The sequence below is a fragment of the Hyperoodon ampullatus genome (assembly GCF_949752795.1).
Source record: "Hyperoodon ampullatus genome assembly, chromosome: 4".
NCBI lineage: Eukaryota > Metazoa > Chordata > Mammalia > Artiodactyla > Ziphiidae > Hyperoodon > Hyperoodon ampullatus.
The window spans coordinates 48,472,993-48,543,154 of NC_136917.1; the positions used below are offsets into that span (position 1 = coordinate 48,472,993).

The following is a 70,162-nucleotide window of genomic DNA, read 5'->3' on the forward strand; positions in this document are numbered from 1 at the left end:
GGGAGGTGAGGCTGGAGGAGCTGAGGCTGGTGGAGTCCGTAGATGCCTAGAATCCTCCAACTGCAGACTCGGAATCTGGGAAAAGAAAAGCCTAGACTGCTAGGATCCTCCACTCCTGACTTCCAAGATGCAGGGCTACAGCCCAGGGGCTGGGTGAGGAGTACTCATAAGCCACGCTCAATCCTAGAGCTCAGGCTCAGTCCTAGAGCAAGCCCCCGGAGAGCGCCTCCTTCCTTCCGGGCCAGTGGTGGCTCTGGGAGTGCTGAGAGGGCCAGGAGCCAGGGGCTTTGTGAGCAAGGCTGGAGCCCGCCCCCGGGGTGTGGGAAGAAGCATTCTGAACTGTGAAGGCCATTCCTGCATCCTCTGCAAATTAGCAAACCCATCTCTCTTCCCCCACCTAGAGCCCCAAACAAAGGGGGGGGGCAGGAGGGGGCCCTGGCCCTTTGTTAGGGGAAATTTATTAATATCCGAAATATGCAGCAGCCCTTCCTCTGCACCCGCATTCAAAGCCTTTGCAAACACCTGGGCCTCGCATTTGAAAGGCACTGGGGCCCTTTTGTATTGACAGGGTCCTGCCAGGTGGGGGTGGGTAGAACCAGGAAATTCTTCCGGCCTGGGAAAGTCGTGGCTCCACCCAATTCTACTCTTGCAGCTCCAGCTGCAACTGTAGGTAAGGCTGGGAAAGAGCTGGGGAGGGAAGGAGGGCAGCTGGCCAGGGAAAGGAGATGGCTGACAGGCCCTGGTTTGTCCCCAGCTCTTCCTGTCTCTGCTGGGTAACCTTGAGCAAGTCTCTTCCCCTCGGTGGGCCTCGGTTTGTCCATATGTATAATGGGAGACTAGGTGGTCTTTAAGGGCCTTCCTCATCCTTCCTAAGCCCCACCCACTGACCCCTGACACGGAGAAATGGCAAAGCTAGGGTCAGAAGCCAGGTGGGCCAGGAAAGGAGGCAGCTGAGCCTCAGTTCCCTTATCTGTCCGATGGGAACCAGAAAGTTCTGTGCTGCCCACCTCGTGGCTCTCAGCAGTAAGGAGACAGGGTAAGGAAGATGACTTCATTGGTGTTTATTAACAGAACACAGATGGGTTGGGGAAACACCAGCAGAGAGGGCACAGGGGCTGGCATAGCTGCACCAGGCCACCCTGCCCCACTGGAGGATGCCATGTGCAGGGGACCTGATCAGGCGTTTCCCCACCCCGCCCTCATCTCTCAGGGAAGGAGGGAGCCCAGGGCAGCCCCTCCCAAGCCTGGGGATTGAAGATGCCAAGGTCTCTGGCTACAGGCCTGGGGTGTCGCCTGCTCTCTGCCTCCACTCTCGTGTCCATGCCCAGGGACCCACGTGCTGAAGCAGAGTGGGCAGCACTTGGACCAGACAGCCATATGTGTGGACCACCTCCCGAGTCTCTTAGTGGCCTGGTCGTCCACAGCCAAGGCCAATTCCCCAGCAGTGCCTGGAGCTAGAGGAAACAGTGAGGGCCGCCAGGACAAGGAAGAAGGGAAGAGAGGGGCCCTGGGTCCTGACTATGACCCCTCGTTCCCACCTCCACAGTGCAGGTCAGGCACCTCCCTCCCTTCCCCGGTTCTAATCATGCCCAGGGCTCCCCACACTAGAGGGCATGGGGTCCAGAGAGGGAAGCTGTGGTGTCCTCCTTCTTTCCCTCCCTCCACCCTCCTAATACCCAAGCTCAGGCACTAGCCCCTCTGGTCTGTCCTCTGCAGCCTTCCCGCCTCTACCCTACCCCCTCATTCCACCTTGCACACTGAGCCAGAAGGATATTCTCTCTAAAGCACATGATCACGCAAATCCCCTGCCCGCCCACGTCCCTGGCTCCCCCTCCCCACCCATCTGCATTCCCACTTGAATCCTGTTGTAACCTGGTAACACCTGCTTCTCCCACCACTCTCCCGCTCTCCCCGCTCACTCACCCTTGGTCTCTCCCCAGGCCGCCTCCTGGTCCCAGGGGAGGAGAAGGGGGCTATATTTCTGACCCCTATACCTTGGCTGGATCAACACCTTGTCCAGAGGCCCTCCCCACCCTGCCGTCCTCTTCCTCTCTCTCTCTCTCCAAACTTGCCCATCCTCCAGGGCCCTCAGGTCCCACCTCCTTCAGGAAACCTGGCCTGCACACATGAGCCCACAGGGATCTTTCTCCCACTTGACTTGATAACCCTTGATGCCCGGGGCCTCATGGGCCTCGAGACAACCTGAGTGTCCCTGCCCAGCTCAAGATTCTGATTCGTTGAAGTGTGTGAGGCAGGCTCCCCAAGAGAAGAGAAGGGACTGGGCCCTGAACAGAGATGAGAGGGTGGTGCCAGCTGCCACATGAGAAAGGGAGCTGGCCGGTCAGGAGGCCTGGGGTCCAGTCCCTTCTGTCGTGTGACCTTGGGCCTCAGTCTGTCCATCTGTGAAGTAAGGGCTGAGCTGGCTCATTCTCAGCTTTGAGTGTGTGTGTGTGTGTGTCTGTTGGGAGTAGACAGAGGTTTTAGGAGAGGCAGAGGCCACAAAAAGGGACTTGCTCTGGGGACCGGCATCACCATGGCAACCTCCCGCAGCCTCAGGCCTCTCAGAACCCCAGAGGGTGCGTGGCAACCCTTGGGGGCCGGCAGGGCCTCCTGTCTGCCTGCTTCCCATCTCACATCATGGAGTCCTCCTCCTCTGCAATCTCTCGGTCCACCTCGATGGCTGTGTTCTCGAAGCTGGTGATGCCCCCGTACTTGCGCATGTGCACCATCAGTGGCTTGGGGGACTGGCTCCCGGCCAGCGTGGCCACGTACATGCCTGTCCGGTTCTCCTCCAGCGACGGGCCCCAATCTAGGGCTGGCCGGCTGGCCTGCTGGAGCCGCTGCAGCAGAGCAACCACAGGGCTGAGAACCAGGGCTCAGGGACTGCTTCCAGGGTCACCGGCAAAACACCACATCACCTGGATTAGTCTGTGCAACAACCCAGGGAAAGGGCGGGGGCACTGTCACTTCCCCAAGGGAGTGAGTCACTTGTTTGGGGAGAATTCTGCCCTGCCACTCACAAGTTGGGTGGCCTTTGGGCACGGAATTTAAGCTCTGCTTCCAGCATCTGTAACTTGGGAATCATGATGCCTTCAAAGGGTGGTTAGGAAGGCACTGGGGGCGAAGCACTCAGCAGGGTGCTGGGAACAGAGTAAGGCCCAGTAAATGGTGGCTGTTGTTATGGTTACATGGCAGGCAGTCCAGGAGTCCACTCTGGGTCCCTCCCCTAAATGCTGAGTCCTGAAGAGCTGGGAGCTTTGGGGAGAGAGCCATGCACTGGGAAGATGGAGACAGAGTGGCCATGGTCAGTCTGACTCAGATGTCTGACCTTTCCCGCTCCAAGCTCCAGTTTCCATGGAAGGAGGGATCTAAGGTGATGACTAAGCCTGGACATTCTAGGGTTCTGTCTTCCTCAGACCAAATTCCCAAAGCCCTCTGCCTGCCCTGCCAGGGAGAAGAGCCCCAGACTCTTCAATGAAGGGAGACAACCAACATTAAGTGGAGCCTACTGGGTGTAGATTCCAAGGGAGATAATGTGTGCCATGCCCTTAGCGTGGGGCCTAGTACAGCTCTATACTCAAAGCACGGTGATGCCCATTAAAATGTATTGACAGCAATGTTATCCCAGCACTCAGGAACCTGCCAAAGGCTTGTCATCTCACTTGGAATGAAATCCAAAGTGCTCACATGGCCGCCACGTCCTGACCCCTGTCTACCTTCGTGATCTTGGCTGCCGCCACTCTCTCTCCACCTCCTCTGATGCAGTCTCGCTGACCTCAAACGTGCCGGCCCCTCCTGCCTCAGGGCCTTTGCACTGACTGTCCTTCTGCCTGGAATGCTCTCCCCTTAGACATCTAAACCAATCACCTTGGTGATTTCGTCAGGTCTCTGTCACCTCCTCAGAGAGGTCTCCCCGGTCACCCTGGCCAGAGCACCGTCCTCCATCACTCTCTATTCCTGTACTCTGGTTTTGTCAGGTTTTGTTTTGTTTTTAAGTATTGCATTTACCACTGCCTTCATGTGTTTGTTTGTTTATTGTCCGTCTCCCGCATTAAAATACAAGCTCCCTGAGTTTAAGGACTTAGATTTGTTTCCAGCTGCACACTAGTGCCTAGACCAAGGTTTCTCAACCTGAGAGCACCACTGACATTGTGGCCTGGGAGGTGTTCTGCACATTGAACCCTGTGTAGCAGGATCCCTGACCTCTAGATGCCAGGAGCATTCCCCCTCCAACCCCACCCTCTCGGGACAATCAAAAATGTCTCCAGACATTGCCAAGGGTCCCCTGAGGGCAAAATCACCCCTGATTTTGAGGTGAGAACCCCCAGCTTAGAACTGAGCACTCACCAGTTCCCAGCTCTGTGCTGAGTATGGGCTTATTTAATCCTTACACTATCCCTATGAGGGGAGTATTATTATTACCTCCACCCCACACACACAGATACTGTCTGAAAGTACGGTTCAGAGACATTAGTTAAGTTGGCCAAGGTCACACCGGTGGGAAGCGGTGGTGTGGCATTTGAACCCAGGCAGTCTTGACCCCATCCTGAACTTTAAAAATACCCTGCTTTTCTGCCTGTCACAGTACTGACTTCGTTGATGAGCTTTTTTTCTTCTCACAGCAACCGTATGGGCAGTTATCACTGTACTCATTTTTTTTTTTTTTAGGGGAAAGCACAAACGCAGTCCCCCACTACTACAAATTCTGCAGTCGAGTTTCCCACGTTTGGGGAAATCGCAGGGATCAGCACATCCAGAGTGCAATGGATGAGCCGTGCACTGCAGAACCACCTTTGTGATCACGGTATCTCCCCTGACAGGTAAGGATCACTGTCCTCATTTTAAGGACTGAGAAAGCAAGGTTCAGAGAGGTGCGTTCACTTGCTTAGGGTCACAAAGCTGGCAAGTGGCAGACCCAGGATTCCGATCCTAGTGTGTCAGTGCCGGGAAGCTTGGTCTCTGAAGGTGGCACCCCTGAGTGGGGCAATGACTTCTCTGTGGGGTTCACCGATCCCCCAACGACCTGTCCCCTCCGCCTGGCTGTGGGCCGCGGTGGCAGCAGGACAGGAGGGAGGCAAAGCAAGGCTTGGGAACCATGAGCTTCCTGGGAGCTGGAGCCCTCCTCCTTCCCTTCGCAGACACCCTGGCTCTCAACAAGGAGACAATTTTCCTTTAGCAGCACAGGTGGGGCTCCTGAGGTTCAGAAAAGGAAAGGGGTTTGCCTCAAAGTCATACAGCAGTTGGAGGCAGAGCAGTGGCTGGACTCCAGGACTCCCCTGTGATCTGCGCAGTGTGACCACAGCACACTTCTGCCAGGGAAGGGCTCTGAGCCTCCCTCCAGAAGCTGGAAGATGGGGCAAGGGACAGCCAAGGACCAGTGGAGGTGTATGAGGTAGGGGGGTGGGCAGTAGTGAGCTGGTTAGCAGGCTGGGGAGGGGTGGAGGGGCACAGGAGCCCTGATTTGTAGCCAATCTCACTGTTGTAATTATCCCCACACTTGTCAATTTCAAGCTCTCAATGGTTTAACAACTGGGTCACGGTATTCCTGAATATTTAACAATTAGCTCTCATGAAGCAGTACTAGTGGCTCCAGCACACCTCTGATGGGGTGTGTGTGTGTGTGTGTCCCAAGGCTGTCTCTGGGCCCTAGCAGGCTCACTCAGCTCCGCTCACTATGACAGCCTCTTGCCACCAGAGGACTCCACACCCATGGCCTCAGAAGCGGAGGGCTCAGACATGGATGTAGAGAACAAACGTATGGACACCAAGGGGGGAAAGTGAGGGGCGGGGGGTGGTGGTAGTGGGATGAATTGGGAGATTGGGATTAACGTATATACACTAATATGTATAAAAGAGATAAGTAATAAGAATCTGCTCCATAAAAAGGTAAATAAAATTAGATTAAAAAATTTTTAAAAAAAGAAGTGGAGGGCTCAGTGTGCAGAGGGCACTTGAGGCTCAGAGAGGGGTGGGATCTCCAGCAGCTGCACAGCAACCCAGCAAGTCCACTGGCCCACAAGGGTCCCTATTCCCCTCTTCTGAGCCTGCAGAATCCCATACCAAACGGCTTGTACTCTGTATGCTTTCTGGGTCTCTCCACAAAGCCCTGGCCATGGGCAGGGCTCCCTGTCACCGGAGGAGGGTGACAGCCCACCTCTGGGGTCCTTCAATGTTGCCTCTGACCCTGAGTTCCACAGGGAAGCTAGCGACCTGAGTTCAAGTCCTGACCCCTGCCCAGCTCACCATGGGACCTTGGATAAGTCCCTTGTCCTTTCAGGTTCCCCCAAGACACGTGGGCACTGGCCAGTATCCGTGGTCTTTGGATTGTGCCCCTCCCTTGCCAGGGGCCCCGGGTGGTGGGAGGGGCCACGGGACAGGACTCTGGCCCCAGAGCCTGCCACAGACCAAGCAGGTCTGAGCTGATCCGTACCCCAGGCTACTGGTTAGAAGAAAAGGCTCTTCCCAGTTAAAAGAATCCTGCAGGCTCTGGAAAAGGTGTTGGAGCAGATGTTTTCTGTTCTGGAGGTTGGGCCCAGGGCAGGGCCACAGGTCAGGGGGCTTGGAGCAGGCAGGGGTGGGGCAGACTCACCTCCCAGAGCGAGCCCTCCTCTCGAAGCACAGCCACCAGCATGCCGGCTGGGATCATGAGGCAGGACAGCAGGCCCATCAGGATGCCCAGCAGCTCTGCCCAGGCTGGGAAACGGTAGCTGCCATATTCTGAGGGCTGGTACTTGACGATGCTATACACCAGCAGGGCCTGCAGGTGGGGGGCTCCCAGCATCAAAGTGGGCCTCGGGCATGGCCCAGGGCTTGGGATAGCCCAGGTCTGAGCTACCTTAAAGCCTGAGATAGCTCAGCCCAGAACCACCCAGTTTCTGAGATAGCCCAGTCCTAAGCTGTACCAGAACCTGAGATGGTCCATCTTTGGAGCTTTTGCAAGTCCTCAGACAGCTCTGCCCCAAGCTGACCCAACGCCAAGACCTGAGACAGCCCAGCTCTGAGGCGCCCTAATTCCTGAGACGGCCTACCCCTGAGCTGCTCTGACCCCAGCCTTAAGGCTCTGAGGCCTGAGAAAGCCCCACTCATTTTGCCAACCAAACGCAGGACCAGGCTCAGCACAGCTACAAAAGCTGGGGGCATCAAGGGGGAGGGGGGTAGACCAGGATCCCGGTGCCCGCCCCACCTCTCAGCCCCGACAGTGGTCCACTGTGGGCCAGGGCAGTCCTACCAGACTGAACTCCCAGAGGGGCCCTGCTCTCAGCCCTGAGTCCCCAGCCAGCAGCCCTCCCTCCCACCCCCGGTTACCAGGAGCGTGGCCGGGGACAGGAACAGCCAGCAGGCCCTGAAGTAGAAGCCCGGCTTGAAGCCCAGCATCATGTGGATATCCCGGCAGAACCTCTGGATGCCTGTACAGGGGAGGGAGGAGAATGGTCCCACCCGCAGCCCCACCAGCGCCAGCAGCCCCTCCTCCACTCCAGCTGCCCCCACCGGAAACCCTGGCCCTCGGGATCAGGAACCCAGTGCAGGGGGGCTCCAGGGTAGACTCCCACTCTCCCACAGTGGGGAGCCTGACTCCACCTCCCATGGCCCCTCTCACCATACACCCGGGTGACAGCGAGGCACGTGGTGATCACCACCACCATTAGCCCGAAGCTGGCGCTGTAGTCGTCCAGAAGGACCAGCCAGTACATGCCCCCCTGGAACACAAGTCGCAGCTCTGGGGTCCCCTCATCCCAGCCTCTCTCCCTGATGCCACCCCTTCCCCAGGCAGGAAGTGAGCAGGAAGCAGCCAGACCGGCGGGGAGGGCAAGATGATGACAGCGTGACTGCTGTCTGCCTGCCGAGCCCTTTATACGCATCATCTGATTTGAGTCTCACAACAAGCCTAGATGTAGACCCCATTTTATCAGTGGGAAAACAGCCTCAGGGAGGTGAAACCACTTGTCCTGAGGTCGCTTAGCAAATGCAGGAGCAAGGCTTGAACCCAGGTCTTTCAGACTCCAAAGTCAGGACTCTGGGTCATAAGCCAAGCTACCCCCTGGGAGAGAGGGCCTGGGGTGGACTAGGTTCCTCCCAAGGAGGAAGAAGCAGGTAGTTCAGGGAGTGCTTGGCCTGGCCGCAGACGGTGCCGCAGGTGTCTGCCCCAGCCTTGCCCACCAGCTGCCCGCCCACCCCGCAGCGCCACTCACATCCGTGGTAAGGACCAGCCCCATCAGGTACATGGCCACACAGATGAGCCCCGAGAACACAGCCTTCTTGGGCCGCAGGTAATACGGGAACTCATCTGTAACGGCTGTCACAATGGTCTCCAGGAAGGCAAACTGCGGGGGAGAACGGGGGGGCGGTCAGAGTTCTGTCCCCACCACACACATACAAACACACACAGATACACGTCCCACAGACACAGATACACACACGCCACACACACAGGTACACACATAGACATACACAGACACATCACACAGATACACATCACACACATGCCATACACACAGACACGATACACGAAGACATACACAGATGCACAGTCATACATCTCACACACGCACAGACACACATATAGATACACACATCACACACAGATACACACGCACAGAGACACAGACACACACCACAAGGTGCACCCACTGGCGTGGAGCAGCTCACCTGGCTGTCCAAGCCAAGAGTCAGCAGCATGAAGAAGAAGAGGAAGGACCAGAAGGGCGATAGAGGCAGCATGGTCATGGCCTGTGGATAGACGACAAAGGCCAGGCCAGGGCCTGGGCCAAGGGCACACGGGGTCAGCAGTCTGGGGAACGCGGGGGTCCCACATACGTACTCAGACGCACGTGGTCGCTTACACCGACTTAGGCACACTTGGTTCAGCCAGACCCAGAGATGTACACTCACTGCAAGCTTCCAACACTTTCTTAATTTTTAGGATACAGGCCAGCACACTGTCAGTGCTCCATAAACACAGGTTGATAAAATAAATGAATTAATAATGAGTACACGAGAAAACACAAGACCAAGTAGAAAACCTCATTTGAATACACTTACATACACAATCATTTGCACAAACAGTTCCATGAACACACATACTCAGACACTCCCATTGGCACAAGACACTGATTCACATCATTCAAACCCTCACTTAACTTGCACAGCCATCTGCACACAGGTTGTGACTCACCTGGACAAGTAAGGCAAGTTCCTAAGATGTGGCAAAACAAGACAATCTCCTACAGAAGGTCACTTATCTCCAGACACAGGTTGACACACACTCATTTGTACATTCATCCCTTTGCTCTAGGACACCCAGAGAGCAGCTAAGACACATTCATTCGTGTGCACACACACGCACACGCACACGACATACCCATCCACAACCTTGCTGGGCCACATGTATGTTAACTTGCCCAGCCCAGCTGTCCCCGACACACCCTCCACCCACCAGGGCTGGGCAGCCTGCTCACCTGCTTTGGCTACTTGGTCCACAGGCACACCCAGCTCCTGAGACATGTAGCCCAGCACGGAGAAGATGGCAAAGCCAGCCAGGATGCTGGTGATGGCGTTGCCCAGGGTGACGATGAAGGTGTCTCTGCCGGGAGAAGTCCAGGCACAGGCCAGGGTGAGCAGGCCACGCCTTCACCCACGAGGCCCTCCCCACTCCAGCCCCTGGGGTCTGGGAGGCAGCCCTGACCTATAGATGTTCTGGTGAAACGTGTTGTAGGACGCAAAGGTTAGGAGCCCCCCGAAGCCCACACCCAGCGAGTAGAAGATCTGAAGAGCAGCTTCGATCCACACCTGTGGCAGGAAAGGACGCAGATGGAGGGCAGAGAGAAGGGGCTGGCACACCGTGGTGTCCAGAGGAGGAAGGAGGTGGGGCCAGAGCCAGTCGACAGGTCCAGGGATGCTGTGGTGAAGAGCCTGGCCCACGAGGGACACCGGCAGGAAGCAAGCCCTGCTCCAACACTTACACTGCAGGACCTGGGCAAATCCCTTCCCCTCTCTGGGCCTCAGTTTCCCCATCCAGGATCTAGGAGATACTCTCTAAGCTTGGTCTGGTTTTGAAGGAAGTAGTGCCTCGTGTAAATTTGCAGTAGATGCATACTGACAATAAGCCCCTGTAACCCCTTTACTTCCTCCCTAGAGTTGGAGGGACCTGAATTTGAATCCCAGCTCTACCAGTTTTTATCTGTGTAACCTGGCCAGGCCACATCACCTGTCCAGGCCTCAGGACCCTTGTCTGTACTGAGGGGGTAGGAACAGTATCTCCCTCATAGGATGGTGGTAAGGATTATGTAACTACATACATGCAAAGTGCTAGAGCAGGGTCAGGCACAGTCATCCATCAACAAATAAGAAACGTTAGGTGTCAGTACCATTGCTGTTTCTATTATTATTACAATGCCCTCCTTGGGGTTTGGAGTCAGACAGATCAGGGTGGAAATCCCAACTCTGCCCCTCCCTAGTCATGTGACCTTAAGCTTATCACCAACTCTTTTGCGCCTCAGCTTCTTCATCTGTAAAATGAGAGAATAATGTCAACTGCATAGGATTATGAATAATAATCAAGGAAAGTGCCGAGCACAGCGCCTGGTACAAGGGGCTCACCATGTGGAAGATTCTTCCCCCCACCCCCTCTTTTCCCAGGGAGCCCTGTTTCCACTCCCCAGCCTGATTCCTCCCTCTGCACGCAGGCTTGGAGGGCCTCACCTTGGAAGACAACAGGTGGTGGAACTGAGGGGTGAGATAGAACTGGATGCCCTTCCAGGCCCCTGGGAGGGTGACTCCACGGGCCAGCAGCATGAGCAGGATGAGGTAGGGGAACGTGGCCGTGAAATACACCACCTGAGAGACAGTAAGGGGGGTGACCTTCTCTCTCCTTTGCTCCTCTCAGAAATCCCCATCTGGGCTTCCCTGGCGCAGTGGTTGAGAGTCCGCCTGCCGATGCAGGGGACGCGGGTTTGTGCCCTGGTCCGGGAAGATCCCACATGCTGCGGAGCGGCTGGGCCCGTGAGCCATGGCCGCCGAGCCTGCGCGTCCGGAGCCTGCGCTCCGCAGCGGGAGAGGCCACAACAGTGAGAGACCCGCGTACCGCAAAAAAAAAAAAAAAGAAAGAAAGAAATCCCCATCTTACTAACTCACCTATGCAACCCAAGCTGGGAGCAGCCACCATGCTCTCCTTCCCTCACTCCCTCCCCACATCACTGCTTTCCAAGGCTGTTCCCACCCATCCACTCTCTCCAGCTCCACTGCACCCTGGTCCAGGCCCCCTTCAAACACAGCCTGCACGGTCATCAGACGTTGGACACGCCCAAACTCCCCTCTGCCCCGCCTGTTCCCAAACCTCCAGCCTTGCCCTCAGCAAACACCATCAAGTCTCAAGCCCCTCGCTGCCTTGGCTTGCACCACGATGACCTCTCCTGGCTTTCTAATGGTCTCTACATTGTCTTTCTAGTCTTTCTTTTAGTGGTTCTATTCCTCGTGGACAACGTCTCTCAGCACTTTGCAGAGGGACAAGTTCTAATTTATAAATGATTGAGTAAACCCCTCAGAAGGTTTCCAAGTCCTTCTGAAACAGCTTTATGGCCCTTCCTGCCCTTCATAACCTAAAACGGGCATCTGCGGCTTTGTCTTCCCAGCATCTAGCTGGCCTTCTTCAGATAACAGTTGCCTGAATTTCCCACCTGGCGCTGACTCCATTCCCAGCCCCAGCCAAGCTGAGCACTCCACCCTCCTGCCCACGGTGACTGGTTCAGGGATGGGTATAAGACCTATGTATCCAGTGAGACTCAATTCTAGGATTTTTGAAACTTGGGGCAAGGGAGAACACTAAGCAGGTAAGATGTAAGCCTAGAGCTGCTAGGGGCAAACTCACGAAAAACGTAGCCTGAGAAGGAAGCCAATCTGGAGGAAAGTACTGCTGAGACACCAAGAGAACGACATTCCTGATAACTCTAACTGAACCTCTAGATCCAGCCATGCCTGAAGCAGACCCTCTAGACTTTCCAATTGAGTGTGACAACTGGGTTCTAGTGCTTGCATTTCAAAGAGCCGTCACTCATACCCACCCTCCAAGCATTCAATGAACACGTGCTGAGGTTCTTCAAAGCACCAAGCACTAGGTTAGGAAAGAAGCTTGAATACCAGATAGGTCCCGCTCTCGACATGTTTCTAGCTTAGTGAGCCAGCCTAGCCACCATCCAGGCTCACCTCCACATCTTTCTTCAGGCAGTGCCTCCCTCCCCCAGTCTCAGTGCACTCTCCCTCCCCCTCTTCCCAGTTGAAGTCCATTCATCCTCTCAGGCTCAGTCCACACCCTGCCTCCTCAGGAAGACCTCACCCTTCCCAGCCTCTCAAGCTTCCGGGGCCTCCTCCCAGCTTCACCTTGCCCGAGGACTTCACACCCTTGAGGATACAGAGGAACACGATGACCCAGGCAAGCAGCAGGCAAAGGCAGAGGTTCCAGCGGATCTGCCCAGGACTTCCGATGCCCCGGCTGCCTTGGATGTGGAGAACGTAGCGGCTGTGGGAGACAAGGTCTGAATGTCCTCTGGTGACCCTGCCATGTTCCACAGACATGAGGTAAAGCTGTGGCCAGCCTGCGAGACTATCCTGGCTTTTTTCTATTTGATTCCTCTCCATCCTTCTCTGACCAGCTCAGCACCCACGAGGTGGGCCTCTACAGACCCCATCACGCAGGCTGCCTTCCTCTTCAATTTCCCTCTGGGTCTGGCTAATGGGAGGCAACAGCAGGAGACTGGAAGATGGGTTGGGGTATTTGCGCACACGTGTACACATGTACACGCATACATGCACGCACACCATCAGAGGGTCTGGCTGTGACTGCCTTCTTCTATAGCACAGCTTTGGTTGGGCAGCCCTTCCTCCAAGGCTTCAAATTTCCCCTGGTTCTGGTAACACTGCCTCCTTGCCTCAGGGGTGGTATGGCTGTCCCTCTTGCTGGTGCCTCACCTTTCCATGTGGATCCCCTCTGTAAAGTCCCTCCACTCACTCAGCTCCCTTCAGCCCGGTGAGAATGCCAGTCTGCTTCCCGCCTGCTCCCCAAGTGATGCAGTGGGCCATGGCGTTGCCATGGAGACCCCTGGCAGCTGCCAGTGACCATGTCATGTTCTTTGCCTTTTAGCTGAAGGCCCAAGCCCTTCCCCACTGGTCAGACATACTCCTCAGCAGGTGCAGACACTTTGGATGGACTTTAAATGGATAAACGGTTGGACCATGTAATATGTGTGGGTTGGAGATTAAAACATTTCAAGACATGGGGCTCCTTTGGGGGAAAATTCCTAAGAGCAGCCTTTTGCAGGTAAAGGGTTGAAGGTATCTGGTCTGTGTCCTCAGGTCAACCAATGGTCCCGACCTAGGAACAAGGCTACTCTGGAATGTTCCAGAACAAGATCAGGGTTCAGGAGGCCTTGGTTCCAGTACTGTCTCTGCCAGTAAGTACTGAGCAAGCCTCTGGGCCTTGTTTTCTCAGCTATAAAGTGGGACTTTGGGACAGGCCAATGGGTAGCGATGCCCTTTTGATACCCACCATTCACAGGGGCTTGCAATGTGCCTGGCACTGTGTTAAGGGTTTTATCTGCATTACCTGCATAATTCTCATAGCAACCCCTTACTCTCCTATAGTCTTCTCTCTCCTGTTAGACTAACCTGAGATGGTCCTGTATGATCATGGCCTCCATTAAGTGTCTTACCCACTAGTACAGTCGGCACTCAATAAATACAGATTGAAAGAACGAATGAGTGAGTGACTGGCTGATACCATCCTATGAAGCAGGGACTCTTATTACCCCCTTGAGCAGAGGAGGAAACTGAGGCTCCAAAAGTTGATGATTACTGTTATCATCAGCACCATTACTATCAGCTGGCATTTACTGAGCACTCACAATCCACCACGCCGGGCAGCACAATTTATACGCTTTCTTTCCTTTAATCCTCATAGGACCCTTCAAATACTATTAGCACACCCACTTCAAAGATAAAGCATCAGAAGCAAAAGAAATTGTTCAAGGTCACACAGCTGGCCAGGTGAAGAGCCGGGATTAGAACCCAGAGTCCACCTAACACTAGCACCTGAGCTTGGCCTTTGAGGTGCATGCTGAGCCCCTTGGGGACACGGGCACACTGCTGCCTTTTGTCCCTCCCTGACTGTTGCTGGGCCGGCGGGGGCCTGACCTCCAGTACTCCTCGCTGGGGCTGACGGTGCTGGTGAGGTTGAGGGGCAGGGCCCCGTTGCCGTCCTTGGAGCCTCTGTGCTCGAGGCAGAGGTCCGTGTTCCACCAGTTGCCGCAGTGTTCCCAGGGCAGGTTGCTGGTGAGGGAGGCGAAGAGGTAGAAGAGGACGTAGGCGATGATCATGTTGTAGTAGATGGCCACCAGGCCCACGATGAGCAGCATGGCCGCGCCGGCACCTGGGCGGGGCGGGGGAGCGAGCGGCCTTCAGGCCAAGGAAGCCATCCCCTTTCCGGGTTTCACCTCCCTCTCTGCCTACAGCTTGTGGCGGGAACCTCCCCGCCTCCCTCAGGCTCAGAGCACCCCCACTGAAGCCTCACCTTTGAAGAGGGGGCTGATTTTCCAGACAGCCAGGGGTCCCAGGCTGGAGAACTGGCCCAGAGAGAGCTCGAGGAAGAAGAGGGGGATGCCGCAGATGGCCAGCATGAGGAAGTAGGGCACAAGGAAGGCGCCTGCGAGGAGGAGGAGGGAGGGTGGGGAGGGTCTGGGGGTGGGCTCCCCCTAAAGCCCAGCTGTGGCCCCGCCCCGCCCCTCCCCTGACTGGCAGACACCACCACTTCTCACGTGGATTAGGGCTGGGCACTGCAAGACTGTCTTCTCTTATGCTAGGAGATCACTGAGGGCCAAGGAGTCAGGGGGTCCGGGGGGGCGGGATTTACTCACCTCTGTAGCCCCAGCGCCCAGGCCAGGACTGGGCTCAGAGCAGACATTGAGTGAATGAATGAACAAATGAGTGAATGAATAAGTGCCTTCCCTGCCGGAGAAAGTACACACCCCTCAGTACAGAAATCGTTGCCCCGCAGAACGTGGCTCCAGTCCACTGCCCCTCCCCTCTTCCCAGCGCCACCTCAGATGCTTGTGGCTGCCTCCTATGGTCCCGTGTGCCCAGCATCCCTTCCCCTTTTCTTCTCATACCAGCAGCCAGCTCCTTTACAGGACTGCCCACCACCATATGGCTCTGGAAGCGCTGCCAGACACACCAGCCAACCCCTGCCCACCCCTTCCTGGGCACATATCCCAAGGCAGGCCAATTAGGTACCTTCCCTGCAATTCTATATAGATTCATTCAGAGAGAGCAGTGCTGGGAAGGAAGTCATTCCAGAGTTGTCTGTGGCCACCCCCGACCCACCTGTAAGGAGGAAGCCTGGTCCAGGGAAAAAGGAGGTCAGCACACAGAGAGGGAAGAAGCGTCAGAACCAGGGAGAGGGAGGACACAGACAACTATGGACAGGTCAGCGCTCGTCCCACACTTCCCAGTCATCCCAATTCATCTCGTCCTTGCTTCATCTAGTTTTACTTGGATTTCTGTCTCTCTGCCCATATGCGTTTCTTTAAGGAGTTTGGTAGAGTTGGGAGGAGACACAGTGCTGGTGGGAGCCCATTGGCTCTGGAGACGATAGCCCTGGGTGGAATGTTGGATCCCCATCGTGTGACCTTGGGCAAGGAACTTGGCCTCTCCAAGCACTGCTGCCTCATCAAGATGGTGCCCACCCAGGTGGTTGTCATCAGGGTTAAATAAGACAGGCCTGGAGAGCACCGAGCCCGGGGCCTGGCCGATGGTGAGTGCTAACCCCAGCTATTGTTAATGAGACTTAGAACAGCCACTTGATGGAGAGGCAGGGACAGAGAATTTAAGATGGAAGAGATGTGTTTGCAGCGTGAACGGAAGGAACAAGAGAGGAGGCTAGGTTGAAGATTCAAGAGCAGGAATGACTGATTGAGGGAGCGAGGTTCCGGAGGAGGTGAGGTGGGAGAGGAGGGTCGGGGAGAAGACTGAGAGCACGGTGATCACTGACGGGGACACACAGCCCTTTATCACCAAGTAGAGGCAGCCCTCTCTGCCCATCACTCACGGCCCAGGAAGCGCCAGGGCTTGTCGAGAGAACCGAGTGTGTATCCATGCTGGGGATGAGACAGGAAGGAGGGGACTGGGAGAGGAAAAGGGACACGGCAGGGTGAGCTCCCCCTTCCAGCCCCAGCTCACCGCTTTCAACTAATTCAGCCCAAGGTCACATAGGAGACAGTGGCCAAGGCCACTTAACACCTCACTCCACCCTGAGCCTTGGCCCACTGGACTAGATGCCCCTCATGCAGGCATAAGGCCCATACCTCCTCCGTTGGTGTAGGCTCGATAGGGGAAACGCCAGACGTTCCCCAGGCCTACGCAGTAGCCGATGCAGGACAGCAGGAAGTCCAGCTTGCCTGTCCAGTTCCCCCGGTCTGCGGCAAAGTCCACGTCCAGGTCTACATTGCCCTGGTCACTGGGGGTCAACAGCAGGTCTGGGGTGATGGGCTGCCAGTAAGAGAGACCAAAGGGGTGAGGGAGAAGGTGAGGCCAGGTTGAACTGGAATTCCCCAAATAAGAATATGGAATCAAACAGGGCTAAGTGCAAAGCACTCTATTGGTTCAGATAATCAACCACTCTCACCTGGGCTGACAGGTGAATAGGCAGGAGCTCCTTGGGGTTATTCAGGGGACTACAAACTTTTGAGACTAGCAGGGTGGCTCAGGCACTAAGAAAGCCACCTTGATCTTCGTTTGGCTAACACAGAGGTCCAATCAAGGGATGGTCCTATTTTGATGACGACGACGATGATGATCTTAATAACGGTTACCATGTGTGAGCACTTACCACACATTCACTGCACTAAACATTTTACTCACATTACCTGATTTCATTCCCAGAACAACTCTATGAGCTAAGTACTCATCTAAGGGAAACTGAGGCTCAAAGAGGTATTATGACACACCCACAGATTTTACAAGGCTGGCTAGTGGGAGAACTAGGTCTCCGGCCCAGAGCTTCCTGATGCTGAAGTCCAGGTCTTCAACCACCCAGTGCTGGAGTTCTGCTACTCCATTCTGGGCACCATATTTTAAGAAAGACACTGGCAGTTTGGAGCATGTGCAGCTGACTAGATTGGAGTGTATTCAGGAAAGGCAGTTACAGGAGGACAAGAGGAAGAAGTGGGGCCCCTTAGCATAGAAAGGACGGGGCATGGAGGGAATGTGGGCTCCCCTGGGCTTAGATTTATGCTGTGTGGCTCAAGAAAGCCTACTGAGGACCGTGAATTTTAGCTCACAAGCAGGAAGAAGCTACTGAAGCCCCAGTCTGTCTCAGAAAGTTGTAATCTTCCTGTCTCTGGAGGAAAGATGCATGCACAGAGGGGAATGGCAACCAGCTGTCCCTAAAGTCCCCTCCTGTGATTTAAGCAGGGCAGGGAAGTCCACTGGGCATTCTCCCTTCAGGCTGGGGCTGGGCAATGGAGGCCTTCCTCCGGGTGCTTAGAACCCTGGCCTGAGAGATGAGTTAGTGTGTCCATGAGCTGTCCAGGCTTAGGGCCGGGAAGGAAGCCCATAGTTACCAGGATGACTATCTAAAATTCAGAAAGCAGTTCCCAGAAGTGACTCCAGGAATGGGGCAGGAGAAAGGGGCAGCTACACCTTTTCTGCTTGCCTCTGAAAGCCATGCCCCATGGCAGAGGACGGAGCTGCAAAGAAGGCTCATTATCAAATAATGTTCATGGTTTTCAGAGAGGAGAAAGGACCCTCCTGCTTCCTGCTGAGGAACAACTGTGGGGAAACAGTGATTCCACTGGACTGGGCGTCAGGAGACCATGATTCTCATCCCAGGTCTGTGCCAATTCACTGTGCAACTTTAGGAAAGACTGTTTTGAGCCTTGGTTTCCCCATATGGACATTGAGGGGATTGGATAGATCACTAATTCCAAAAACGCATCACTTGAAATGTTTGTAGATGTTTGGTGGAACAGAGGATTCTTGAATCAAAAAAGTTTGGGGAAAGCTGGGTTATCACAAGGTAAAACAGGTTGCTTTGCTGCAGGACTTGTCAGATCCTTTTTTTTTTTTGCTGTACGCAGGCCTCTCACTGTTGTGGCCTCTCCCGTTGCGGAGCACAGGCTCCGGACACGCAGGCTCAGCGGCCATGGCTCACAGGCCCAGCTGCTCCACGGCATGTGGGATCTTCCCGGACCAGGGCACGAACCCGCATCCCCTGCATCGGCAGGTGGACTCTCAACCACTGCGCCACCAGGGAAGCCCCTTGTCAGATCCTTTAATGGACCAATATGCACTGTGACTCTCCAAGTAGAGACTAGAATAGACAGTATTCTCCAATTCTACTTAAGAAAAGGGTCTCGGGCTTCCCTGGTGGCGCAGTGGTTGAGAGTCCGCCTGCCGACTCTCTCACGGGTTCGTGCCCTGGTCCGGGAGGATCCCACATGCCGCGGAGCGGCTGGGCCTGTGAGCCATGGCCGCTGAGCCTGCGCGTCCGGAGCCTGTGCTCCACAACGTAAGAGGCCGCAACAGTGAGAGGCCCGCGTACCGCAAAAAAAAAAAAAAAAAAGAAAGAAAAGGGTCTCAAGGAGCTAGCATGTCAGGATATACTTGGCAGAAATGCAAGTCTAGATAATCTTTAGCTAATAGTATTCTGGCTCTGATGATCTGTGAGGCAAGATTCATCAAGGAGACTTCACCACAGTGGTCGAGGACCAGATCAGATCCCAGCACAGGGACTCAGCAAATAGCTACTACCCAATTTGTTTTATCCCTTAAAATTGCCCTTCCTGGCACCAGCCCAAGTAGGTGTCTTCACACAAATCAGGTGACAGAGGAAGCCTTGCTGGGGATTTGTCATATGAGCATTGCTGGGATGAGGATGGTGAAAGGAGAGTCCGAGTGTCACAGGACTGGAGGTGCCTGGCTGCAATGACACGGTTAGGGCAATGGGCTCAGGTGGCAGAAATGTGGTAACAGCATTGGGCTCTCAGTGATAGTGACAGCTATGGTGGTGATCCTGCCTGAGGCTGGCTCTTGGCCAGAGGGGCAGTGGTGATAGGGGCAGCCTGGCATGATTATGTGTGATGCTGACAATGATGAAGAGCATGAGAAAGCTGCTTTTCAAGTAACTGGGCTCCAAGGGTTGAAACAAATATGCTGCTGGTGGTTCTTTAGCTGTGATCTCAAACATGCTGGGGTGAGGCTAGCAGCAGCTCCTAGACCTGTATGAAACCCACCCCTTCCCTCTGATGACCCTTTCCCCAAGTCTTCCTCTCTAGCTGGGTGAGCATTAGCCCTCTGGAACCACTCCCTCCCAGGTGAACTCCAAGAGGCATGGGGTAGCAGCCAGTTGACACTGGCCCCTAGTATTGGGTGGGGAGGCAGACCTGTCACCCTGTGACCACCGCCCCCAGTCCCATTCAGGCCAGCTGGCAGGAGGCCCTGATAATGAGGTTCCTCTGATCTCTCCTGAGAAGTTGCTGCCCTGTCTATGTTCACAGAGCAGTCCCGGCTCTCTGTTTCCATGGTGACAAGAGTTCCAAGAGCAGGATGCTGCCAGCTCTTCTGTCCCCTCCTCCCCCAATCAGAGGGAAGCCTGCTCCTGCTCCAGGAACAGGGGATGGGGGCCTCCAAAGCTGAGCCAGTCCAAAGCCCACGCGGAGCCTCCATCCCTACCATGCGGTAAATCCCGGGAGGCTGTCACAGAGAGGACAGAACTAACTGAGAGACAGAGAAAAGCAACAAGATCAATGGGGCAGGGTTGGAAGCTGGATGAGTTGCTCCACACTTCGGCCTGGGTGTGAGGCTCCCACCCCTGATCCCCCCACTCTCCACCCAGAGTCACACAGGAACACACTTCTGAGTTTGCCAGACCACACCCCCTCTTTTAGGGGCCAACAGAGGTAGGTCACCAGCAGTGTCAGGGCTGTGAGACATAGGACTTCCCAAGCCAAGGCTTTCATACCTCCTTCAGGGTGAGAGAGACAGTAGGGATCTGGAGTCTGACTTCATCATTGTGCAGATTAGGAAAGTGAGTTTCAGAGGAGAAGCGGGGAGCCCAAGGTCAAACAGCAAGTTAAGGGCAGAGCAAAGCCAGGACACAGACCCCTGCCTCTCAGTCCCGTGCTCATCTCTGAATAACGCTGCCGTAGCTGGCACTTCCTCACTCCCTGACCCCCTTCTCCTGGAGACCAAGGGAGGGGACACTGAGGCCAGGAGTCCCACCCCTACCCTGCTGGCCCTAGGTGGCTCAGCCCACCTTCAGGAAAGCGGTAACCTGCACCCCTCAGTTTCCTTGTCTATAAATTGGGGATAATAAGACCTAGGGCCCAGAATTGTTGGAGGAGTACTTGAGATCAGGCTTCATACAACATGGCTATTTACGTAATGAGTGGCCCTGTGCCAGTGAGGGGCGGGGGCTCTTTTGAGAAGAGAGAGGAAGGAGGAGAGAGTAGGATGGAAAAGAGCAGGGGCTGGACTCAAGAAGACCCAAAAGGCCCACAGATGACCCCAGCGAGTCACTTATGTCAGGAAACAAAAAGGACCCACTTATCACAGTGGTTCCACGCTCAGCTGCCCAAGGGCAGAGAGCTTGAACGAGTGTATGGTAGCGGTGGGTCTCGCGGGAGAGGAGGCCGTCTACCACACCAGCATCTGGGCATTCACAGTATCCACCCCCCAGGACTGTGGGGCCTGCTTTGGTGCCGCACACTGGGGATGGACCAGCGATGGTCCAGGTTAGAGAACAGACTTGCCCCAAGTCACAGGGTAAGCGGCATCTGTAGAAACAGTACCCAGGCGTTCCGACTCCTTGGCTAAGACTGGTACTCTTAAGCCAAAAGCTAGAAAACTTCCCCTGAGACTCTCCCTCCCCACATACATGTGACTTGGCTGGCAGGTCCAATCCCACAGGACAAGGTGGGGCGGGGCTGAGGTCTGGGCCCAGGGCTCCAGGAACACACAAACTTGGCTTTCTCTCTCATGCCAGCTTCCACCCCACCTCCACAGCCCTTGGGTTTCCCATTTCTTCCCTGCTTGCCTTTGCCTCCCTCTTGCCCTGCTGAGGGGCAGCCTGGGGTCTTATCAGGGAAGCCAGAGCTGCCAGGAGAATGAAGGGGGTGGGGAGGAAGCAGGAGGTGGGCACTGCAGGGCAGGGGCACTGGCAGGAAACCAGGGTGCAGCTGCTGGCTCACGGAGGCTGCTTCAGCGCAGAGTGCACAGATGAGGACCTGCTCCAAGCCCCCACCCCCGACCAGTCCTGCTCAAGGCTGTCTCAGCTATTCTAACATCTCCCACCCCCCAAATCAGCCCCTGGGGACACTGGACCCGGGTACTGGGGAGGGGCGGGTGCCTGGCCCCAGCACCCCTACCTCGTGCCTCCTGTGGCTTGAGACACCTGTTCGCAGGACCTGGCCCAGTGAACCCCAGGCCCCATCACACTGCATCCGGACCCCCAGAAGGGGAAGGCCACCCTCCACCCCATGCAGGCTGTGACCCCGCCCCTCCCTGCAATCCAGCTCTGCCGGCCTCCTCCGGAGCCCTGAGCCGGTTGCAGATGCCCTCTCCCACCCTCCCAGGGGGCTCGAGAGGGGGCGGGCCTCCGCACCCCTCCCTCAGGTGCGCCCCTGCCCTCGCGTCCTACCTTGCTGAGGTGAGCCCCCTGGAGCTTCTTCATCTTGGAGGGCGGGTCTCTGGGGCTTCCCGGCTGGGCTTTTCCTGAGCGCAGAGAGGGAGCAAGGGAGCAAGAGATCTCGCCGCTGGCCGGCTGCCGCGCCTTGGCCTCGGCGACTCCCGCGCACCGGCTGGAGAGCCGCGGGCGCAGGCGCTGCTGTCCGTCGGCTGGGCTGCCGGGCGCTGCGAACGCCCTGCCTCTCCCTGCGCAGCGCCCTAGGCTGGGGAGGGGTGCACCGCTGCGCCCGCGTAGACAGAAGGGCTGACTGACGGACAGCAGGGGGATGCGCGCCCCCGCACGCAGAGCTGCCGATTGGAGGGGCCCGAGTGAGTGGGGAGAGGGGTCCGCAACGGAAACCCTCAGAGGTCTCCAGGCCTCCGCCACCGTCCCCTGCGTGACCTTGGGCAAGTAACCTGCCCTCTCTGGGCCTCCCTTTCCCTAGCTGGGCAGTGAGGGAGGCAGGCCATGCACATGGACAGTAACAGCCCTGCCTTGGGTTCCAGCATCTCTGTACCTCCTCTTTGTTCTGTGACCCTGCCCACGTTATTTAAACTCCCTGTGCTGCCATTCTCTGTCTAGAAAACGGGGACAAGAATCTTACCTCCCTTATAAGGATGTGAGGAATCCAGGAAGATTGTGCATAGAAAACATTTAGCGCAGAGCCTGGCACATCATAGGAGCTCAGTTAACATTTATGGACCTACTGTGTGTTGTCCACCCTTGCCAACAAATGAACAGCCGATAGTCAGCTATTTATTCAATCATCCAATCTACCAATATTTTTTTTTTTTTTTTTTTTTGGTTTTTTTTTTTTGCGGTACGTGGGCCTCTCACTGTTGTGGCCTCTCCCATTGCGGAGCACAGGCTCCGGACGCGCAGGCTCAGCGGCCATGGCTCACAGGCCCAGCCGCTCCGTGGCATGTGGGATCTTCCCAGACCGGGGCACGAACCCGTGTCCCCTGCATCGGCAGGCGGACTCTCAACCACTGCGCCACCAGGGAAGCCCCAATCTACCAATATTTACTGAGCACCTAAAGTGTGCCAGATCCTGGGCTAGGTCTTATTTTTCTCAACACAGTGACCTGGAGAAGATGTTATTATCCCCGTTTTACAGAAGAGGAAACCAAAGCCCAGAGAGGTTAAGTCACTCACTCAAGGTCACAGAGCTAGTGAGTGACACTTGTGACAGAGTCAGGCCTCATGGACCTTCCGGGCTAGTAGTGGTGCTGAACAGGCCTGTTTCCTTGGGATGAAAGTGAAACAGGGAATTTGGGGTGAGGAGAAGGGACAGGGCAAGTGCCACTGTATGGTTGTGATGGTTTGTGACTTAGATCATGAGCACCTGGGTTCCTGTCCACCAGCTGTATGACCTTGGGAATGTAAATGGTTTCCTATCTGTAAAGTGGGCCATCCACCAATTTGGGCCTGGCTAACCTCTCAGAGTGTTGTAAGGGTACAGTGAGCCTGCAGCTAGGATGGGAAATTATTAGCTAGAGTGATTCTATGCGTTGGTTTGTGGAACTGAACCAGTATTTGCTAGTGGGCCCAGCATATACATTACAAATCATGCTCCTTTCGCTCTCAAAAGTGTCCCAGTTCAGACACTCATAGCATCACCCTACCAGCAGCCAACATGGGGAGGCCTTTGGGGAGAATGAGATCGTGTCTGCTGCCCCTCCCATCCCTGGAGCAGGAGTCAGGAAGGGTTTAAATCAGAGCACAGGCTTGGATAAAGGGCCTGGCTGGGTCCCAGGCCCACCTCTCCTCCCCAGGTCCCACCTAGCTGCTCCTTCCTTTAAGCCTGGCTTCACAGGGCAGGCAGGGACTCTCCAGACCCAGGAGGAAGGAGCCCCTTGACCATGAATGTAAACGGAAGGGGTGTTCATTGAGCCCTACTGTGTGCATTAGATGAGCTCATATCCAATATCTAAGTTTTAGCTCTTTCCAACAGCCTGGAAAGACAAGTTTGTGCGTCCCCATTTTGTACCTAAGGAAACTGTCTTGAAGGAGTGAAGTTGTATGCCCAAGGTCACAAATCACTGAATCTCTGAGCTTTGGAGATAAAGCGAGGAGGGCCTTGGGCCGTGCCTGGGGAGAGGCAAAAGCTAAGAGGCCCAGGCAGGATACACCTCTCCTCTCCCCGAGGGCGTGTCACCACACCTCTTACAGGACTGGCAGCTTTGCTGAACCACTCCCTCTCGTTGGCTTGTGGGTTTCATTAGACGCTAAGGAAGGAAGAGAGAACCATGGAAACAGGGAGTAGAGGTGAGGCATTGGCTCAGGAGCCCTGGAAGACTAGCTTCCTTGTGGCCTCTTCCCAGCAGCACCTGCTCCCCCAGATCCAGCCCTGGAGGGAGCCAGCCCTAGGCGAAGGGAAGGGAACAGGGCTGGGACTTTAGCCTTTCTCAGACACATCATGGGGTGACCACTGAACATCAGCAGCAGTCACTGGGGCTCTGAATACAAATGGGTCTAGGTCCATGCCTTTCAGAAGGGGAAACTGAGGCCCAGAGGAGGCAGGACTTGGAAAGTCAGCCTGTGAAGTAGAGACAGGGTGAGGCCTGGAATCTAGGAGTCTGACCCCACCTAGGCTCTGCCCTCCATATCACACCTTCTGCCATCCCCTCCCCCATCACCACAGCGCTTGTTGGAAAACTCTATACTTCATACGATAAACAACCCCCCAACATTTTTTAGAAGACATTGTCCACATGAGTCAGTCTACCCGCTGAAATACAACTGGCCATGAGTTCAGCTGCTGAGCACATTTGACAATTGCTCTCAATACCATCCCCTCTCCCCCATCCCAGAGGAAGTTTGGGTACCACCTGGCAAAATAACTAGCTAGGAATTCAAACCTAGTAAATAATCTATTTCCCTTTCCCTCTCCCCTCCCTATTTCTCTTGGTCTCATAACAAACCAGAAGAATGGGGATGTGTGCTGATTTAAAGAAAATGTGAGATGAAAATGTACTTCCTTTTATTATATAGGGAGATATTTTTAAATGCATATAAATAAACATTTTTAATTTGCTTAAACGTTCAGACTTTATCGCTGAATAGCATGTGTTTTGTTACACCAGAGTGGCGAATGTGTAAGATGAGGATCCAGACTGCTAATCCATCTGGTGAGAAAGCGGTTCTGGAGCAGCCGTGCCGGGACAGGTTTGCCCTCCAAAGCCGCCCTGTCCTACGCCTGCTCTGCTCACAGCTTCTGTGTCCCACTGGCTGGGCATCTCATCCACGCTGGGCCAGGCTGCTTTCCTTGCTAGAGACCTCCTCTGTGAGGGCACTCCACTCCCAACCCTGACACCTTCCCTAGTCTTGAGCTGTGGCCCTCTCCACTCAGCCCACGCCAGTCTCTTGGCAGTCAGTGTTGGGAGTCTCACCCACAAAACTCAGATTCTCAATATGGTGTCAGGAGTCTATAGAAACGCAGCGCTGACGCACACGTTTCTGATTTGCTAGAGGTCATAAACAGGCCCTGGGCCTTCCACAGCCAGGCCAGGCCAGATATCATTTTTGCCTGGATGCCCCCCCTCCCACCTTCCATCCCCCATCTCTAGCATCAGCTCAGGGCCCGCCACCCAGCAGGGGGGGGAAGCATAAAATCACTATATGCAAAGCAGAAGCAGCATCGGCCATTCCCGATAGGAAAGCTGGAACACCTCTTAGCACTGGGGTGGCTGCCGGGTCTGACAGGACGTAATGGGTCCTTTTCCCTGAGCCATTACAACACCCCTGCCTCTGGTGGAACTCTCTGGGTGGCAGGGAATGCATTACTTCACACCACAGCTCAAGACACTGCTTGGAAGTTGTCTTAGATAAAAGTTTCCTTTTCCACAGAGCTCAAACACCAGTTGACAGGTGATGGCCAGTCCAACCTGTGGGGCCCACCCAAGGCCCTGACCGCCCACGTAGACAGCAACTGCAGCTCACCCAGCCTGCTCGGCCTGGCGACTGACCTCCAACCAGGCAGAGGTCTTCCTGTGGCTGGGGGCGGCCTTGTCCTGCCTCAGATCTTCCCAGCCACCATCTGTCCTCAGCACTGGGGATGGGGGTAGTTAGAACATCAGTCAGGCCTGCCAGCATCACACTAGGATGCAGCAGCCCAGGGAGCAGGTGGCTAAAACACAGAACTTACTGTGTGCCGGGCTAAACATAACTAAACATAACTCTGAGATAGCTTAGATAGCTTAGAGTATTTTATTTCCATTTGACAAATGGGGAGGCTGAGGCTCAGAGAAGCTAAGTAACTTGCCTGAAGTCTCACAGCTTGGAAGTAGTCAAGCTGGAATCCAGGCCATGTGACAACAAAATCTGCTACTAAACACTGACTGAGTCACAGCTGAAGTGTGGCCCTCCAGCCCACAGCGTTCCCACACTCTAGAGCGGTGTTCACTGGGGTGCTGGTAGGTGCTGGTAGCAGGCTCCTGGGTAGTGAAGCATGGGGAATGCTGGATTAAAGAAAATTCAAGGGTTTTCTTTGCTGTGGGACTTGTCAGAGCCTTTGATGTGTTAAGGCACCAGTGTGACTCTCCCAGAAGGGTTGAGTCTGCAGGACTTCTCAAACTGACTTGACCAGAGTCATTTCTTCTTGGTAAACAAGCTCCCCAGTCTTACAGATGGGGAAATGAGGCTCAGAGGGGGGAAGCAATTACCCCAGGGTCACACAGCAAATGCTTTTGACAATCAGAAACCTATATTCACTCACCGCTAGCCACCCTGCCACCAGCCCTCTTCCTCTGCTCCTGGAGCCCTGGTCCTCTCCCCTGGTACCACCTGGTTCCCGTGCCTTAGATGTCCACCATCCTCAGTGAAGCCATGATGTCTCCCAGGCCAACAGCAGGAGGAGGAGAGAGAAGTGCCTCTGCTCTTCAGGGGCTCATGTGGGGACTGGATCCACCTCGTGCATTGTTGTCATGTGCCCCGGGAGCAAAGGGCAGGCAGGCAGGCTGCATGCACTTTTTATGGCTAGGCCACCTCCCAGAACAGTAAACAGAGGGGCAGGCAGCTGGCACCAGAGCCCTGTAGGGAGTGAAGGCCCCAGGGAGCAGACTCCTGCCCACCTCTGGAAGGGAGTTCAAAATAGCAGCTTTTCTCAGGAGTTTTTAAAAAGTGTACTTCAAGTTCATATTCCTCTTAATGTTTTTTTACTATTCCTCCTTCTTGGCCTGACAGCCCCTACTAGTCCTATAGGCCTCAGTTTAAAATCACCTCCTCCAGGAAGCCTTCCAGACCCTCCAGGATAAGCTGGGAGCTCGCTCTGGACTCCCTGGATGCTCTGCTACCCTGATACTTAGAGCATAGCTCAGACTGGGAACTTCTGGGTGGCAAGGACTGTACATTCCCTGGGCCCAGCCATGCCTGGCATATGGGGTGCCCAACGAATGTCATCTGTTGAAAGAAAACCCTGAGTTGAAAGTATTTGAAAAATTCAAAAGACCGAAATATTGAATCTGATGATTCTGCTTACAAAATGGACTCAAAATTTAACAGTCTCATAGACTTACTCTAATGATGTCCTGTTTTGATCTTTCAGAAGTATTTTAAAGGTGACCTTGTTGTAGGCCTACAGAGACTAAGAGAGACTATGCAGTTGCTGAGATGGGTGAGGATGATTTACACTTCTTTAGCATTTTCCTTTCATGCTATGTATAATGATTTTCATACATTTTTAAAAAGAGAAAAAAAAATTTATTCTTGAAGCTGCATTCAAGAGATTCCATTCTCTGTGCAACCCCTTGCCCAGCTGTGAGTCTGCTTGGTCCAGAGAAAGTTCTCTGGGGCTCCCTGGGGCCTGGGCCCTGAGGGACAGCCTGGTGGGGTGGTAGAGACTTGGCAGGATGGACTCTGCCCCTCTGTCCCCCTTCAGAGGCCTTCCCCACAACCTGGAACCTCCACTGAGAATTTGAGTGAGGGAATATGGCTCTGTGGCCCAGAGCCTCTTGCTCAGGCCCAATCCTGCGGGCTTTGCGCTTTGCATCCGGCCTGGAGAGGGTGTGGTGCATGTTACGCCGGGGCGGGGGCTGGGGGGGCAGGTAGAGGTGAGGCCGCAGGAAAAGGCAGGTGTGAGCTGACACCCTTCCCCCTCCCCCCCTCAGGTCACGGTCTGCAAGCCTTCCATCTTCTCTCGGTTCCATCTCCTTTCTCCAGGAGTCTAGTCCCTGCAGCAGCCTCCCACCTTTGAGCCTCTGGAGGAGGAGCTGGGTGGCCCCCTCACCTAGCCCCCTGGGGATTAAGACCTCCCACCCCAGGCTCCCTTGTCCGCCTGAGGCCTAGATCACCAGAGCTGGAAAAGGTCCTTATCCAGCAGGCTCGCTGCACAGATGGGCCCAGGGGATGCAGGGGCTGCGTGGGTGGTTGGTCCAAGGTTACTCAGCTGGTCAGTGGCAGGGTTTGGGACTCAGACTAGGCCTCCTGGGCCCCCACAGGAGCCACATTCCTAGCCCCTGAGTCCTCAAGACCCCCAGCCCACAAGGCTGGTTGGGGGGCTACGGTAGGTACTCCTCCTTGACAGGCATTGGGGAGGAGGTGCCCAGGAGGCTGGCAGAGCTGGGGCACAGGCCCCCCAGGGGTGGCCCAGCTGGAGTGGCGGTGACATCGTGGGCGGGAGGGGGTGGCTGTGAAGGCTGCTGCTGCTGCTGCTGTTGCTTCTTCTTGTTCACTTTGCGCTCCTTTGCCCGCCGGTTTTGGAACCAGATCTTTACCTGTGGGGTCAGAGAAGAGAGATGGGGTAGGCAGTGGGGAGACCGAATGATAGAACAAGAGGAAAAGAGGAAGGGCAGTGGAGCTCTTGTTTTTCGATGTGGCGCTAGGGGCTTCCCTCTTGCTCCGGCTACCCCAACTGTTCAGGGACCCTGAACACGTTCTCCCCCTCTGGAACTTGCTCCCCTACTCTTAAGACAACTTCCTCGTAACCCTCTTCCTCTCCATCTTCCAAAGCCATGCTCTAACACCCCTCCTCCAGGAAGCCTTTCCTGTTCTCCCTGTGACTGCTCCCTCCTCTGGATTTAAACAGCACTGATTAAAGCCCGCTGTAGCCTATAACTAATCAGGCCCCCATCCCCCTTCTGGTGGTCAGAGATGTTGGGTTTAATTGGCCGGGGGATTGGCAGCAGCTCAGTTTCTATTGTGTTGTATGACCATGGCTGGGAGACAACCTCTCTGTTCTCCTCCCTCGACTGAGCTCCATAATCTGCCTGGCAGCCTGGAGGCCAGACTCCCGGTACTGTTCCCGTGGCTGAGGTGGGAGCCCCACACACCTGACGTTCGGTGAGTCCCAGGTTGGCGGCCAGCTCTGACTTCCGCCGTATGGTGATGTAACGGCTGTAGTGGAATTCCTTCTCCAGCTCCAGGCGCTGGTGGTCGGTGTAGACCACGCGGTATTTGTCCTTGGTCCGGGTCTTACCTAAGAAGCAGAGGTGCCAGGAGGAGAGGTGAGTGGGGAGGGGAGCTTGCAAAAGGCCAAGGCAGGGCTCCCGCGAGGAAGAGCAATCCAGGGCCCCTGAAGAAGGACCTTGAGGGAGTAACGGTCATTATCCCAGGCTCAGGCTTCGAGACTCTCAACCTGGGAGGCAAGCACTGTTCTCATGCCCATCTGGGGGGCCCTAAGGCTCAGAGAGGGGAAGCAACTTGCCCAGGGTTACCCAGCAAGCTGCGGGTGGAGTTGGGGGTTTCAGGCCAAGTCTCCTGACTGAGAGCCCTACTCTGATTGCCAGGCCCACCCGATTTCGTGCAACAGTTCCCAGGTGTGGCTGCACAACAGACATGCGGGGAGCTTGTGAAAAACACAGCTTCCAGCGCGTCACTGAGATCGTGAAGTAGAAAGCTGTGGCGTGGAATCTCCATTTTTCACAAGCTCCCAGGTGGTTCCAATTTGGGGATCCTCAGACCGCAGGTCTGAGCTCTAGAGACTTGGAGGAAGGAACACCTGGCAGCAAGGGTAGCTTGAGATAACGAGACGTCAGCTGCTCCTCTCTCCTGTGCGCAAGGAGAGCAGGAAGGGCCGCCACAGCCGGAGGCCGAAGCAGGAAGCTTGCAGGAACTGCCCTGGGGTATATGCTCCTCAATTCCTGTCAAACGCCTGGTGGTTGGTGGCCGCACAATCAAACAGAAAGGACTGGGGCTGCCGGTGGCTCCCCAGGACCTGTCAGGCTCCTCAGAAGGCCCTGGTTCTAGGCGCCAAGCCCTGAGCTGGGGCTGCACCAGGGACTGGGGACTGCTCTGCCCGGAGCCATCTACACTCCAGCCTGTGCCCAGGCACAGAGCAGGAGTACTCAGATCAGCCCACAAATATTTACTGAGTTCCTGCTGTGGCCAAGTGCTGGGTACAGCAGTGAGCAAAACAAAAAGTCCCTGCCCTCATGAAGCTTAGGTTCTAGTGGAGGGAGATGGGCAAAAATAAAATAAATATGGAAATTATTTGATATGTTGATTGATGATAAGTATTTCAGAGAAAAAGAAGGACGGGGAATTTAAGGAGGAGTGAGGCTGTGATTTTAAATAGAGTGGTCCATGAAGGCCTTACCTTGAAGGGGAACTTAAGCAAAGATCTAAAGGAGGTGAGGGAAGGAGCAATGCAGCTGTCTGGGGAAGAGGTTCCCAGGCGGAGGGAACAGTAGGTGCAAAGGCCCTGATGGGGTCATGCCTGCCGCCTGAAGAGTAAGGACCAGTGAGGAGGCTGGTGCACCTAGGGTACCGTGAGCCAAGGGAGCGGACAGGTCGAGCCGGGCCTATGAGCCCCGGAAGGGACTCTGGGTTTTACTCCGTCTGGGACAGGAGCCATTGCAGGGTTCTGAGCAGAGGAGACAAGAGGTCTGATGTAGGATTTAAGATTACTCTGGCTGCTGCATGGAGAACAGATTGGTGAGAAGGGGGAAGTGTGGGGAGACCTGCCATAACCCAGGCAGGGTTGGCTTGACTTCCACACGAGGCTCAGCCTCGTGGATTTGAGGACCGACTGGGTTAATGTCAGGGATCTCTTTCGGGCTGGGATCAGAGGTCCGTCTGGAGAGAATATTAAGAGTCATGCTTGGCCTGGGCTGCTGTCGGGGCCAGACTCAACACCAGTTTCCTTGTAAGAAGCTGAGTGCAAGCACTTTTTAGACCCACCCATGTGTCCCACCAGGGCATGGCGGGTCTGCATAACCATCGAACCCATCCCACTTCAGCCAAGGGCCCCCGCAGTAACCTGGCCTTCACCTCCCTGGCCCCAGCTCTGGGCCTGCCCGCTCCTCGGCACCCCTGCGCTAACCACCCTCCCACCAGCGCCATTCCAGCCCACACAGCTTGGCAGGACAGCGCTGGGCTCCTCAGAGCCAAAGGGTTTGTGGAAAACAGGAGACAACACATGTTCCTCGGCTCTTTTCCTTGGGCTTCCTGCCAGAGTAGCAGAACCACACTGGACTCTTCCACAACCACTGACCTCAGCCCACTGCCCGACGCAGCACGGGACAGCCTCGGCCCTTGGCCAGGCCTAGCCCAGGAAAGGGACAAGGGAGTGGCTGCCGAGGCCTTGGCTCCAGATGGGGCCCCTCCTTGACCTAGAAAATTCAACGCTGGCTCAAAAACTGTTCTGCCTAATGCACCACCACTGAAACCCAGCAGAGCTCTGAACCCACAGCCCCACTGGGTTCACTGGGCTAAAGCCAGAAGGGGTCATGGGAGTTTAGTCTCCTCCCACTTTATAGATGAAGAGACTGACGTTCAGGATGGTTATACAGCGTCCAGAGGTCCAAATAAGAGAGGGCTTGTGAGTCCTTCTAGTCCAACCTCCCTGTACAGTCAGGGTCATTGAAGCCCCAGGGTGCCATGGACTTGCCCAAGGCCATTTCACCAGGCCTGCAGGTCTCGCTCCTGCTCTAGTGCACAACTCCTCACCCCATCAGATTTAGGGTCCACAGAGACTGCTATAGGGCCCTCTAAGCATTGGCAGCAGAAGCTCAAACAACAGACCACCCATCTACTTGTATTTCTGGGAAGAGAGGGTCCAGACCATGGTGAGGGCAGATCCCTGAAAGCGCTGGGCTGAGGCTGGATGGCCCACAGGTTGAAAATGCCTAGAAGATTCACAGCCTGAGGTAGGGGGAGGAGGCTCCCTGCCCACCCAAACCTCAGCCTGAGAGATTATAAAAGACACCCCCCCTTCCCTCAGGCACCCAACCCTCGGTCCCATCCTTCCTGATGAGCAAGTGGGGATCCACTGCACCCATTTCATAGTTGGGAGAAATTGAGGCTCAGAAAAGTTCACTTGCTGAGGCCCATCCTTTCTGGTAATGGTATAAACCTGGGCTCAGGTTTCCTGACCTCCAGCCAGGCTCTTTTGGGTCAGGGGATGGAGGGAATTAGATGAGAGATGGGACTCTAGCTGCATAGTTACTCCTCTCTGCATAGTTACAGACTCTAGCAAGGCTGGCAGTGAAGACCCAGCCTACAGGCCCTGTCACCCCCTCCCTGGACCCAAGAGAAGGGCTGGTGGGCTCAGGAACACATTGGCCACTTCTATCTGGTGGAGTTGCTCAAAGCACACAATTTTATTGCTAAGAAAATGGCTCTGCCAGAAAACAAAATGTTTGATATCGCACTGTGTGGTCCAGGAACCAGGGAGTTCCACCTGCTGTCCAGAAGGTGATAATGGGAACATCCTCCTTGGGGCCCAAGTTGGTGATCTCAGCCTCATTTAACATGCACATGCCCTTTGACTCATTAATCCCACTTCTAGGGATCAATCCCACAGAAAAATGCCCAGAGAGGTAGCTGTTTCAAATAGCACAGAACTAAGGACAATGTACGTGTCTATGAGTCAGGACTGGCTAATAAGATAAGCGACGGTACATCCATGGAGAGGAGCACTACACAGTCACTACAAAGAAATTACAAAGCTCCGTAGGTGCCAATGTGGAGCAATTTCTAAAAATATAGTTAAGTTTAAAAAAAGGCCAAATGTTGTAGATAGTATGTTGCTATTTTTGTATAAAAATGGAATACACACACACACACACACTCAGACATGTTTGTGCACCGAGTTCTTTCTGAAAGAATACACAAGAAACCAGTAATGGGGGTTGGCATGCCTTGGAGAGGGGACTAGAGGCTGGGGAGCCATAGGTAGGAGGGAGTCTTTGGGATGTTTAAATTTTTACCATGTGCAGATGTGAATTTGTATTTTTAATGACAATCAGGAGCCCTGGGCTCCAGTCCCAGCTCTGGGCCAGAACTCCCCACTGCCGTGAGCAAACCTCCTCTCCCCTCCTGTGAACACCTGTGCCACCCTGGGGGCCCAGGAGAGAGGGGGCAGGGAGGTGCGTGACAGTGGTGGGGCAGGGAGAGGGCCCAGGATGAATGATTTACAGGCCCTTGGGACACTGGGCCTAAGAGGGAAGTCCGGGCTCTTGCAACAGGTGTCTGATGGGGGCCAGGCCACTCCCAGCCACCTAACGAATAACCCTCTGGGCCAGATGCCAGTGCAAGTAGGTGGGAGGGAGGGTGGGAGCCCCCCTACCAGCTCTTAGGGGTGAAGCATGGGGAGAGAAGAGCCTTGGATAACTCTGCAAATGAGAGGCTTTCTCTCTGCTCTGGCTGTGGGATGTGAGGAATGGCCCATCCATACGCATCAGGCTGCCGTGGAGGTAGCAAACTTCCCATCCCTAAAGCATGCACAGTAGAGGTCCTGGGAAGCTCCAGGCTAATGGTTCTAAATACCTGACCAGCAGCCTCAGAATTGCTTGGGAAGCTTTTTAAAAGCACAGATTCTGGCCCAGAAGTTCAGACTCAATGGGACTGAAGTGGGCCTCTGGGATTTGAAACTTGAATAGCTCTCCAGGTGACCCTGACATGTGGTTGTTTGGGCAAGTAGACCTCCGGGGCTGTGCCATGAAGCTTCTCAATGGCTGGGTGATCTAGGACACCTCACACCTCTCTGAGCCTCAAATTCTGTATCTATAAAATGGGGATAATTATGATTCTAATAATGGCCAATATGTCCATGTGTCAGGCACTTTGCATACATCTCTCAACAACCTATGAAGCTGTGCAACTGTTATCCCTAGTTTACAGATGAGAAAACTGAGTTTCAGCAAGGTCTGCACATCTGGAAGGTGGGATTTAGCCCAGGTCTGTCTAGCCTCAGAAACAGCATTAGAACGTATGGCCCAGTGTAAGGTCTCCCATAATGATCTCCAACCCTTGGGTGTACAGGGGATCACTTGAGATGGATGGATGAATGATGCCTAGCACAGTACCTGGCACACAGTAGGTACACAGGGAAAGGTAGATCTTATTCATTTCCGTGGTGGCATAACCACATGGCAGGGATCCTGGGAAATGGATCTGAGCGATGGGCTGTGTGTTGGATGAGACTGTTTATTTATAAGGTCCCTTCCAACTTGGAAACATGAAGCTTCCAATGTTTGTTGATGCTCTGATTATATTTGTTATTATTGCTGAAATAACTCTAAGACTGATTTCCCTGTCTGAGAGTCTAGAAACTGGGCCTGCCCAGCTGGAGGATAGAGGGCAGGAGCCTGGCGGTCTGCAGTGGGGCCTCCCCATCTAGCCTGGGCCAGAGTTCAGCCTCTGCCCCCAGGGTGGGGTAGGTGCCTCCAGGAAAATTGAGTGGCCTCTGGGTCAGCACTTCCTTTGACCTCTTCCTGCTGGGTTCGTGGCCCTGAGGGATGACACTGCCAGCTCTGGCCCTAGGGCTTGGAGCACAAATCCATGACCCCTCTCTGTGTGGTCCAGCCCCACTGGCTGTATATCAAAATCCCCACAACCCCGACCGACACACATACACACACACACACACACACACACAAAGGAATGCACATATGCATGCATGGATGCTTGTTAAAAATACATATTCCCAAGCTCTCAGATCTATTGCATCCTGGTCTCCCTGCCATCTTTAACAAGCCTACCAGAGGGGATTCTGAACCACCAGCTGGAGTCAGTAGGTCCTGGTCCCAGTTCTGTGCCATCTGTGTGGCCTTAAATAAGTCCCTTCTCCTCTCTGGGCCTCAGTTTCTCCTGTGTATCAGAAGAAGGTTTGGTGTCAGCTCCAGGGCCCTGTAGATTCTGAACTTCTGTGTAGCTCTGAGTCCTCCCTTAAGGACCTGGGCCCAGGTCTGCATCCTTAGCTAAAGGACTTGACAAGTGATTGAATTTCTCTGGGCTTTCCTTCCCCCGGAGAACAGAATGGGTGTGAAAGCAGTTTGCAAAGGGCAAAGAGCTATGGACACAAGGAAAACTGAGCTATTTGCAGAAGTGGATGTTGGAGGGATCCCTCGGGAGAGGGGGGCATGCTGCCTGATGGGGAGCCACAGGGCAAAGAACATTGGCCTAGGGCTGGGGAGGTCTGGCCAGGCCACCAGCCGGACATGTGATGTTCAGCTTGGACCCATGTCCTCATCTGTACCACCAGTGGGTGGGACTTCCGCTGCAGCAGCCCTGACCCACCCAGTTCAATGGTGGACGGATATCCTCCCTGGGCAATGAGGCTCTCTGCTGGGCCCATGACTGGTCCTTGTTCCGGCTGGTTTGCCAGTCCCAGGCTGCTCTAGCACAGTTCCTCATTCACCCCTGCTCATTCCTGGAGCAGGGGCGAGGCTGGCATGGGGGCGGGGGTGAGATGAGAGGAGGATAGGCAGGCCAGCCACGCTCAGGGGCCCTGTAGCCTTAGGCAAGCTTCTCCACCCCACTGTCACCCTCCTTCCTAGTCACAGCACTCAGCCAGCACCGCCCCCTCCTCCTCCCAGGCCTCTTCCCCTCTCCTGTCTTCTCAAGGGGGTCCACAGTCTGACTTGGCTACGAGAAGCAGTGAAGAGGACAGAAACTTCAGAGTCAGATAGACGCAGTGGTTCTAACCCAGCCAGGCCAGGTGCCAGCAGTGGGAACCCAGGCAAGTCACTGAACCTCTCTGAATCCCAGTTTACTCATGGGTCAAATGAGGACATGAATGCCTCCTTTAGACATGGTAGCTGTGGAGATTAGATGTGATCATTTCTTTAACAAGGTAGTTAGTAATAAAAGCTATCTGTGACAATGATGAAGAAGAAGGAAGAGGAGGAGGAAGAAGAAGGAGAAGATGATGACTGCAGAGACAATAGAGGCAAGAGGGACTCCTCAGTGGAGAATAAGGAGCCCATCTGGAATGGATTACATTCTAGAAACTCTTGAGCGGGATTTTCCTGCACTGTCCTATATGACAGCTACTAGCCACATGTGGCTATTTAAATTAAAATTAATTAAATGGAATTAAAAATTCAGCTCTTTAGTCACACTAACCATATAGCAAGTGCTCAATAGACACGTGTAGCTAGTGGCTAGCACACTGAACAGCATAGATAGAGAGCTATAGAAAGTTCTATTGGACAACACGGCTAGATCAAACTCCCAGCCAGGGCCAGATGCTCACACCCTCATAGCATACCTAACCAGACTGCTTGGACTATCTACAAAGCAGCCTGTTCTTGCATCCATCACCCATTTATATTCTTCCCAGGATTTTCCACAAGGGGCACCAGAAATAAGGGGCACCCTTGGCCTAGAACAGCCCTTCTAAGAGTTGCAAGCAGCAACTGCATCCCTTCACGTCTTCTTCTGGGCTGAACAACTTGAGGCCACCAGCTGTTTCCTGGTGGAGTTTCCAGGCCTCTGTCCTACCCTGGCCATCCTCCTCTGGTCTGGAGGTGAAGTCCCTGCCTAATCATCCACAGGCGTGGGTCCTGAAGAGTCACATTTGGGGCAGAGGGGCAGGATGGGGCTCTGGACTCCAGCCCTTTTCTAGCTCATTGAGGAACCTTGGCAAATCCCCTCCCCTTGGTTCCTGGCTCCCTGAATGCTCTGTGAGGGCAGAGACCATGCCACCTTGCTCATTTGGTTCCATGACAGTGCCAGACACACACAGCGAATACTTGATGAATCCTTGTTAAACTTAACACAGACCTACTGCTTCCTGGTCTTCCCCTCACAGTAAATGGCCCCCATCCTCAGGCCACTCAGGCCAAAAGCCTAGGTGGCACATCCCCTGCTTCCCACATCCAATCCATCAGCTGGTGGCTCAGCCTCTAAAGGACATCCTTCTGTCCAGCTCCACTGCTCCCACAGCCTTAGTCAAATTCACGAATCTAATGCAGAAATGTGCTGTTCTGGGGTCGAAAATACCTGCATTTGAAAAAATAGCGAGTACTCAATAGATGCTAGTTCATTTTATTATTACTGTGGGAGGTGCTCAGTACTTATTTGTTAAACAGTTCATTCCTGTTTTTCATGGGTGGGGGGTAGATTAAAAACAAACAAACGAAATAATTACGAACTGTGATGAGTGTGAAGGAAAGCAATGGAGCTGAGAGCTAGATTAAGTGGCGGGAGGCGGTGGGGGAGGGAACCTACTTTATTTAGCTTGGGGCAGCTAAATGTCACCTCCTGGAGGAGGTGACATTTAAGCCAAGATATGATGGTTGAGAAGGAGGTTTCCATGTCACCAATGGGGAGGCATATCCCAGGAAGACAGAGCAGCATGTGCAAATGCCCTAAGGCAGAGAGCAGCAACAGAGGACCAGCTCTGTGAGGGACCCTGTCTGCTTGTTCTGGCAGGAATCTCTAGCACCTAGCAGAATGTTTGGCACAGAAGAGAGACTCAGAGACTATTACCGCCTGCCTGCCTACATGACTGAATGAAAGAGGCGTGTGATGAGCCTGGAGAGGTTAGCAGGGCTTTGAGCCCTGGGGTGAGGGGTTTGGATTTGACTTCAAGAGAAATGGGAAGACATCAGAGGGGGTTGAGCCTGGAGTGTCAGTCTCAGCTTTCACTAACGCCTGCTCCCTCTCTCTGGTGATGCTGAGGGATCTATGTGGGGCATCCCTATAAGGTTGATGGGCAAGTATGGCAGGGGGAGGGCTTAGCATGTTAACACGGTGATGGACCTGACTCCAGATGTAAATGTCTCCAAATCCCAAGAGCTCCAGGACAGAAACTTGAGGGGTCATCTCATTAAGATAATTCCTCATCGACAAGCCAGGCTTGCTGCTAACAAAGCGGTTTTGGACCTTCAGAACAGCTCCCCAAGCTCTCAGCAGCAATATCTGCCAAAGTGTGCGTGTGGGGGGAACACCCAACTGAAAAAAGCCTTCTGCCACCTTCTAACTGGGTCACTCCCCCCTTCCCAGGTACATCTGAGAGATGAGGTGGCAAATGGAGTTTCTGCCTTGAGAACCAGTTTTAAACAGCCCGGCACCTGCTGTGCCCATCCTCCCCCTCCAGCCTTTTATAGCTCATCTCTCACTGGCCTCCTTTTCCCCACCTGGACTGGAATGCACATGGGGAGGGGTCTTGGGCTCCCATTCTGAGTGTGTTGCTTTATTTTTATTTAATGTAATTTATTTATTTGTTTGTTTGTTTGTTTATTTATGGCTGTGTTGGGTCTTCGTTTCTGTGCAAGGGCTTTCTCTAGTTGTGGCAAGCGGGGGCCACTCTTCACTGCGGTGCGCGGGCCTCTCACTATCGCGGCCTCTGTTGTTGCGGAGCACAGGCTCCAGACGCACAGGCTCCGTAGCTGTGGATTACAGGCCTAGTTGCTCTGCGGCATGTGGGATCCTCCCAGACCAGGGTTCGAACCCATGTCCCCTGCATTAGCAGGCAGATTCTCAACCACTGCGCCACTAGGGAAGCCCTGTTGCTTTATTTGATAGATGCTCATTAGTCTGTAGAGTCTAGGTTTGAACCCTGTGCAGCAGCATCCCAGCTGTGTGAGCTTGGGCAAGCCACCTTACCCTCTCTGAGCCTTATTAACTTTATCTGTAAAATGAAGCTAATAATAGATCCTCACACCTCTTAAGAGTTGTTATGAGACTTAAGTGAGATCATCCATGCAAAGTTCTTGGCACAGTGCCTGGCACATGTTAAAAACTCAGCTGATGCCACAGTTATTAGCTTTATCGTGAGCTCCTACAATGTGCAAGTTATGGTGAGAAGGACAGGACTGATTAGCACTGCTCCTTGAGGGGATAACAGATGGTAGATGGCAGGGATCAACAAGAGAGTCAGTGATAAATGTTGTTCAAAACAAGGGCCTGGTACAGTGTTTGTAGGGGAGGGAACCAAGGAGGGCTTCCTAGAGGAGGTGGCCTTGGCGAAGAAGCAGGATTTGACCTGGTAAACATGTAGGAGAGGGAAGGGAGGGCAGTTCAGGTCAAGGGACCCATAATACAGAGGCAGGGAGTGTGAGGTGTGTGCTCACGTGCACCTGCTAAGGACTAATAGAGATGGTCACAGGCACCAGTGCACTGAGCGCCTACTGTATGCCAGGGCCAGGGCTATGCTCTACTGGCACCATTGCTTCAAGGTGTAATCTTATTATCGTAATGTTACAGTGGAAGAAGCTGAGGCTCAGATTAACTTGCCTGAGGTTAATGCAGCTTCTGACGGAAATGCAATCCCAGGCCTCTCCCAAGCCAGACTCTTAAATGTCCCAGGTAAGCATTTCTGTATCTCGGCAAACTAACGGGAGAGTGGCTTCAAGAGTGGGTTGGGGCCAGTTCTCAAGAGGGCTCTGAAATGGAGCTGGATTTTACAGCAATGAAATGGCATAAAATGAAATGGCAATTTTATGGCAGTGGGGAGCCATGGTTTAGAGGGCGGCTAGGGCATCAGAGAGAGGCTGAAGGTGAGAGGCCAGGTTGGTGACTGTGGCAATGGGCCAAGGGAGAGGGTCTAGGATGTGGTGGGGAGAGGAAGGTTCATCCCCTCCACGGGCCTCAGTTTCTCTATCTGAAACCTGACGGGGATGGACCAAGATCTAAACCCTGCTGCAAGAGTCTCATCATCTGAGCAGACATCTCCCGACTTGTATGGGACCTCAGCCACCCCAATGGGCCATTAACCTGTGAAAAACTATTCACAAGGAATTGGAGGCTGAGCCTTCAGCAGAAGGATAATTTAGAACCTTCCTAAGGAAAATGCTGATATTTATAGATGCAAATGGGGAAGACAGAAAAAAAAAAATAGAGCCCCTTGTAGTCATTTCCTATCCTGGCCTCAGTCAAGTGAAAGTCGTCACTCAGGACTGGTTAATGGACAACATAACAGCCTCTCCCACATCTTCCCCATCTTCCCTGCCCCCTCCTTAGGGAAAGCTGGCATCTTAGTCCCAGCCTCAGCAACGCCTATTCCCCAGGTGAGGATGGAGTACTGTCCCATCCATGGAGTAGGGAGAAGGGGGCAACCAGGCTTCCACCACTGGCACGAGCTGCTCGGCTGGACAGTCATGGGTCCCGTCTCTAGGTTGAGATCTCATCTCTCCCCTCTTCTCCCAGAGCTGTCTTACTGTCCCTCACGCTTGCCCTGTTCATTCATTCAACAAAACGTATTGAGCACCTACTAAATGCCACACACTGAGTTGGGTGCCTGGAATGTAGTCATGGGTCAAGTAGACATGGTTCTGGACTTCATAGGAGTTTACCTTGGTCAGTGGGTGTGGGAATAGACAACACACAAACACACAAATAAGTAAGTTAGTGCTCTGAAGGAAACATGGCAAAGATGATCAATGGGTATTGGGGGTGGGGGGTGCCTACTTTGGAACATCATGGAGGACCTCTCTGAGGAGGTGGCCATTAAGCTAAGACCTGAATGGTGAGAAAGAGCCTGCAAAGAGTCTGGGGAAAGAGTTTTCCAGGGAGAGGGAACAGTATGCGTACAAGACCTGCCTGCAGTAGCACATACAGCTTTGTAGACCTCAGGAAGGAGTGTAGATTTTGCCCTAAATATAAAGGGAAACCACTGGAAAATTTTAAACTGACTCATCCAACATATATCCCAGCCCAGCCTCCACCTGTGTGAAACTGGAACATGCCTTAAAATCTCCAGGCTTCAGTTTCCCATCTCTGTGTCTGTTCTCTAACTGTCCAGTTCAGATATTCTAGAATGCTAGAGGCACAGAAGGGGGAAGAAGGGGCAAGAAGGGTACAATAAGAACAGGTGACCAGCAACATCTGGGGAGATGGCATGCACTGACCTTCCTTCCCTCTGCTGTCCCAGACAACAGCCTTACCCAGGAAACACCCCCAGAGACCCTGTATCTTCACTGCCCAGAAGGAGAAACTGAGGCCAAAGAGGAGAGGGGCTTGGCCTCTCTTTCAGGGAGGGTCTGTAACCCCACCCCAATTCTGCCCCCACCTTAAGAGTCAGAGTCAGATGCTGCCTGAGTGGACAGGCAGCAGCTTCTACCTTCGAAAACGCAGAATGGCTCTCACCTGGCTCCTGGGGTGGCCACTTTCCTCAGGAGCCCCCAAACCTCCCTCGGCCCTTCCTTTTACTTTCTGGGAGTGAGGGTGGAAAGGACTTTTGCCTTTGGGCAGAGTTACTCCTAGGCCCCCTATGTGCCCAGGGACAACGGTTTCCAAATGACTTCCGAGACCAGAGCTGAACTGAGTTCGGCAGCTCCAGTGCCCAGAGGGATGTGACTTGCCTGACATCACACAGCCTGGAAGCTCCCCAGGGTTCCTGCCAGTCCTCTGACCCCCACTGACCCACTCTCTCCCCCTCACACAGTGCTGGCCTCTCTCCAAGTCCCCGCCCCTGGGGAACCTCCCCATCCATCTCCAAAGTCACCTGATCAGCAGGAAGTAACAACCAGAATAAAGGAGCAGGAAAAGTGGGCTTCCTTCTTCAGGGAACAGACACAGAACTGCAGGACCCTGAGGGTCAGTGGCCCCAGACACTTCCTCTTATATAATCTAATGCAAAATTCTCAACCGAGGTTTATGGATAAAGCTTTTGGGGGCCTTTAGAACCCCTGAAATTGTCTGCCCGATTAGGAAACACTTTTTTTCTAGGGAGAACATTTATACTTCCCATCAGATTTCACAAAGGGGTCCTTTTGTAACTCAAACAAAGGTACAAGACCCTTCCCTCTTATGGGATGGTAAAACTGAGACCCAGAAAAGATGGCTGGTTTAAGAGACGCCGTTCAGAGGATTAGAGCACAGGCTTGGTCAAATCCCAGCCCCACCATTTACTGCTTATGTAGGTATAACTATACTTGCACAACTCTGTAACCTCTCTATGCCATAGTTTCTTCATCTTGAAAACGGGGGTGATAATAGCACCTATGATAAAGTTATAAGAATGAAAAGATATTAGGTCAGTGCCCGCTCCGTTAGTAAGTGTTCCATAAACGTTAGCTGTTATTATTTAGCCAAGGCCACAGAGACAAGTGGCACAGCTGGGACAGAAACCCCAGTCCTCTGAGGCCTCCGGAGGCAGACAAGAGGTTCTGTGTCCCTGGGACTCCCAAGGAGGTGGTACAAATACAGCCAAACTTGTAGATCAGCCCTCCCCAGCATCTGCTGGGAGTGTGTGGGGACATGAAGGTGAAGAGAGAGAGGAGGTGGGGGATGTCCTAGGCTCGCTCCCAGCTGGGGGAAAGGGAGGAGGGGCTGGACATCAAAGGGTGGGCAGGCCAACTTCCCGCCCCTAAGGCCAGGTGGCCTTTGTCAGGACAGGCCGGACACAGTCGGGACAATGGGTATCATGTTCACTTTCTGGCCGACAGGAGTCACTACCGAGCCAAGGCCCAGCCTGTTACATGACAAAGGGGGGACCTAGGAAGGAGGTCAGGCCGCCCCTCATTAAAGCTGAGCCTTTGTCCTGCCCCCTCCCCTGCCTTTGAAGAGGGTGGATCCAAGAGGCCTGCCTGGGGGCAGAAGGTTCACAGGCTCAGGAGCCAAACAGTAGCCACCTTCCCAACTGCTCCTACTTTCCCCTCCCCCAGGGTCAAGAGTTCAGGGCGAGCCCTGGGATGGTAAGGTAGGGACCCTTCACCACCACCAATCTAACCAAAGAGGGCTCTTTTTTAGTCCAAATGATATGACCCACCAATCTCTTCATTGTATGGATGGGGGACTGAGACCTGGAAAGGGAAGTGACTTATGGGTGTTCACATAATCAGTGCATGTCCTTTGGGGGTTTGCAGCCCCTCTTTGGGGCTGGGATAGGGGTGCATGAAACGGATGACCACCAGGGCCAGTGTTGCTAAAAGTTTACCCTGGGATAAAGGTCTGGGGAACTGTGTCTAGTTCCGGCCTTGCCACGCAACCACAAGGCGTCGTTCTTCATGGCTGGGGTCTCAGTCTCCCTGTCTACAGGGAAAGACAGATTGTGCTTCCCGAGGCTCCAGGATTCAGAAGGGGGAAGCTGAGAGAACAGCCCCCAGGGACAGAGTCGGGGGCGGGCACACTCTGGAACCCAAGCAGGGCCGGGGCAGAGGTCAGACAGGGGGCGGCTGGGGCCTCGCTCTAGCACCTGCCGGCGCCCAGGGGAACCGTCCAGAGGCGCAGGGTGAGGGAGGGGTGCTTACCGCTGCCACCGCCGCCTCCGGCCGCCACGCTGCGCCGCATCCACTCGTAGGGCGTCCGCCTCTGCGCTCCGGGCGAGGACGGTGCGCCTGGGCCGCCGAGGGGCTGCGCCAGGAGACCCGGCCCAGGCCCCGGGGGCGCGGGCACCGCGCTAAAGTCCGGAGGGGGCCCGAATGCCAGCGGGGCCGGGCTGGCGGTGGGGGCCGCGGGGCCCGGACTGTAGGCGGCGGCCCATTCGTCCTTGGGCGCAGAGAAGGGCGTGCTCCAGGCCGCAGGGGGCACAGGGCCCGGCTCCACGTGAGAGTAGCCGGTGAAGTCGGGGTACTGCGGAGGCGGCGGGGGGCCGTAGGCTTGCGGGCCCAGGCCGAGACTGGCGGGCCTGGCGGGGCCGGGGTACACGGGGGATTCCTTGTCCAGCACATAGCCCACGTACATGGTGGCCGCGGGGCCCCCCGCGCATGCTGGGCCCTGGAGCCGCCGCAGCCGGCCGCCCCGACGAGCAACTGCTCACCTGAACTCCCAGCCCTGCCGCCGCCCGCCCCACCCAGGCCTTTTATAGCTCCGGACCCGCCACGGCCCCAGCCGAGGCGGGTTTGCATTTCAAAGCGGGGGGAGCCTCCAGGCCGCGAATCAAAGGGGCAAACCCGTCGGGGGCGGGGGGTTCAAAAGGAGACAAATTGCCGCCCCAAGCGGGAGGTGGACGCCGGGGCCAAGGGGGTGGGGGGCGCGGAGGGCGCATCCTGAGCGAGCATCGAGGCATCGCTAGGTGTGGGAGTCTCCTGCGAGGCCCCAACCTAACCGCCCGAACACCTCGACCGCCCCGCAACCCCCTTTTACAGGTGGAGAGAAGGGATCCGAGGGGTTCAGGGACGCCAGGCCAGCGTCACGCAGCCACACCGGGCCTGTGGCGCAGTCCGCAGGGACCAGTTGGAGGTGAAGGGGAGGAAACGCTGACTTCAAACGGGGTTCCCGTCTTTAAGGTAGCGGGTCCTTAATCTTTTGCGGGGGGGGGGGGAGGGGTCACGACCCCTCTGAGTGTCTCTTGAAAGCTGTGGATGTTTTTCCCCCGGGGGGGAAAATGCACATATGCACATACACGAGTCTGCAAACAATTGGGGAGTTCACCTGAGTTGGCTCTCTAGAGAAAGTTCTTAGAGAGGTGGCGTAGCGACATTCTTTTAGAGACATTCTAGCGAACTTCTCACAATTCTCTTGGCAACCCCCCTACCCGCGCCCTCACTCCCACCTTTATTTTAATGAGACGTTTCAAACATACACAAAAGTAGAATTGTAGAGTGAATCACTATATACCCATCACCAGTTTCAACCGTTATCAAGATTTTGCCACACTTATTTAACTGACTCGCTTCCCTTTTTTTGCTAAAGTATTTTGAAAGAAATTTCAAACATCATGTCATTTTACCCCTACTTACTTCAGCATGCATCTCTAAAACACATGGGCATTTTCTTACATAATATGCCATTATCACACCTAACAAAATTAACACAGATTCCTGGATCTAGAGACTGTCATACGGAGTGAAGTTAAGTCAGAAAGAGAAAAGCAAATATCGTATATTAACGCATATATGTGGAACCTAGAAAAATGGTACAGATGAACCGGTTTGCAGGGCAGAAATAGAGACACAGAAGTAGAGAACAGATGTATGGACACCAAGGGGGAAAGTGGTGGTGGTGTGGTGTGATGAATTGGGAGATTGGGATTGACATGTATACACTAATATGTATAAAACAGATAACTAATAAGAACCTGTTCTATAAATAAATAAATAAATAATTCAAAAAAATTAACACAAAGTCCTGGGTATTATCTAATACCCAGTTCATATTCTAAGTGTTTCATTTGATTCAAAGATGTCTTTTTAATAGCTGGCTTATCCTAAAGCCCTGATCTATTTATTATGGTTGGGGCTCTCTTGTATCTTAAATGTATCATGCATCTCCCCACACCTTGCCCAATTAAAGACTGCCAAGGGCCTCCCTGGTGGCACAGTGGTTGAGAGTCTGCCTGCCGATGCAGGGGACACAGGTTCATGCCCCGGTCCGGGAGGATCCCACATGCCGCGGAGCGGCTGGGCCCATGAGCCGTGGCTGCTGAGCCTGCGCGTCTGGAGCCTGTGCTCCGCAACGGGAGAGACCACAACAGTGAGAGGCCCGCAAAAAAAAAAAAAAAAAAAGACTGCCAAACATTTCACAGCTACCGGGTAGGGGGGTGTTAAATAGTTGAGAGGCCATCAGTGAACCGTGAGTGGGAGCAAAGTAGAGGGATTTGGGGAAGGATTCATGAAGGACAGGGCTTTGGATCAGAAGGCCTGTGGCAGATGCGTTGCCTCCCCACAGGAGGTTCAGGGCCAAAGAGCTTCACAGAAGCCCCCTATGGGATTTGATCCTCCAGCGTTTCCTGGGAGCCCCCTAATTGTTCAGGGACATGTGACCCCCAGAACGTGGGCAGAATCAGGGTCTTATGTATTTAAGCTGTCTGTCCCTTGAGTCACCACATTAGCTAGGGCAGGTCAGCATCATCTCAGGGCTAGACAGATGTGTCAGGATCAGGACACAATTTACAGGGCTCAATGCCAAATGATGTAAGATCCCTTTTTCAAAAATTATTATAAATTTCAAGATGGCAACGGTAGAGCATTCAACCAAGCATGGGGCCCTTCTAAACACTAGGCCCTGTGTGACTGCACAGCTGACGCACCCATGAAGCTGGTCTTGGTCAGAATCTTGTTCTTCTGCAGCTCTGATAGCTACTATAGCAGAGTGAGGGACATTATGCCCAGGGTGCCCCTTCCTGCTTGGAGGAACTCTTTTCATTGCACAGATGGAAGCAGTGAGACCCCGAAAGGAAAGGGGTTATGCCCGAGTTTATGCAGCAAAATGAAGGTTGTTCGTCGGAGGGGGGAAAGAGGGCTGCCCGAGTTGTGGCTGACATGGATGAGCTCATGACTGCCTTAGCAGGGAAGGTCAGGAAGTGGATGTGTTGGTGAAAGGTTGCTCAGCAAGTCCTCTGGAGTGCTGGGCTCTGCCCAGGACCCAATTTTTCAAGGGGTCAGTGAGAAACTGGGAAGAATACAGAGAAAGGAGAAGAGACCCAAGAGGACTGAGCTCTACTCTCTGAGTTGATGTAACCAGGACTGCTCAGAATGGAGGAAGAAAAGACCTGGAGAGTGACTTGAAGGTCTGAGTTTGGGGCGGGGGACAGGGCGGACCTAAGACCTGAGAGAGAAAGCTGCAGGCACAGAAATGGATTCCAACCCACCCATAGTAAAGTGCTCTCTAGAGGGCGGTCGTGAAAGAGAGAGTGAGCTCACCATCACAGAAGGTATGCAGGTGACTGCTGGAGGTCCCCAGTCAGGGATGCTGCTGAAAGGATGCCTGTCCCAGGGAGTGAGAAAGTTGGTGCCCTCTAGGTGCCCTCTAATTCCAAGAATATGCTACATCAGACCTAGATGGAAGGCTTAAAGTTTGGGACTAGGTATAGGAATTCATTTGTTCATGTGTTCATATGTTTGATAAATGTGTATTAACATTCCTCCTTTGTGCTGACCCTGTGTCAGGTACTGAGCGAGGCTCTGCACTTGGGGTGCTTACAGAAGGGGAAGGGGGAGAAGCAGGTACGAATCAAATGATCACAAATAGGAGCAAAATTACATCTCGGTGAGGGCCAGGAATCCGGGGAGTTTTCCCAAAGGGAGGAGACATGGAAGTCTTGCAAGAGGAAGTGACATATGAGTCAAGGCCCTGGGGAACAGGGAGGGACACTGTGGGCAGAGGGACAGTGTGAACAGAGGGGTTGAGGCTGGAGGGGACACGTGGTCCTCCAGAACTGAAAGACCAGTTTGGAGTTCAGTGATGGGGGGGCGCACAGGACAGGGGCAGGAGACGAGTGTGGAGAGAGACAGAGCACGGCCTGGCAGGACAGACCTGATGAGGGGTGTGGGAGGTTGTTATCAAGGGTTTTGCGTTGTGGGAAGGGGGCTGTGGCTGGTGTGTGGAGAATGAGCCAGAGGAGAGGTGGGAAGCCTGAAAGCTGCAAGGAAGCTGGGCAGGGGTCCAGGAGTGACAAAGACAGTGTCCAGGACTTGGGTTGTGGCTGAGGGATGGGGGACTTTGCAGGCAAAGCAGGGACTATTTCCCTAGCCAGGGAGAGAGCAGAATTAGGGAGGCCTAAGGCCTGGGGGGCCATCCCAGCTGCTCCGTGGTACCCTCAGTGCTGTCCTCTCCCGGGGTGGAGGCAGGAGGTGCCTGCCTCTCCACAGACACCTCCTGGGGCCGGCCTCCACCCACCCCCACCCCACCTTGGGCCTGCTCTTTCCTGAGCCCTGGGTACTGGGAAAGGTGGGACAAACTGGCCCCATTTGCTGGATGAGGAAAGGAAGCAGGAAGCACAGAGAGGTCTAGGTGCCTGGCCGAGGTCACAGAGGTACAGAGCTGGGCACAGAAGCTAGGTCTCCTGACCCCACTGGCCTTTCTTGCTGCCCAGCCAGAGCGCCGAAGGGGTCCTCAGCCAGCCCTGCTGATCCTCCAAACGGCACCCCTGGTCCATGTAGTGTAGGAGTGCAAGGCTATCATATATTTCGTAGCATCCTGATCATGCAAGACCCTTAGAGAGTCAACCCACTCATTTTACAGGTAGGGAAACTGAGGCCAGAAGCCTAAAGAAAGAAAGGATTTTTTTCCAAGTTCCCACAGCAGGTCAGTTCTGTACTGGAATCAGACCCAGTTCTTCTGATGCCCAGCTCGGCGCCCTTTCACTGCACCTCTCTGAGATTGCAGGGTTTGCCCTTTTACCTGTGCTGAAATAATAACAAAAGCACCATTATTTATTGAGCATTTACTAAGTGCCAGGTATCATGCCAGGTTGTTTGCATGTGTTAATCTCATTTCATCCTCATGGCAGCCTGGTGAGGTCGGGTCATTGTTATCCCTGTTTTACAGATGAAGCTGCTAGAGCTCAGAGAAGTGACGTTACCTGCCTGGAGCCACACAGCAGGTGAGTGGCCTGTGTGGGAGTTTTTCTTTCCTCTCCAGCTGAGCCACCTGGAAGGACAGTGAACCTGTATGTGTCCCTCCCCTCACCCCAGGGGTTTTCTTAAACAAATACCTGATTCCTCTTCCTCCTCTAGCTCCCTCAGCTCCCCCATCCCCCTCACCCTTAGATGGACCCCTGAGTCAGAGACCTGAACTACCCCTCATGTGACACCTCTGAGGACACTGTAACCTTGTTTAAAAATTTCAAGCTAGGCGTCTGAGATCGCAGGTCTTCCCCCACCTTGGCCTCTGACTCGCCATGTGACCTTGAGTCCTTGCCTCCCTGGGCCTCAGTGTCCCCAGGTGCCCACTGGGGACTTGTTGCTTTGGACATCCGTCCAGCTGTGGCGCTGTGACCCTGTGTGGGTGGAGAAGCCCTTCCTTGACCATGTCGCAGCCTCTTCCTCTCTGACAGCCCCTTATCTCTGGGAGCGGCCGTTTATTGGAGCCCCCCTTCCCTCTGGCTCCCCGGGTGGGCCCCTCTTCCCTCTGGAAGTCCTCCCTCTGGGCTGCTCTCACACACCCAACCAGGGCCTTCTGGGGTGGGGCTCAGAGACGATGGCCTCATAAAGATCTTGGTGATAACTTGGTTTTTAAATCAGGTTTATGGCCCTGAAAGAAAGAGGCTCTGGGCTTAGCTTCCTGTTGGAAGTGATTTGCTTAAGAGAAGCTGGTGGGCACCACGGCCAGCATTAGGCTTACCTAGACTGCCCCCCCATTCCCAGCCAAGCTCCGGCCTCACTCTGTGACCTTGGGCACGGAACTCTCCCTCTCTGAGCTGTTCCTGAGGTGGAAGTGAGGATGGTGATCTCTGCCCACCTTCAGGGGGCAGGTGCGAGGCTCATGGGTGAGTGCTGGAGCTGCTGGGAGCCCCCTCCCCCTCCCCCCTCCCCCCTCCCCTCCCGTTACGGTCCTCTCCTCCTCCTGCCCCCTTCAGAGGCTGGGGCGCCACCTGCTGGCACTTTGAGGTACTACTGGAAGGCTCACTGGCCGCCTAGTCTCAATCTTGACGCAAGATGTGCTGATTCCCCTCCCCCTCCCAGTGGAGAAGCAGAGGCGTGGCCTGGGGGGGGGCAGTCCCTCAGTACACAGCCACTTAGGGAGCGGAAAGGACGCTAGAGCCAGAGACCCAGGGGCAGAATGTGCACATCTGAAGGAGCACTGTGTCTGACCCATTGTCCAGAGGAGATACAGAGGCCAGGACAGGAAGGTCACACTGTGAGTCAGTGGTCAAGCATGGACTGGGGCCCAGAAGTCCCAACTCCCAGTTGAATACATTCCCGCAGCCTCTGGGATGGATAGAGTCAGGGTGGGGGCAATCAGCCCACAGTCGACTACCGTAGCCTCCCTACTAGCCCCCTGCCTTGCCTCGCCTCTTGCCCCTGTTAGCCAATCCTCCACAGCGTACCACCATGATCTCATGGGTGCCCTGCTTAAAATCCTACACTGGCCCCTCCTGACCCTCGGGACAAAAGCCAGACTCCTGTCGGGCCCACAGGGCCCCTTACTACCTCTCCAGCCTATTCCCCATCATGTCTCCTCTGTGCCTCAACCATTCTTTTCTTCCTGTTCAAACACACCAGGCTCTTTCTGGCCTCCAAGCTTTTGCGCATGCTGTTCCTTCTGCCCAGAACGCTGTTCCTGCCCCTGCATTGTAGGTGGCCTCTTAACCTCAGATCTCAGTTGAAATATGTCTTCCCCAGAGAAGCCTTAATCTACCTAAACAAGAACCCCACCTACCCAGCCTGTTATTCTGACTCTTTTATCACATTTGTCACAATTTTTATATTATTAATTTGTGGTTTGCTTATGAGCTCTATGAGGGCAGGGCACATAGCAGGTGTTCAGTTAACTTGAATTGCATGGATAAACGGTGGGAGAAACAGAAGGGCCTGGGAGTCAGAGGCCCCATTCCAGACTCGCTGTGTGCCCTCAAGAGGGTTCTGGCCTCCTCTGAGACCCAGTTTATCCAGTGAGGGGGAGATATGTGGCCTCTGAGGGCCCTGCTGTTCTGATGATCCTTGAGCCATCTGTGTACCAGAAGGACACTCTTGTTCCCTGGGGCACTGAGACCAAGGCCAGCTGGAGGCTGGGAAGAGGCTGAGGCGGGCAGGGTCTTGAAGCCCTTGTTAGGCCTTGGTGGTGACAGCCTGGGCCAGCATAAGCAGTTCTAGGAATCTAGGTTGGGAATGTGGCCTGAAGCCACCACCGGTCCCTCTGCCCCACCAGCCAGCCACTATGCTGAGTGTCCAGGAGGGGAAGGGGCAGTTTCCACTGTGCGCCTCTTTTCACTCCCCCACCTGTAGGTACAGGGACCTATCTGCTCAGGGTGTGCAGGGAGGAAAGACACAGTGCTGGGGGTCAGGAGTCGTCCTGCATTCCAGGCCCCTTCTGTCTCTGCTAACCTCAGGCGAGTCCCCTCTGCTCTCTGGGCCTCAGTTTCCACGCCTGTCGCTCTTAGGACTCTTCAGGCCCTGACATCCAAGATGACTGCGCCAATGCCTGGGACATGTGTGCTGCATCCTCACCCCAGGCCGGGGGAGCTTGGGAGGGGGGGCAGCGCCGGGAGCGTGGGAGAGCCAGATGTGGTAGCTGCTGGGGCTGCCTGAGTGAGCACTGAGCTGGCCTACTGGGAATTCTCCCACTCAGGCGCCCTTTCCGGGCCCCCTCCCCCGCCCCACGGAGAGCTCTGGCTCCCGGCTCTAGGCAGCGTGGGTTGGGGGGCTGAGGAGGGGGTTCAGTTCAGCCCAGTTCCCTCCTTCAGAGAAGAACATGAGCCTGAGAGTCTAGACCAGAACCTGGGTGTCTGTCCTGGTCTCATATCACAGTCACTTTCCATCACTGGGCCTCAGGCATCCTGGCTATAGCAGCGGTTGGACCAGTTTCCCTCCAGCCCTGATGGTGGACTTCTGTGACAGCAGCTCCCAGCGACACCTGAGAATCAGGCACCTTCTGTGGAGCTTTCTCACTCTGCCCTAGTCCTGGAACAAAACAGCTTCGGTGCAGGTGTTATTCAGGCCTCTCAACAACCCCATTTTACAGCTCAAAACACTGAGGCTCTTTGAGCTCAGATCATGTAATTCGTCTAGGGTCACATAGCTAGGAAGTGGCAGAGTTGGATTGGAACTACCCATATCAGAGCCCAGGTTCTTAATCCCCGAGCATGACACTGTGCAGTGGGAAGGAGACGTGCTGAACCCCAAGGCCTGCGGCTCCTCCCTCCCTCTGTATCCCATCCCACTTCACCTCAGGCAGTGCTCCCCACGCTCCACACTCCGCCCACCCACTCTCAGCCTAGCCTCTCCCAAGACAGGATTGTCGGAGGCTGGACCAGGATCCCAGCATCTGGGCAGGTGGGAGACTGCTTGTGGCTTCTCCTGTCCCCAGTGGGGCTGGGGGCCACGCTGACCACCCCAGCGTGACGGCACTGCATTGCCCACTGCACACTCCTTCAGAGTACACAGGGGAAACTGAGGCCCAGAAAGTGGAGAGCTCAGCCTGGGGATACACAGTGGTGGGCTACAGCTGGAATGGGGGAGACACACTACTTCAAGAACACTTCAGGCACTGTACTTAGCCCTTGAGGTGCGCATTACAAATCACAACAGTCTTTCGAGCCATTCCTTGAATTATCTTCATTTTTCAGAGGAGGAAACTGAGGCTGAGAAGTTTAACTGCCTTGCCCAAGATCATGTAGCTTGGAACTGCAGAAGCCGGGATTTGAACCCAGCTGTCTCCGGCTCCAGAGCCTTCCCTGTCAATCATGACCCTTCTTCCTCAACTGTCCAGCCCTCAGTGAGTGCCCTGTGGTGTTCCATGTGGTTCTGCGTCCCCCAACCCCATCTCAGCTGTGAGGAGGCATAACAGTCCTGGTGCCTGCCAAGGGTTAATGGTGGTAGGGGCTAAGTGATTCCAGATGGGCCAGCCGGATGCCTGGGCTGGCCGGAAACCGGCAGCCGCCAGCTTCCCAGGGGAGCCACCAGCGGCCGCCCCCTCCCCTCTGTGCTGCTCCTCTGGCCCCCAACTGTCCCCTTGCCCTGGGGTCCACCAGCCTCCTCTCCCTAGCTAGAGTCCACCTCTAAGACACTTGTAGACAAAGCATCCCAAGGGCCCTCCGGCACAGTGAGTCCACCCGTGTTATGAACAGATGGGGAAACTGAGGCTCAGAGAGGACATGGTAACTATCCAAGGCCACACAAGAAGTGCACAGCTGGCTCTCCTGACTCCCAGACTGTCTATTTTGGGTACTGGGAGTTGAAATGCCTCCTTGTTCTCCCCCACTGACCTGGTCCGAGAAGTTGGGCCAAGGCTTTAGAGGTGAATGGCCAAGGCAAATGCCTGGAGGGAAGTTGTAAAGACTGATGGAACCTTTGGGCAGGAAGACCTGACCCGTATTCCCCTGTGACTCCATTGCCACCAAGCTGGACCAGGCCCCCCCTCTGGGGAGGCTCTCACGGCCCCCACCACATTGCCTGGAGCTTGTCTGAGAACACTTCTCCCTCTGTGTGGTCCAGCCAGATGCTCTGCTGGGCAGTCCCCACTGGGACAAGACCAAGAAGTGAGTGCAAGATAGGTTACTGTGGTTGGCATGAAATCCCAACCTCCTTCCCCCCATGAACAGAAACCTGGGGGTGAGGCCCAGGAGGAAAAGGGTATAGACAGAGGGCAGGATGGAAGGAGCTCTGGGAAGACTCAGGCTCTACCTGTGTGACCTGGGACACCTTTCTTCCCCTCTCTGGGACTCCGTTTCCCCATGTGTACAGTAATGGCGGCAGGGTGACACAACCCAACTCTATGTCCTTTTAAAATGATGCCCTTGGTCAGGAGTCTGTGATTAGAGACATGTTCTGATCCGAGGAAATGATGGTTGAAGAAGTGAGGGGGGGGCTGCCCTGGTGGCGCAGTGGTTGAGAGTCTGCCTGCCGGTGCAGGGAATATGGGTTCGTGCCCCGGTCCGGGAGGATCCCACATGCCGCGGAGCGGCTGGGTCCGTGAGCCATGGCCGCCGAGCCTGCGTGTCCGGAGCCTGTGCTCCGCAACGGGAGAGGCCACAACAGTGAGAGGCCTGCGTACCGCAAAAAAAAAAAGTGAGGGGGTGAGAAGCCCAGGGGTTCCCGGAGGAACCTTGGCAGACCTTAGTGCAGAGGATGGAAACGGAACGCAACAGGCACTCGAAAATGAATGAGAGATGGGGAAGGGATAACCCAAGAAGAGGGTGGGACAGGAGGGCCAGTTGACACTGCAGTGTGGGTCTTCTGCTGGGGTCAGATCACCTGTATCTGTTCCACCATGTGACTCATGAAGCGTGATTCTGCTCTAGCTCTGCCATAGCTGTGTGAGCTTGCGAAGCTCATCTCACTCCTCTGGGCTTCAGTTCCTTGTCTATACAGTGAGGAAATAATTCTTTCTTGGTACTCCAGGGGTTTTGAGATGATGGAGGAAGATGTCTGGAAATCTGAAGTTTTCTGGATGACCTTGGGCATGTCTCTTTCTCTCTCTGTGCTAATTCACCCCTGGACCTTGATTTCTTCTTATGAGAAGTGACTGATAACCTCAGAAGGGCTTTCTCTCTTCCAAGTCACCTTTTCTCAGAAGCCCTTTCTGATTCCCTTAAGCCTCTGCGAGTGCCCCTCTAAATGCACTCTCAGCCCCCCTGCCCTCCCTGGGCACTGTCTCTCCCACTAGCCTAGGTACCCTGAGGTCAGGGACTGTAACTTACTACTGCATCCCAACACCCAGCACAGTATCTGGCACATAGTAGGTGCTCAACAAGCTTGTTTAAGGAATGTATGTCGATGGAATCAACCGGATAGGTTATCAGAGCTCCTTTTTACAGATGGGAAAGCTAAGGCACAGAGAAGGGACCCAGCCCCAGGTGCCACAGCAAGGGGAGTCTGCCACCCGAGACAGGCATCAGGTGAGAGGGGCCAGGCCACTCTTTAATAAAAGTGACTCAGCGGCTGGCTGGCGTGGGCTGCGGAATTTCTAAACATCTCCTCACATCCTGAGTGAGCAGGCTACGGGAGGGAGCAAGCAGAGGGAAAAGAGGAAGAAAAACAAGAAACTTGGGGGAAAAGAAAGAGGGAGGGGGAAATAAAATTGAAAACAGACGCACGCGTCCACCCTCCCCGCCCCCAGCCCCCCTTCTCCCAGCTGAGCCAATCAGAGGCCGCCCTGCAGCCTTTCCCCCAAAGTGGGGGGGCAGGGAAGCCCACGGTGGTGTGAGCTCCTGGGGCTGCCAGCAGCCCGCAGTCCCTGCCCGCCCAGTCTGGAGCCGGAGAGGAGGGACTAGGAGAGCGCCCGGGCCCCTCTGACCAGCGGCACCAGGCAGCAGCCTGTGCCGAGCGATACAGACCGACAGATCCAGGGCGGCCCCTCCTGGCAGCCCTGCTCCTCCAGAGGGATGCTTTGGGAGTGAGGCCACTCCTCACCCCCGTAGCCCCTCACTCCCTCCATTCTCCTGAGGCTCTGGGAGCCTGCAAAAGTCCTCACTGCCCTCCTACCCTGCCGCTGCCCAATTTCGGGTCCAGCAAAGTCTTTCTGATAACAGGAGAGGGTAGGCAGTGAGGAGGTCTTCCTGGAGGGGGTGACAGCCCAGAGCCCAGGACCTTGCCCACACTTCAGAAGGCATCAGCAGCAAGGTAAGTGCTGGGAAGAGGAGGGAACCCCAGCCCCTTGTCCTGTCCCCTTGTCCCAGACTGCGCCTTCTTGGGTAGGTCAAAAAATGGAAAATATTTTTAACCAAACCAGATGGGAGGAGGCCGGGAGGCTGTCGGCGACATCAGGGCTGGAGGAGCCAGCTCTCTGCTGTTCAGGCTGCTTCTGGGGTCGGTGCCCCCTGCCCTCATCAAACAAATTTCAGAGGTTTCTGGGTGCCGAGCAGGGTGGGGGGGACCTCCAAAGCAAAGCACAGCCTGTGGGGGGGGGGTGGCGGGGAGAGCTGGGAGGGGTGTGAGAGGGGAATTGAGAGATGGCCAGCAGGGTACATGGCAAGAGGACCTAGCAGGGAACGGGGACCTCAGATCCACTGCCTCTGTCCCTGGGCCCAAGCCTTGTCCCTAAGAATCTGTCTGGCTCTAGGCCAGTCGGCCGCCAGGCAACCTCTCAGGATTTAAATGGGTTTGCAAATTTTCCAGATTCCTAAGATGTCCTTCCGAACCCCCAGCGGCTGGGAAAGTGCGAAGGCGAGGGGGCCATGGCAGGCCCGTGCTAACAGTCACAGTCGTGCGGCCTGGGCCGGGGGTTTGGGATCTGGCAGTCAGATCTGGGGGCCCCTCTGTGAAGAAGGGGGGTTGGCTGCTGGGCCCTTTCCTCTGGTCCCAGGCAGCAGCTCAGGCCTCCTCACTGTCTCCCTCCTTCTTAAATATGAATCTGATTCCTTCTGTGAGTCTCCCTAGTAGAAGGTGCCTATAGAAAGCCCAAACTCCTAATAGCGGCTGCCACTGATCGACACTTACTGCATGCCAGGACCATGTGGAGTGTTTTATAAGCATGATCTCCTGTAACGCTCACCAGCAAATCCAGAGGCAGGGACTGATTTTATACCCAATTTACGAGTGAGGAAACTGAGGCTCACAGCAGCCACAAAACTGTACCACACAGCTAGTAGGTGGCAGAGCTCAGGGAGATAGTAACCTCCCTGCCCCATCACAACAGACTTGGGCTTTGTGTTCCTGCCGGTCAGATCCCAGGATTCCCGGAAGGAATCTTCATGATCCTGACAGTGGGCATGCCCTTCCTTACCACTTTCCCTTTTCCTTCAAGGACCCTCCCTATTCTACCTCCTCCAGGCAGCCTTCCCAGGTTCTTCTAGTCTTCCAAGAGCTTACCATGCCCGTCATCCTGGAGCCTTGTTGCTTGACCCTCTCTTTCTGTTCGTGTTCTGTTTACACATCAGAGATTGTTTGGGCCCCAGGCTTCCCCATCTTGTGTTCTGGCCCCAGTGTTCCCAGGAGGCCAGTGGGGCTGAGAAAATGTGGTTGTGAAGGGGAGGAGGGACTGACTGAAGGCCTTGTGCTCCCAAGGGTGAGCCCAGAACCCAGGCCTCTTGTCTTCCTTCAGGTGCCTTTCCAGAACCTTATGTGTGTCCCCCAGACATTTTCCTATATGTCAAGGGGGGGAAGTGCCCCTGCCTCTGTGATCCCAAAGTGCACAGAGGCCTCTAACGAGATCTTCTGAAGTCAGGCAGTCCTCCCCTGCCTCCAGGCATCAGGGCCCTGAATCCACAGCACTTGGGGACATGCAGACCATGTTGGTCACCATCATGGAGTGTTTACCCTGTGCTGGGCACAGAGCCTGGAACCTCGTACGCCTTATAATCCCCACAACGGGTTTTTGGAATCGGTATTATTCTTACCCCTGTTTTGTTTTGTTTTTTTTTAACATCTTTATTGGAGTATAATTGCTTTACAATGGTGTGTTAGTTTCTGCTGTATAACAAAGTGAATCAGCTATACATATACCTATATCCCCATATCCCCTCCCTCTTGCATCTCCCTCCCACCCTCCCTATCCCACCCCTCTAGGTGGACACATAGCACGGAGCTGATCTCCCTGTGCCATGCAGCTGCTTCCCACTAGCTATCTATTTTACATTTGGTAGTGTATATATGTCCATGCCACTCTCTCACTTCGTCCCAGCTTACCCTTCCCCCCTCCCCGAGTCCTCAAGTCCATTCTCTACATCTGCGTCTTTATTCCTGTCCTGCGCTTAGGTTCTTCAGAACCTTTTTTTTTTTTTTTTTAGATTCCATATACATGTGTTAGCATACGGTATTTGTCTTTTCTTTCTGACTTACTTCACTCTGTATGACAGACTCTAGTTCTATCCACCTCACTACAAATAACTCAGTTTCCTTTCTTTTTATGGCTGAGTAATATTCCATTGTATATATGTGCCACATCTTCTTTATCCATTCATCTGTCGATGAACATTTAGGTTGCTTCCACGTCCTGGCTATTGTCTTACCCCTGTTTTGAAGACAAGGAAAAGAAGGCTCAGAGAAGCTAAGTGACTTTCCCAGGGTCACACAGTTAGTTGGTAGAGTTGGTATTTAGGCCGAGGTCTGCCTGAAACCAAAGACTTAACCCCCTTGCTCCCGGGGAGCCCCTGGTCAGAGCGGAGAGTCTCCATCCTCCCACAGAGCCTGCTCCTGGCTCCAGCACTTTCTCCAGCAAAAAGATTAGCTTCAGGCCTGACCTGCTCCCAGGTCCACCCGGGCCCTGGCTTGGTCCTGAGTGAGGAAGGAGACCATCTGGTGAGTCCCCTCCCTTCAGTGGTGATTGGGCAGCCCTCCCTCCTCTGTGGGAAGAAGAGCTGAGACTTCTAATTGCCCACAGATGTGGGGCAGCGGGAAGCACCGTGGATTCAGAGTCAGGAGACCCAGATCTGGTCCTGGCTCGACTCAAATCCACTGTGTGGCCAACCTCAGGCCCCCATGTCCTCTTTCTTGCTGCGTCCGCATCTGGAAGGCAGTGAGCACGGTGGGTAAACAACACCAGGTTTGGCATCTGATGAGCCCCGCTTGGCTCTGGCTGACTGTGTGACCCTGGGCTAGCGCTCTGCCCCTCTGGGCGTCAGGCCCCTCCTCTGTGAGCAGTAGGGTGGGATGCAGGGTCCACAAAGTAATAATACAGATAAGGTGCTTAGCACAGTTCCTGCATCTCCTGGGGCTGGACTTAATGCCAAAGGCTAAGAGAGAACAGCCGCTCTCCCCGCCTCCTGCACGGGACGACCTGGCTGTGAAGTTGGTCTGCACCTCGTGAAGTGCTATGCCCACAGAAGGGAAGGGACCTGGGCACCATGGGTGTGCTAAAGGCTCAACTCTATCCTCCAGACACAGTCTTGTTCTGAGACCAGCTGCCTTCTCGGTTGAAGGAGGGGACTCTGGAGGGGACTCGGGGTGCTTTGCTCAGGACAGGCTACTGAGTGGTGAGGAGGGAGGACGGAATGAGAGAGGCCCCAGACATTCCTGAAATGTACCCTCTCACCCCATTTCTCGCACGTGGTTCAGAACCCTGCAGGCAGCGGACCCTTGGAAGGGGGAGATCTTCCTGCCCTGTTTTCCACAGCTCCCACAACCCTCCACCATGTCTCCCCAGCATCAGAGCTTGTAACGCCTCAACTGGGAAGCCATGTGTGCAGGATGACAGAACTGGGACCAGCCCTCTCTGAGCACTTTCATTGTGCTTTACATCCATTACCATCAAGTCCACTGCTGTATTCCTTAGCGCTTGGAACAAGCCTGGCATTCAGTGAGTGCTTAATAAATATTTGCTGAACTAATTTAATCATCGCAAACCACCTCAAGGAGTGGATATAAACTCTCCATTTTACAGATGAAGAAATGCCCAGAGAGGTTAAGAGGTTAAGTCAGTTGCCCAAAGTCCCACAGCCAGGATGTGATGGAGCCAGGATTTAAACCGGGTGTTTCTGACTCCAGAGTCCACGAATGCGAGGCTGGGTGGGTTCTGGGTCTCGGCTGTGGTGCCCCTCAGAGGTCCAGAGGTGGTCATCAGACCCGGCAACCCATCCTGTGCGACTGTGGGTGAGTCAGTCCCTCTCTGGGTCTCAGTTTTCCCATCAGTAAAACAAGGAGGTTGAACAAGATGATCTCTGAGCTCCTTCCAGCCCTAAAACAATTCCAGGATTCCAAGCCACACCAGCCCAGATTGGCAGCTGCACAAGCTGTTGTGTACTCAGGGATCATGCATATTTAACTTCACAGTGAAAGGGTTTTTTCTTACCCTTTTTCTACACATTACAGAAAGTGGTCAGGATCGATGACCTCTAATGGAAAGCGGTGCCCTATAACAAGGAGGAGGGACATTCTGACAATCAGAGCGGCCTGTTAATGCACTCAGTTTCTTGGGGAGCTCTGAGGTCGTGTTTTCCCAGTGCCCACAGCCCTCTTTTCCTGGGATACTGAGGAAGGAGGGTCAGGAGGACTGCCTGTGAGGGTGTGTGTGTGGATGCTGTGACCCTTTGCTGATTTTCGAACTTCATAGGCTCTGATTTCAAAAGGAAGCAAGGCTTTGACCCATGGTAGATGAATGAATGATGGGCTCCAGAGGCAAGGGAATGGATGCAGAGACCCACCTCTAATGGAAGGAGTGTGGAATTCACACACTGTTTCTTCCAGTGTAGAAGGCCCTCCCAAGACTTCAGACCCAGAACCCTCAGGCAGAAGAGCTTCCTGAACTCCCCAGGCCGTGACCCCAGGATCCGCCTTTCCCAGATGCTTTCTGGGACGCCCCAGCCCAGCCTACTGCAGGAGGTTGAAAATCAAAGTGTATTGCTTTAAGTGCATTAGTACCCTCTCTTCTCCTCGCTTCAGATCAGAGCTATTTAATGTCTCAGGTGTCCAGAGCCTTTCATCTGCCAGAGGTACCAGCTTCTCTGCCCTGTGATGGAAAGGGTTGTCGCTTGGGAGGTAGGGGCAGCAGGGCCAGGGGGGTCAGATAGTTCCTGAAGGTCAGAAGTGAAAAGGAGTATGGGGATCCCTGTGCTCAACTTCCTTACTATATGCACGGGAAACTGAAGTCCAGAGAAGAGGAAGGACGTGCCTCAGGTCCTACAGGTTGTCAGTGATAGCACTCAGCCCAGGACCTGGCCTGCAGGTCTGGACATTCCTCTGTGCCAGCGCATGTGCTGAATCTTCACCATCCACCTCTGTGGTCCAGGGCTTAGGCTCCAGCTCTCCCTGGGGTGAGGCCACAGGGCAGAGTTTTGGCTGAAAAGGAGCAACACCATCCTGATGAGGGATGGGAACCCCTCTGGGTAGTCTTGTGGACCGTGGAACCTTTGGTTACATCACTTCTCCATTCTGGCCGTAATTTCCTTTTACATAAAGTGATGGGGTGGGGGGCAAGGGGACAGCTCAGTGACCCCAGAGGTTCCATCCAGCTCTGTTCTTAGCCCCTGAGAGCTCCTGCCAGCCTTCGTGTGGCAATTTCGCATGTTGTTGCTGCCCTGGTTACCTTCTGTCCTGGGAAGTGGAATCATAAGGGCTGTGACACGCCCTCTTCTAGCTTCTCCACTCCTGAGGCTGAGCCTAAGTGGTCATGGATGGCGGAGGGGGAAGTTCCAGAGTCAGCCCCAGAGGGCAGGGCTCAGATTTACAGACCTGTCCCTGAAGCCCTAAAGGTAAAGGCTCAGGTGTGACTCAGTGGACCATGGGCTACTCCTGTCTTAACTGTACTTGTGTCCTTATCAGCCCCCAGGCTGGGGCCTTTTTGCTGAATGGATAATGAAAGAGTGATGAATAAGTGTATGGAGAGATGGATAAACAGGTTGGTGGCTGCCTGCATGGATGGATGGATGGATGGATGGACAGACAGACAGATGGCCTCCCCTTTAGTCCAGGGAGCAAGGGTGACTTCATGAGCATTCAACATGTGCAGTCACAGCGGGCTCCATGCTTAGAAGGGCCTAGCATTGCCTTGAAATGCTGAAGAGTCTTTTAACAAGGGTCCCTGCATTTATATTTTGCACTCGGCCCCGCAAATTATATAGCTGGTCCTGCCAGGGAGTTCAGGCTGGGTTTGAGATGGCTTCATCCCTGAGACTGGTCTCGCTGCCTCCACTGTCCCCATTCTAATCCATGCTCTCCCACAAAATGCCAACCTACTCCGTTCACTCTCCTTTGTGAGAGGCCCCCATCCCCATAAGGGCTTGGACTTGCGCCATTGTCACTGCCCAACCAGCATCTAGCCCCCTACTCTCACTGTCAATACCCTGACAAGTTGGCTTCCCAGTGCCTCCAGGGCAGAGCCCAAGTCCTTACTCAGCACCCCAAACTTTTCCCAGAGTGGCCTCTGCCCTCCTTCTCTGCCCATCCCCTGCCTCTTTGCTGAAGAGCCCCAGTTTCTAGCCTAACAGATCTCTCTCTGCCACCACCCGGATGCCTTGCGATCTCCCCCTTCCGTAACTGCTCATGTAGAGCTTCTGTGAAATACCCTTCCCTGGCCTCGTCCACCAGAGAACCCAACTCAAGGCCACCCTCTCCCCCCTTGAAATCGTCCTGTAATCATAATAATTACCATTTACTGAGCACCTGTTATACATCAAGAGCCTTTCTTCATCATCTCTAACCCTCACAGCAATGGAAAAGGATATCTCTTTTGCTGTCTTCCAGAAAATTGGGACTCAGGGAAGTTAAACTCAGAGAGGTCACATGTTTATGAGGTAGTAGAACTGGGACTTTGACCTGGATTAAATGGCTTCTAGCTGGGACTGCGGCCCCTGGCCTGGCTGAACCCCTCCATGTGCTTTCACTGCCCCGGGAGGCGTCAGGCACAGCCTGCTGGCATCAGGGTCCCATATGTCTGTGCTACCCCCTCACCAGCCCATCCCATCACCTCCCTGGAGGGGAAGGGTCACCATCGCCTGCCTATCCCAGTTTCCCAGCCCAGGGAGTGCTGAGTTTTTAGGGGGCAGCTGAGAACCAGAAGAGCTGACTCTACACAGCCATTTGATCTCTCATGCTGGGTAAGCGTCTATTGAGCACCTACTGTATGCCTAATCCCATATGAGGAACTTGAAGACATCCCCCACATTGTTAGATGGGTTTCCTCATTTGTGAAAAATCAAACTAAGAGGCCAAGACAAAGGTAGAAGAAAGAGCTGGTTGGCAGACAGTCGACTGGGAGTCATTAGACTTGCGTTCTGGTCCTGGGTTGGCCTTTAAATCCTTGGAGTGCGCCAGGAGGAGACCCGACCCTACCCAAGCTGAGCCTGCTGACAATACCAATAACAACCGCAGCTACCCTTCCTGGCTTTCCCATCACCCCATTTCCCACACGCATCCTTTGCTGACAAGCTTAGCCTAGCGGGGTCTCAAGGCCAGCGAGTGAGTGAATGAGTGAGTGACTTATTCTCTCGTGAGTGAATGAAGAACAGTCACGTGGCCACTGACTTGGCCGAGGGCTGGGCGCCAGGCCCTGCTCTGAATATTTTCCTTGTATTAACTCATTCAAAGGCCTTGACAACTCGATGACGAGACCTGACTTACAGATGGGAAACCCGAGGTGCAGGGAGGCTGAGTAACAGTTAAGTGGGAGACTTGGGGTGGGCGACTGGAGGAAGGGGTGAAAGAACAGATGCTGGGAAAGCCAGAGGGGAGTGAAACGTGGGCGTTTTCTCCCCTCTGGCTCTGCTGCCCAGGAGGGCTCTGAGGGGAATCTCAATGCTCTGTAATTGGCAGCAATCAGCGGCAGGTTCTCCTTAGCTAGCTGCCCTGCCCGATGTGTGGGCTCTGGGCTGCTGGGGGGGGAAGGCCGCGTGCTGGGGGGTCAGTCTGAACGGCCGAGGCCTGCCCCCTGCCCACTTGGCTCTGAGAACCATTCTATGTGTGGCCCCCACCCTGGCCCAGGGCTGATCTCGGGCTGGCAGCAACCAGGGGAACAGAAGGTTTGCTTGTCTGCGCCTGCTGCGCCCCGCTCCCCAGCCTCAGCCTGGGACCCCTCTCAGGGGCTCCTCTGGCTGCCAGGGCCTGACGCTCCTCGTTGCCATGGCACTGGCTGGAGATGAGACTCTGGGGGTTGGCTGTGGGGGGCGGGTTTCAGGGAGGGCAGCTGAGGGATGGTGGAAGCCTGGAACTCTGCAGCTGCAGAGGCCCCCAGGCCCTCTGTGAACAGTGGAAGGGGTGCTGGAGCTTCAGCAGGGGCAGGCCTGGACCCTGAGCGCAGCAGGCCTGTGGCAGAGCTGACCACGCACCTAGCCTGACTACCGGGATGCTCTTTCTCAGAGGTGTCTGGGACAGGCCTCATGGTAGACCAGAGACCTGCTTGGGCACTGCCTCTGCCAGACCCAGGCTGTCCTCAGCAGAGACTCCTCTCCTCAGCCTAGATGCTGACCCTCAGACTCTGCAGTGACATCGCAGAAAGGTTCTGAGTTCTACCCTTACTTGACTTTCAAATTCCTGGGTGAGCTGGGGTAGATCCCTGGGGCTCATTCTGCCCCTCAGTGAGGGAGGGACAGGACTGTAACCTCTGAGGGTCCCTCACCCCTGAGAGCCTGGATTCAGTGTGGACCCCATTAGGGTGAACCCATGTGGGAGTGCTTCTCTGTGATCAGACCTGTTTCTGGGCAGAAGCTAGGCAGTCTAGCAGAGCAGTTAAGAATACAGGTTTGGAGTCAGATGGGCCTGAGTTTGCATCCCAGCTTATCATTGGCTTATTACTTATCAGCTGTGTGACCTTGGGCAAGTTGCCATACCTCTCTGAGACTTAGTCTCCCCCTCTGTGAAATGGGAATAATGATTGTATCCTCCTCACAGGATTGTTGTGAGGATAAAACAAAATCCCCAGGTCATCTCATTTAGCAGGGTGCCTAGCTCTGAATTAGTAAGGGCTTTTGTTTGTTTTCACATTGTGGAGCATCAGAAAAATGAACGGGAAGAAAAACGTCCCTGTTGTGGGGGGCATTGGCATTGGTGAATGGAAGCAGGACCAATGGGTAGAGGATACGATGAGACAGATTGTGCTCAATGGAATAAAAATTTTCAAATAGTCTGACCTCTGAGGATCCTGGGCTGTCCAAGAATGGAATGGGCTGCGGGTGAGGTAGTGAGATCCCTATCATGGGAGGTGTGCAGTTGGAGGCTGGACAACCCCTTTGTTTGCAGAGAGGGTGGGGGAGATGTGAATTGGGAGTATTTACAGCCCCTCCCAACCCTAAGATTATAGGACTCTGTGAAAGATGGTGTGACTTTCTCCCCCCTTATCCTGCCAGGTTCACCTGGCTGAAGGAGACTGAAGGAGAGGTTGGAAAACAGAGGGTGAAAGAATAAACCTGGTGAATTGTATATTGAGCTCGTACTGTGTGCCAGGCACAAGCTTGACATCTTTGCCTCCTGCCTGAGAGAGGCTGTCACATGAGTGTTGAGCCTGTGTGCTGTCAGTCTGCCCAGGATCGAGCACCAGCTCCAGTACTGGTGAAATCCGTTGGGCAAACGGTTTGACCTCTCTGTGCCTTGCTTTCCTCATGTGTAAAATGCGGAAGCAACACTGATGTCATGGATTGTTCTGAGATCATTCACATTCAGGCCTTAGCCCAGGCTTTGGGTGATAAGAACTAAATCGTAGGTAGTTCTTCTTCTTCTTCTTGTTATTTTCAAGGCCTTCTAAATCCTTGTTCCTTTTTGAAGGGGCCACTGGGGCCCAGCTGGGATCCAGAGGACTCTAGTGCAGGGATCACTGGGCCTGGGCAGAGCCAGGCCATATGGGCCGGGGAGTGGCCATGGGGATGAACAGGGAGGCCAGCGAGGCGCCGGGGGAGGCAAGCAGTGTTTGCTCGGCAGGCGGGTGGACAGGCGTGTGCAGTGGGCCTCCCTCCCTCCCTCCCTGACCTCCTTCTCAGGGCCGCTTCCCAGCCCGTGTGGGGACCCAGGCCCCCTCCCCTGGGCCCCCAGCGGCCATGAGGCACACACTGAGCGCTTTCCCATGAACTGTTCCAAGGAGCTTGGCCTGCTCCCCCTACCCCCAAGTGCGGGTGGGGGTGTGCGGGAGCGGGGGCTCGGACTCGGGGGATCAGCCCTTTCTTTATCAGCCTGACTCCGATCCAGACAGATGTTTCGTCTTATTTTGAACTTCCAGAAAATAGGTCATTTCTTTCCATTGTGTCCCTGGGGAGGCCTCCTGGGGAGAGGAGCACAGAGTGAGTGACAAGAGCATGGGGGCCTCACTTGGGCCCCTGGGGAGCTGGGAGGACAGCATCCTCCCCCCTCTGTCATGATGAGCCATCTGTCAGCAGGGCCAGGGCTTGAAGGGTCTTAAAGGCTGGGCTAAGAAGCTGGCCTTTACTGAGGGCAGATGGAGAGCCATGGAGGTGCCAGGGAAGGACATGGTCAGATGGGGACATCAGAAATGTTCCTCTGGTTAGGGTGTGAGAACAGGCAGGAGGGGACAGACTGGAGGTGATAGGGGAGGGGTTGGTACAATGGGGCAGGCAGAGGCCACCAAGTTTCTCCTGGAGGGGGCAGGGGTAGGGGCATCCGATTGACGGTCCATGGAACTAGCACTGTTCTTCCACTCACTTGGACTTCCAGACCAGCTGGATCCCATGCCAGGCCCCAGCTTAGCTGATTTCTGCTGCTTTGTTTGGGAGACCTCATAGGTACCTGGAAAGCAGGAAGGTCCTCTGGGTCTAGAAGCAGCGTGGCAGAGAGTTGGGCCTGGGTGATCAAGCTGCATCACTGTGTGATTTGGGGCAGGTTGCTCACCCTCTCTGACCTCCATGTGATCCTGAGGTTTGTGGGGAGATTCAGTGTGTCGGGTGGAGTGCTCAACCTTTAGCGGCAGAAGGGGCATCGGATTGAGAGGGGCAGGTGAGAGCCGCATAGCCTCCGCCCCTTCCCAGCTTTCTATCCGCTGCCCGTAACTATCTCCCAACCCAACGGAAACTGCTCTCCTTCCTGGCTCCCAGGATGGGGTTCCCCTACCTGTGTTGCAAGATTGTACCTAAAACTCAGCCCACATGGGTCACACTCTCTGCCATCACTCTTGTACTTTCCCAACCGCTGGCGGGAAGACTCAGTCTCCAGCTCCAGATGCCTCTTGCCCCTACACACGCCCAGGACTGAAGCTGGCTGCCTTCTTCGAGCTGAGTCATGACATCCTGGCTAGGGCCCCTCCCCCGCACCCTACCCCCACCCCAGCATTCTAACTCAGCACAGCTTCTTCCAGAGCAGGGTCCTGAGAGTCACACCACGTCAGCCCCAGAAGTGTTCCTAGGACAGCCCTGCCCACCCTGTGTACAGATGGGGAAACTGAGGCTCAGAGAGGGGCAGGACCATATAAGCAGGTGACAGAGCTGAGCTAGAACCCACATTCCTTACTCTCAGCCAGGGATCAGTCCCCGAAGTTTGTGTCAGGGGCTGTGAAGTGTCTGTGGTGTGGAGGAGAGAGGACTAGACCACCGGGCAGGAGACCGGAGTCTGTGTCCCCCTTCTGCCAGCAACTTAGCAAGTCACCTCCTCTGAGTCTGTTTCCAATCCCCGCCAGGCTGGGACAATGCAGGGAAGGTGATATAAAGGTCTGTGTGTGGCAAGGGGGGTCAGTATCCTGTGGGGAGGGAGGGAACAGCAGCTGTGGTTTGAACCCTAGGCCCTGAGCCACACATCCTCACATCTGAGCCGGGGCTGGAGGCAGGGGATGCCCAGTCAGGTGTGCTTCAGTGCCCCATTGGCCAACTGGGCCCAGGATTGCCTAGGTCAAAACACTGAGACCTATCCCTGTCCTTTTCCAAGCCTCAGTTTCCCCATCTGTACAGTGGGGCACGGTAAGGGGGCTGGATCAGATAGCTGGTTCCTGAGGGCCTCAGAGCTCTGACATTCCAAGACTCTGACCCCATGACCGGGCCTCCTCCTCCCTCTGGCATCTTGTTTATTCAGAGCATCCCTGGCCCAAGACTGCTGGCCTCAAGCACCCGCTTCTCCCCGAAGCAGGGCTTCCTCCCACCCCCATTTCACTGCTATTTCTGCCCAGCCTGTTCCCCACCTCCAGACTGAGTGTCCCTCTGTCCACTCAGATACGCAGCCCCTCCAACTTCTAAACTAGCTCAGTGCCAGCTCCCAAACCCTCTCCTCCGCCACATTCTCATCTCAGAAAATGGTATTGTGCCCCCAGCACACACACACTCCTGCCCGCTAGTACTCTAAGCCAGACATAGGGGTGGGGCTCACTCAGGATACCTCTCTCTCCAGCCCTCCTACATCAGATCACCAAGTCCTGTCTTTATGGGCTGGATAAATCTCAGTTCAGTCTGTTTCCATCCGTCCCCGCTGGCCTCAGCCCAGCCAAACCCAGTAAACAGAGTAATGGTGGCAGAGCAGTCCGCCTTGGCTCAATCTCTGCTCTGTGTTCCTAGGCAACTTCCGTAAGCTCTCTCTGCCTCAGTTTCCCCATCTAAAATGGGACGATCCTTGTATCTACCTCATAGTGTTGTCTGAGGAACAAGTGAGTAGATCTACGTCAAGTGCTCAGAACGGCACTTGGCACAGTACGTACACAACATGTGTTGGATCTGTGGCTTGTCTGTGCCCGCATGTGCACGTGTGTTCAGGTGAGTTTGGGGTACCGTGTGCACATGCTCTGTGCGTGTTGTATGTGCACAGCTTTGCTTGTGCCGGGTATACGTGTGACTTGCCGCGCATGTGCACACCTCACATGGGCACGTGGGAGAGCACAGAGGCTGCAGTCTGGGCGCCGTGGAGCTGCGTGTGTGCATGTGTGGGCGTGCACGTGTCTGGTGCCGACGTGAGGGCTGGGCACACACAGGGCCCGCTGCACACGGGTGTGTTTCAGAGCAGTGTGTGAACGAGCGCGTAGGCAGGAGCCTGTGCTGTGTGTGCACGTGCTCTCCGTGTGCAAGCCTCCCCCACTGGCAGCCATGCAGCACACCCCCGCCCCCAGCCTGCCTGTGTCGTGGGAGCCTCGGGACCCCGAGGGAGGGAAGCTGCTGCTAGCGGATGTGGCCAAGATGGACTGGATTTATTTAGATTAAGGCGGTGGGAAAGGCGTGGAAGCTTGTATGAGCAGGAAGGAGAGAAGGCTGGGGCTCTCACAGTGACTCCTCAAGCACGCTTGCTCTCCTGGGCTTGGGGTCCTCTGCTCACTTGGGGTTCTCCCCTGGACCAAGGGAGGGGTTCCCTCTGACTCACTGTGAGGAGCTGGGCAATTATCTCATCTTTGGACCTCTGTACCCCCAACCTGGCCAAAATAGGAGGAATCACGAGAACTCGCCTCATGTGCAAAGGGGGGGATCTCTGAGGGTCCCCTCCCTCTCTCTGCTCCAAGGGCCTCCCCAGGCAGGAGAGTGTGACAGGAAGGGGGATGCCTCCTCCCTGACTATGACACCCACCTTGTCCCAGGTGGTTCCTCCTTGGAGCGCAGCCCTGCCCCTGAAGAAGGGGAGTGGTCACAGGCAAGTCCTCCACCCGCATATCAGCCACCTGGGCCCCTCTGGGGTCGGCTGGAAATACAGCAGCCCCTGGGAAGCACAGAAGTCTATAAGGCATTGGATGGACAACTGGGGGTGTCAGGGAATCATCCAACATGGCCCAGGAGGTCATGTCCCAAGCCCCACTCTGGTTCCTCCCAGTCCACCGGCCTGTGGCCCACACCACGCTTCCCCCTGCCACCTCCTGAGTGTCCACATCACCCGTCTATTTGTCTGGAAGTCACCTGAAAGACTGAAGTCCAGAGACGGAAGCAACTTGTCAAAGTACACACAGCAAACCTGGGACCAAATGGTCAGGGGATTGAATCCATGGAATGAGATGGGTTATGGATTCTCAGTCTACGTCAGCCTCAGGAATGTTGCCCTTCCTCTCATCAGTCCCTATGTCCCCAAACCACCCCGGCAGGAATAATAGTGACCAGAATCTTCTCTCTGGCAGTTTTAGAGCAGGACGGCTCTTTGAGATGACCCATCCAAACCTCTCCCTGTGTGGATGGGGAAACTGAGTCCCAGAGAGGGCTGGAGACACACTCAGTCTCAGAGTAGGTCTGAAGCCCCATGTGAAATGCTCATTTCATAAAGAGAGAAGCCAGTCCAAGATCCCTGGTTGTCCATATTCTCCCAAAGGTGGCTGCACTCTCCCTGAGCTCCTGTGCCCAGCCCGTCCTCTCCCTGCAGCCTGATTCTGTCTTTTCGCTGTGTGACTGGGCCATGACTCTGTCCGTCTCTGGGCCTCTGCTGCCCGTTCAAGAAGGACCCTCCCAGCTCAGAGTCTCAGGGACTCTAAGCCCCCTTAGCGCCAGGCCTAGCAGGAGAGGAGCCAGGGTCGGGGGTGGTGGGGGAGGCCGCTTGCCCGCCCAGGGGCCCAGCCCACAGCCTTCCAGAGCCAGGCCAGTCCTAGTTGCCGTGACCTCCCATCTCCAGGCCAGCCGACCAAATTCCTCCTTTAGAATAATAAACAGTGTGGCCAGCCAGGGAGGCCAGGAGAGGAGGGGCAGGGAGGCTGCAGTGACCCCCTCCCCCAGCCTCCGCTGCTAACGATTTTCTTTGGCTGAGATCTCTGGTAGGAAGGGGGGATCCAGAGGGGCACCCACCGAGGGACAGATAGGCCTCTGTGGTGGATGCTGGCTCCGCCACGGCGCTGCTCCCTCCTGCTGGAAGAGGCCTGGCATCCAGCTGGAGGGCTGGGGCAGGAGGGCTGGGAGAGGAGGGCACTGTGGAGGGGGCCTCAGATTGGCTGGGCTTTGAGTCTAAAGCAACTGGGAGAGGGGACCCTCAGGCAGGCTGGTCTGAAGGGATGGGGAGAACGAGGAGGAGAGCAGATGCATTCAGGGAGCTTCTTAGGGCGCTGGGCAGAGCTGAGACCAGCGATCCCCAAGCCAGAGCCCTTGCCTGTGTCCCATGACTAATGTGTAAATGCAGCCCTGTAAGTGGTATACTTGCCATCGTCCCATTTTGAGAGCTGGAGACTGAGGCCACTGAGAGAGTGACGGTGCAGGAGGTAGCCCTGCTGGGGCTCAAACCCAGATCCCCGCCCTGGCATGGGAACTGAAAGGGGTGAGATGAGAGTGGAGTGGGAGCAATCGGTGTGTGGCCTTAGGAGCCGGGCCAGGCAGGGCAGCCACTCAGGGAAGGCAGGAGCCCCACTCTCCCGGTTGCCTTGTCACCTGGTCTCTCCCACATTTCTTGCTCTATGACCCCCACCCACTTCTGGCCTTCTTCCTGTTGATCCTGCAGTCAGACCTTTGCAAGCCTGGCTATTGATGGTTATTTTGGACCCTCGGTTGGGGCTGCCAAGGGCAGGGGTAGGGCAAAGACGCACGCAGCGCGATCCATCTCTCTCCATGTCCCTGCTTCTGTCTCCCTCTGCCTCCATCACCCGGTGCTTCCTTTCTCTCTGTCTCTCGGCGTCTTTGTCTTTCTACCTCTATCATTCCAGTCCCTTTGTCTCCTTCCAGGACAAGCGCTGCTGTGTAGCCTCGGGTAAACTTCTTCCCCTCTCAGAGCCTCACTCTCCCCATCTGGACCCTGGAGGTGTGGGTGGGGGCTTTGGATTCAACAGTTTCCAAGGACCGCCAAAGCCG

The 70,162-nt window shown here is 54.8% G+C and overlaps 2 protein-coding genes across 2 annotated transcripts; both read right to left on the reverse strand.

The window, feature by feature from the left end:
• Window positions 1-2,630: 2,630 nt before the first annotated feature.
• SLC6A7 (solute carrier family 6 member 7) lies at window positions 2,631-21,712 on the reverse strand (the record flags this gene model as incomplete). The annotated part of the gene is made up of 14 exons (XM_079703970.1): window positions 2,631-2,840; window positions 6,590-6,757; window positions 7,306-7,406; window positions 7,598-7,697; window positions 8,190-8,321; window positions 8,647-8,759; window positions 9,456-9,580; window positions 9,683-9,786; window positions 10,699-10,833; window positions 12,373-12,511; window positions 14,182-14,416; window positions 14,558-14,689; window positions 16,347-16,530; window positions 21,680-21,712. 14 exons carry the CDS (start codon window positions 21,710-21,712, stop codon window positions 2,631-2,633), a joined length of 1,911 nt encoding a protein of 636 aa, XP_079560096.1.
• Window positions 21,713-28,203: 6,491 nt separating this feature from the next.
• CDX1 (caudal type homeobox 1) lies at window positions 28,204-43,498 on the reverse strand (the record flags this gene model as incomplete). The annotated part of the gene is made up of 3 exons (XM_079703303.1): window positions 28,204-28,419; window positions 28,975-29,120; window positions 43,066-43,498. 3 exons carry the CDS (start codon window positions 43,496-43,498, stop codon window positions 28,204-28,206), a joined length of 795 nt encoding a protein of 264 aa, XP_079559429.1.
• Between the last annotated feature and the right edge of the window lie 26,664 nt (window positions 43,499-70,162).